The sequence below is a fragment of the Pezoporus flaviventris genome, unplaced genomic scaffold (assembly GCF_033815535.1).
Source record: "Pezoporus flaviventris isolate CSIRO_AGI_PZ_B2104156 unplaced genomic scaffold, CSIRO_AGI_Pfla_v1 ptg000080l, whole genome shotgun sequence".
In the NCBI taxonomy this organism is placed as follows: domain Eukaryota; kingdom Metazoa; phylum Chordata; class Aves; order Psittaciformes; family Psittacidae; genus Pezoporus; species Pezoporus flaviventris.
In genome coordinates this window covers 91,502-163,368 of record NW_026892628.1, presented here as the reverse complement: position 1 = coordinate 163,368, position 71,867 = coordinate 91,502, and positions in this window count along the sequence as shown.

The following is a 71,867-nucleotide window of genomic DNA, read 5'->3' as shown; positions in this document are numbered from 1 at the left end:
ACACAAGCAGCTTTGCAACGGGGTCACCATCATTGCAGTCTCTCCTCGGCTTCATACCTAAAAGTCCATTTGAATCCGAATTCTCAGGTGGTGTCGCTCAGATGCCCAGCAGCACAGTTAGTCCAGCACGAACGTTTGGCCTCTGCTCCCACAGCAGAAGAGCCAGGATTGAAAGCTGGTGCTGGACCTGTTCAGCACACAATCCCCTTTACATTGGCGCCTCCATCGTTGCTTTCACTGCTCACATTCATACAGGAAAAGCATTTGAATGGAATCAGTCCAGAGGCTGCTCCCTGCTGGCAGCAACACAGCACAGAATGAACAGTGGCATCTGCTCACACGGCAGAAGGACCAGCAGGGAAAGCGAGTGCTCTGCTTCTTCAGCACACAAGCAGCTTTGCAACGGGGTCACCATCATTGCAGTCTCTCCTCGGTTTCATACCTAAAAGTCCATTTGAATCCAAATTCTCAGGTGGTGTCTCTCAGCTGCCCAGCAGCACAGTTAGTACTGCACGAACGTTTGGCCTCTGCTCCCACAGCAGAAGAGCAAGGATTGAAAGCTGGTGCTGGACCTGTTCAGCACACAATCCCCTTTACATTGGTGCATCCATCGTTGCTTTCACTGCTAACACTCGTACAGGAAAAGCATTTGAATAGAATCAGTCCAGAGGCTGCTCTCTGCTGCGCAGCAACACAGTCAGCACAGAATGAACAGTGGCATCTGCTCACACGGCAGAAGGAGCAGCAGGGAAAGCTAGTGCTCTGCTTCTTCAGCACACAAGCAGCTTTGCAACGGGGTCACCATCATTGCAGTCTCTCCTCGGTTTCATACCTAAAAGTCCATTTGAATCCAAATTCTCAGGTGGTGTCTCTCAGCTGCCCAGCAGCACAGTTAGTACAGCACGAACGTTTGGCCTCCCTCTCCCACAGCAGAAGAGCCAGGATTGAAAGCTGGTGCTGGACCTGTTCAGCACACAATCCCTTTTACATTGGTGCATTCATCGTTGCTTTCACTGCTCACTTTCATACAGGAAAAGCATTTGAATGGAATCAGTCCAGAGGCTGCTCTCTGCTGCGCAGCAACACAGTCAGCACAGAATGAACAGGGGCATCTGCTCACACGGCAGAAGGAGCAGCAGGGAAAGCTAGTGCTCTGCTTCTTCAGCACACAAGCAGCTTTGCAACGGGGTCACCATCATTGCAGTCTCTCCTCGGCTTCATACGTAAAAGTCCATTTGAATCCGAATTCTCAGGTGGTGTCGCTCAGCTGCCTAGCAGCACAGTGAGTACAGCACGAACGTTTGGCCTCTGCTCCCACAGCAGAAGAGCCAGGATTGAAAGCTGGTGCTGGACCTGTTCAGCACACAATCCCCTTTACATTGGTGCCTCCATCGTTGCTTTCACTGCTAACACTCATACAGGAAAAGCATTTGAATAGAATCCGTCCAGAGCCTGCTCCCTGCTGGCAGCAACACAGCACAGAATGAACAGTGGCATCTGCTCACACGGCAGAAGGAGCAGCAGGGAAAGCTAGTGCTCTGCTTCTTCAGCACACAAGCAGCTTTGCAACGGGGTCACCATCATTGCAGTCTCTCCTTGGTTTCATACCTAAAAGTCCATTTGAATCCAAATTCTCAAGCGGTCTCAGCTGCCCAGCAGCACAGTGAGTACTGCACGAACGTTTGGCATCTGCTCCCACAGCAGAAGAGCAAGGATTGAAAGCTGGTGCTGGACCTGTTCAGCACACAATCCCCTTTACATCGGTGCATCCATCGTTGCTTTCACTGCTAACACTCGTACAGGAAAAGCATTTGAATAGAATCAGTCCAGAGGCTGCTCTCTGCTGCGCAGGAACACAGCACAGAATGAACAGTGGCATCTGCTCACACGGCAGAAGGAGCAGCAGGGAAAGCTAGTGCTCTGCTTCTTCAGCACACAAGCAGCTTTGCAACGGGGTCACCATCATTGCAGTCTCTCCTCGGTTTCATACCTAAAAGTCCATTTGAATCCAAATTCTCAGGTGGTGTCTCTCAGCTGCCCAGCAGCACAGTTAGTACAGCACGAACGTTTGGCCTCTGCTCCCACAGCAGAAGGGCCAGGATTGAAAGCTGGTGCTGGACCTGTTCAGCACCCAATCCCCTTTACATTGGTGCCTCCATCGTTGCTTTCACTGCTAACACTCATACAGGAAAAGCATTTGAATAGAATCCGTCCAGAGCCTGCTCCCTGCTGGCAGCAACACAGCACAGAATGAACAGTGGCATCTGCTCACACGGCAGAAGGAGCAGCAGGCAAAGCTAGTGCTCTGCTTCTTCAGCACACAAGCAGCTTTGTAACGGGGTCACCATCATTGCAGTCTCTCCTCGGTTTCATACCTAAAAGTCCATTTGAATCCAAATTCCCAGGTGGTGTCTCTATGCCCAGCAGCACAGTTAGTACAGCACGAACGTTTGGCCTCTGCTCCCACAGCAGAAGAGCCAGGATTGAAAGCTGGGGCTGGACCTGTTCAGCACACAATCCCCTTTACATTGGTGCCTCCATCGTTGCTTTCACTGCTCACATTCATACAGGAAAAGCATTTGAATGGAATCAGTCCAGAGGCTGCTCTCTGCTGCGCAGCAACACAGTCAGCACAGACTGAACAGTGGCATCTGCTCACACGGCAGAAGGAGCAGCAGGGAAAGCTAGTGCTCTGCTTCTTCAGCACACAAGCAGCTTTGCAACGGGGTCACCATCATTGCAGTCTCTCCTCGGGTTCATACCTTAAAGTCCATTTGAATCCAAATTCTCAGGTGGTGTCTCTCAGCTGCCCAGCAGAACAGTTAATACAGCACGAACGTTTGGCCTCTGCTCCGACAGCAGAAGAGCCAGGATTAAAAGCTGGTGCTGGACCTGTTCAGCACACAATCCCTTTTACATTGGTGCATTCATCGTTGCTTTCACTGCTCACTTTCATACAGGAAAAGCATTTGAATGGAATCAGTCCAGAGGCTGCTCTCTGCTGCACAGCAACACAGTCAGCACAGAATGAACAGTGGCATCTGCTCACACGGCAGAAGGAGCAGCAGGGAAAGCTAGTGCTCTGCTTCTTCAGCGCACAAGCAGCTTTGCAACGGGGTCACCATCATTGCAGTCTCTCCTCGGTTTCATACCTAAAAGTCCATTTGAATCCAAATTCTCAGGTGGTGTCTCTCAGCTGCCCAGCAGCACAGTGAGTACAGCATGAACGTTTGGCCTCTGCTCCCACAGCAGAAGAGACAGGATTGAAAGCTGGTGCTGGACCTGTTCAGCACACAATCCCCTTTACATTGGTGCCTCCATCGTTGCTTTCACTGCTCACATTCATACAGGAAAAGCATTTGAATGGAATCAGTCCAGAGGCTGCTCTCTGCTGCGCAGCAACACAGTCAGCACAGAATGAACAGTGGCATCTGCTCACACGGCAGAAGGAGCAGCAGGGAAAGCTAGTGCTCTGCTTCTTCAGCACACAAGCAGCTTTGCAACGGGGTCACCATCATTGCAGTCTCTCCTCGGTTTCATACCTAAAAGTCCATTTGAATCCAAATTCTCAGGTGGTGTCTCTCAGCTGCCCAGCAGCACAGTGAGTACAGCACGAAGGTTTGCCTCTGCTCCCACAGCAGAAGAGCCAGGATTGAAAGCTGGTGCTGGACCTGTTCAGCACACAATCCCCTTTACATTGGTGCCTCCATCGTTGCTTTCACTGCTAACACTCATACAGGAAAAGCATTTGAATAGAATCCGTCCAGAGCCTGCTCCCTGCTGGCAGCAACACAGCACAGAATGAACAGTGGCATCTGCTCACACGGCAGAAGGAGCAGCAGGGAAAGCTAGTGCTCTGCTTCTTCAGCACACAAGCAGCTTTGCAACGGGGTCACCATCATTGCAGTCTCTCCTCGGCTTCATACCTAAAAGTCCATTTGAATCCAAATTCTCAGGTGGTGTCTCTCAGCTGCCCAGCAGCACAGTGAGTACAGCACGAACGTTTGGCCTCTGCTCCCGCAGCAGAAGAGCCAGGATTGAAAGCTGGTGCTGGACCTGTTCAGCACACAATCCCCTTTACATTGGTGCCTCCATCGTTGCTTTCACTGCTAACACTCATACAGGAAAAGCATTTGAATAGAATCCGTCCAGAGCCTGCTCCCTGCTGGCAGCAACACAGCACAGAATGAACAGTGGCATCTGCTCACACGGCAGAAGGACCAGCAGGGAAAGCTAGTGCTCTGCTTCTTCAGCACACAAGCAGCTTTGCAACGGGGTCACCATCATTGCAGTCTCTCCTCGGTTTCATACCTAAAAGTCCATTTGAATCCAAATTCTCAGGTGGTGTCTCTCAGCTGCCCAGCAGCACAGTTAGTACAGCACGAACGTTTGGCCTCTGCTCCCACAGCAGAAGAGCCAGGATTGAAAGCTGGTGCTGGACCTGTTCAGAACACAATCCCTTTTACATTGGTGCATTCATCGTTGCTTTCACTGCTCACTTTCATACAGGAAAAGCATTTGAATGGAATCAGTCCAGAGGCTGCTCTCTGCTGCGCAGCAACACAGTCAGCTGAGAATGAGCAGTAGCACCTGCTCACACGGCAGAAGGAGCAGCAGGGAAAGCTAGTGCTCTGCTTCTTCAGCACACAAGCAGCTTTGCAACGGGGTCACCATCATTGCAGTCTCTCCTCGGTTTCATACCTAAAAGTCCATTTGAATCCAAATTCTCGAGCGGTCTCAGCTGCCCAGCAGCACAGTGAGTACAGCACGAACGTTTGGCATCTGCTCCCACAGCAGAAGAGCAAGGATTGAAAGCTGGTGCTGGACCTGTTCAGCACACAATCCCCCTTTACATTGGTGCATCCATCGTTGCTTTCACTGCTAACACTCGTACAGGAAAAGCATTTGAATAGAATCAGTCCAGAGCCTGCTCCCTGCTGGCAGCAACACAGCACAGAATGAACAGGGGCATCTGCTCACACGGCAGAAGGACCAGCAGGGAAAGATAGTGCTGTGTCTCTTCAGCACACAAGCAGCTTTGCAACGGGGTCACCATCATTGCAGTCTCTCCTCGGTTTCATACCTAAAAGTCCATTTGAATCCAAATTCTCAGGTGGTGTCTCTCAGCTGCCCAGCAGCACAGTTAGTACAGCACGAACGTTTGGCCTCTGCTCCCACAGCAGAAGAGCCAGGATTGAAAGCTGGTGCTGGACCTGTTCAGCACACAATCCCCTTTACATTGGTGCCTCCATCGTTGCTTTCACTGCTCACTTTCATACAGGAAAAGTATTTGAATGGAATCAGTCCAGAGCCTGCTCTCTGCTGCGCAGGAACACAGTCAGCACAGAATGAACAGTGGCATCTGCTCACACGGCAGAAGGAGCAGCAGGGAAAGCTAGTGCTCTGCTTCTTCAGCACACACGCAGCTTTGCAACGGGGTCACCATCATTGCAGTCTCTCCTCGGCTTCATACCTAAAAGTCCATTTGAATCCGAATTCTCAGGTGGTGTCTCTCAGCTGCCCAGCAGCACAGTGAGTACAGCACGAACGTTTGGCCTCTGCTCCCACAGCAGAATAGCCAGGATTGAAAGCTGGTGCTGGACCTGTTCAGCACACAATCCCCTTTACATTGGTGCCTCCATCGTTGCTTTCACTGCTAACACTCATACAGGAAAAGCATTTGAATAGAATCCGTCCAGAGCCTGCTCCCTGCTGGCAGCAACACAGCACAGAATGTACAGTGAAATCTGCTCACACGGCAGAAGGAGCAGCAGGGAAAGCTAGTGCTCTGCTTCTTCAGCACACAAGCAGCTTTGCAACGGGGTCACCATCATTGCAGTCTCTCCTCGGTTTCATACCTAAAAGTCCATTTGAATCCAAATTCTCAGGTGGTGTCTCTCAGCTGCCCAGCAGCACAGTGAGTACAGCACGAACGTTTGGCCTCTGCTCCCACAGCAGAAGAGCCAGGATTGAAAGCTGGTGCTGGACCTGTTCAGCACACAATCCCTTTTACATTGGTGCCTCCATCGTTGCTTTAACTGCTAACACTCATACAGGAAAAGCATTTGAATAGAATCCGTCCAGAGCCTGCTCCCTGCTGGCAGCAACACAGTACAGAATGAACAGTGGCATCTGCTCACACGGCAGAAGGAGCAGCAGGGAAAGCTACTGCTCTGCTTCTTCAGCACACAAGCAGCTTTGCAACGGGGTCGCCATCATTGCAGTCTCTCCTCGGCTTCATACCTAAAAGTCCATTTGAATCCAAATTCTCAGGTGGTGTCTCTCAGCTGCCCAGCAGCACAGTGAGTACTGCACGAACGTTTGGCCTCTGCTCCCACAGCAGAAGAGCCAGGATTGAAAGCTGGTGCTGGACCTGTTCAGCACACAATCCCCTTTACATTGGTGCCTCCATCGTTGCTTTCACTGCTCACATTCATACAGGAAAAGCATTTGAATGGAATCAGTCCAGAGGCTGCTCTCTGCTGCGCAGCAACACAGTCAGCACAGAATGAACAGTGGCATCTGCTCACACGGCAGAAGGAGCAGCAGGGAAAGCTAGTGCTCTGCTTCTTCAGCACACAAGCAGCTTTGCAACGGGGTCACCATCATTGCAGTCTCTCCTCGGCTTCATACCTAAAAGTCCATTTGAATCCGAATTCTCAGGTGGTGTCTCTCAGCTGCCCAGCAGCACAGTGAGTACAGCACGAACGTTTGGCCTCTGCTCCCACAGCAGAAGAGCCAGGATTGAAAGCTGGTGCTGGACCTGTTCAGCACACAATCCCCTTTACATTGGTGCCTCCATCGTTGCTTTCACTGCTAACACTCATACAGGAAAAGCATTTGAATAGAATCAGTCCAGAGCCTGCCCCCTGCTGGCAGCAACACAGCACAGAATGAACAGTGGCATCTGCTCACACGGCAGAAGGAGCAGCAGGGAAAGCTAGTGCTCTGCTTCTTCAGCACACAAGCAGCTTTGCAACGGGGTCACCATCATTGCAGTCTCTCCTCGGTTTCATACCTAAAAGTCCATTTGAATCCAAATTCTCAAGCGGTCTCAGCTGCCCAGCAGCACAGTGAGTACTGCACGAACGTTTGGCCTCTGCTCCCACAGCAGAAGAGCCAGGATTGAAAGCTGGTGCTGGACCTGTTCAGCACACAATCCCCTTTACATTGGTGCCTCCATCGTTGCTTTCACTGCTCACTTTCATACAGGAAAAGCATTTGAATAGAATCCGTCCAGAGCCTGCTCCCTGCTGGCAGCAACACAGCACAGAATGAACAGTGGCATCTGCTCACACGGCAGAAGGAGCAGCAGGGAAAGCTAGTGCTCTGCTTCTTCAGCACACAAGCAGCTTTGCAACGGGGTCACCATCATTGCAGTCTCTCCTCGGTTTCATACCTAAAAGTCCATTTGAATCCGAATTCTCAGGTGGTGTCGCTCAGCTGCCTAGCAGCACAGTGAGTACAGCACGAACGTTTGGCCTCTGCTCCCACAGCAGAAGAGCCAGGATTGAAAGCTGGTGCTGGACCTGTTCAGCACACAATCCCCTTTACATTGGTGCCTCCATCGTTGCTTTCACTGCTCACTTTCATACAGGAAAAGCATTTGAATGGAATCAGTCCAGAGCCTGCTCTCTGCTGCGCAGGAACACAGTCAGCACAGAATGAACAGTGGCATCTGCTCACACGGCAGAAGGAGCAGCAGGGAAAGCTAGTGCTCTGCTTCTTCAGCACACAAGCAGCTTTGCAACGGGGTCACCATCATTGCAGTCTCTCCTCGGCTTCCTACCTAAAAGTCCTTTTGAATCCGAATTCTCAGGTGGTGTCTCTCAGCTGCCCAGCAGCACAGTTAGGACAGCACGAACGTTTGGCCTCTGCTCCCACAGCAGAAGAGCCAGGATTGAAAGCTGGTGCTGGACCTGTTCAGCACACAATCACCTTTACATTGGTGCCTCCATCGTTGCTTTCACTGCTCACATTCATACAGGAAAAGCATTTGAATGGAATCAGTCCAGAGGCTGCTCTCTGCTGCGCAGCAACACAGTCAGCACAGAATGAACAGTGGCATCTGCTCACACGGCAGAAGGAGCAGCAGGGAAAGCTAGTGCTCTGCTTCTTCAGCACACAAGCAGCTTTGCAACGGGGTCACCATCATTGCAGTCTCTCCTCGGCTTCATACCTAAAAGTCCATTTGAATCCGAATTCTCAGGTGGTGTCGCTCAGCTGCCTAGCAGCACAGTGAGTACAGCACGAACGTTTGGCCTCTGCTCCCACAGCAGAAGAGCCAGGATTGAAAGCTGGTGCTGGACCTGTTCAGCACACAATCCCCTTTACATTGGTGCCTCCATCGTTGCTTTCACTGCTAACACTCATACAGGAAAAGCATTTGAATAGAATCCGTCCAGAGCCTGCTCCCTGCTGGCAGCAACACAGCACAGAATGAAGAGTGGCATCTGCTCACACGGCAGAAGGAGCAGCAGGGAAAGCTAGTGCTGTGTCTCTTCAGCACACAAGCAGCTTTGCAACGGGGTCACCATCATTGCAGTCTCTCCTCGGTTTCCTACCTAAAAGTCCATTTGAATCCAAATTCTCAGGTGGTGTCTCTTGGCTGCCCAGCAGCACAGTTAGTACAGCACGAATGTTTGGCCTCTGCTCCCACAGCAGAAGAGCCAGGATTGAAAGCTGGTGCTGGACCTGTTCAGCACACAATCCCCTTTACATTGGTGCATCCATCGTTGCTTTCACTGCTCACTTTCATACAGGAAAAGCATTTGAATAGAATCAGTCCAGAGCCTGCTCTCTGCTGCGCAGCAACACAGTCAGCACAGAATGAACAGTGGCATCTGCTCACACGGCAGAAGGAGCAGCAGGGAAAGCTAGTGCTCTGCTTCTTCAGCACACAAGCAGCTTTGCAACGGGGTCACCATCATTGCAGTCTCTCCTCGGTTTCATACCTAAAAGTCCATTTGAATCCAAATTCTCAGGTGGTCTCAGCTGCCCAGCAGCACAGTGAGTACAGCACGAACGTTTGGCATCTGCTCCCACAGCAGAATAGCCAGGATTGAAAGCTGGTGCTGGACCTGTTCAGCACACAATCCCCTTTACATTGGTGCCTCCATCGTTGCTTTCACTGCTAACACTCATACAGGAAAAGCATTTGAATAGAATCAGTCCAGAGCCTGCTCTCTGCTGCGCAGCAACACAGTCAGCACACAATGAACAGTGGCATCTGCTCACACGGCAGAAGGAGCAGCAGGGAAAGCTAGTGCTGTGTCTCTTCAGCACACAAGCAGCTTTGCAACGGGGTCACCATCATTGCAGTCTCTCCTCGGTTTCATACCTAAAAGTCCATTTGAATCCAAATTCTCAGGTGGTCTCTCTCAGCTGCCCAGCAGCACAGTGAGTACAGCACGAACGTTTGGCATCTGCTCCCACAGCAGAAGAGCAAGGATTGAAAGCTGGTGCTGGACCTGTTCAGCACACAATCACCTTTACATTGGTGCCTCCATCGTTGCTTTCACTGCTAACACTCATACAGGAAAAGCATTTGAATAGAATCAGTCCAGAGCCTGCTCTCTGCTGCGCAGCAACACAGTCAGGTCAGAATGAACAGTGGCATCTGCTCACACGGCAGAAGGACCAGCAGGGAAAGCTAGTGCTGTGTCTCTTCAGCACACAAGCAGCTTTGCAACGGGGTCACCATCATTGCAGTCTCTCCTCGGCTTCATACCTAAAAGTCCATTTGAATCCAAATTCTCAGGTGGTGTCTCTCAGCTGCCCAGCAGCACAGTTAGTACAGCACGAACGTTTGGCCTCTGCTCCCACAGCAGAAGAGCCAGGATTGAAAGCTGGTGCTGGACCTGTTCAGCACACAATCCCCTTTACATTGGTGCCTCCATCGTTGCTTTCACTGCTCACACTCATACAGGAAAAGCATTTGAATAGAATCAGGCCAGAGCCTGCTCCCTGCTGGCAGCAATAGAGCGCAGAATGAACAGTGGCATCTGCTCACATGGCAGAAGGACCAGCAGGGAAAGCTAGTGCTCTGCTTCTTCAGCACACAAGCAGCTTTGCAACGGGGTCACCATCATTGCAGTCTCTCCTCGGTTTCCTACCTAAAAGTCCATTTGAATCCAAATTCTCAGGTGGTGTCTCTCAGCTGCCCAGCAGCACAGTGAGTACAGCACGAACGTTTGGCCTCTGCTCCCACAGCAGAAGAGCCAGGATTGAAAGCTGGTGCTGGACCTGTTCAGCACACAATCCCCTTTACATTGGTGCCTCCATCGTTGCTTTCACTGCTCACACTCATGCAGGAAAAGCATTTGAATAGAATCAGTCCAGAGCCTGCTCCCTGCTGGCAGCAACACAGCACAGAATGAACAGTGGCATCTGCTCACATGGCAGAAGGACCAGCAGGGAAAGCTAGTGCTGTGTCTCTTCAACACACAAGCTGCTTTGCAACGGGGTCACCATCATTGCAGTCTCTCCTCGGGTTCATACCTAAAAGTCCATTTGAATCCAAATTCTCAGGTGGTGTCTCTCAGCTGCCCAGCAGCACAGTTAGTACAGCACGAACGTTTGGCCTCTGCTCCCACAGCAGAAGAGCCAGGATTGAAAGCTGGTGCTGGACCTGTTCAGCACACAATCCCCTTTACATTGGTGCCTCCATCGTTGCTTTCACTGCTAACACTCATACAGGAAAAGCATTTGAATAGAATCAGTCCAGAGCCTGCTCTCTGCTGCGCAGGAACACAGTCAGCACAGAATGAACAGTGGCATCTGCTCACACGGCAGAAGGACCAGCAGGGTGAAGCTAGTGCTCTGCTTCTTCAGCACACAAGCAGCTTTGCAACGGGGTCACCATCATTGCAGTCTCTCCTCAGTTTCCTACCTAAAAGTCCAATTGAATCCAAATTCTCAGGTGGTGTCTCTCAGCTGCCCAGCAGCACAGTTAGTACAGCACGAACGTTTGGCCTCTGCTCCCACAGCAGAAGAGCCAGGATTGAAAGCTGGTGCTGGACCTGTTCAGCACACAATCCCCTTTACATTGGTGCCTCCATCGTTGCTTTCACTGTTAACACTCATACAGGAAAAGCATTTGAATGGAATCAGTCCAGAGGCTGCTCTCTGCTGCACAGGAACACAGTCAGCACAGAATGAACAGTGGCATCTGCTCACACGGCAGAAGGAGCAGCAGGGAAAGCTAGTGCTCTGCTTCTTCAGCACACAAGCAGCTTTGCAACGGGGTCACCATCATTGCAGTCTCTCCTCGGCTTCATACCTAAAAGTCCATTTGAATCCGAATTCTCAGGTGGTGTCGCTCAGCTGCCCAGCAGCACAGTGAGTACAGCACGAACGTTTGGCCTCTGCTCCCACAGCAGAAGAGCCAGGATTGAAAGCTGGTGCTGGACCTGTTCAGCACACAATCCCCTTTACATTGGTGCCTCCATCGTTGCTTTCACTGCTCACTTTCATACAGGAAAAGCATTTGAATGGAATCAGTCCAGAGGCTGCTCTCTGCTGCGCAGCAACACAGTCAGCACAGAATGAACAGTGGCATCTGCTCACACGGCAGAAGGAGCAGCAGGGAAAGCTAGTGCTATGTCTCTTCAGCACACAAGCAGCTTTGCAACGGGGTCACCATCATTGCAGTCTCTCCTCGGTTTCCTACCTAAAAGTCCAATTGAATCCAAATTCTCAGGTGGTGTCTCTCAGCTGCCCAGCAGCACAGTTAGTACAGCACGAACGTTTGGCCTCTGCTCCCACAGCAGAAGAGCCAGGATTGAAAGCTGGTGCTGGACCTGTTCAGCGCACAATCCCCTTTACATTGGTGCCTCCATCGTTGCTTTCACTGCTAACACTCATACAGGAAAAGCATTTGAATGGAATCAGTCCAGAGGCTGCTCTCTGCTGCACAGGAACACAGTCAGCACAGAATGAACAGTGGCATCTGCTCACACGGCAGAAGGACCAGCAGGGAAAGCTAGTGCTATGTCTCTTCAGCACACAAGCAGCTTTGCAACGGGGTCACCATCATTGCAGTCTCTCCTCGGTTTCCTACCTAAAAGTCCATTTGAATCCAAATTCTCAGGTGGTCTCAGCTGCCCAGCAGCACAGTGAGTACAGCACGAACGTTTGGCATCTGCTCCCACAGCAGAAGAGCAAGGATTGAAAGCTGGTGCTGGACCTGTTCAGCACACAATCCCCTTTACATTGGTGCCTCCATCGTTGCTTTCACTGCTCACTTTCATACAGGAAAAGCATTTGAATGGAATCAGTCCAGAGCCTGCTCTCTGCTGCGCAGCAACACAGTCAGCACAGAATGAACAGTGGCATCTGCTCACACGGCAGAAGGACCAGCAGGGAAAGCTAGTGCTGTGTCTCTTCAGCACACAAGAAGCTTTGCAACGGGGTCACCATCATTGCAGTCTCTCCTCGGTTTCCTACCTAAAATTCCATTTGAATCCAAATTCTCAGGTGGTGTCTCTCAGCTGCCCAGCAGCACAGTGAGTACAGCAGGAACGTTTGGCATCTGCTCCCACATCAGAAGAGCAAGGATTGAAAGCTGGTGCTGGACCTGTTCAGCACACAATCACCTTTACATTGGTGCCTCCATCGTTGCTTTCACTGCTAACACTCACACAGGAAAAGCATTTGAATAGAATCAGTGCAGAGGCTGCTCTCTGCTGCGCAGCAACACAGTCAGCTCAGAATGAACAGTGGCATCTGCTCACACGGCAGAAGGACCAGCAGGGAAAGCTAGTGCTCTGCTTCTTCAGCACACAAGCAGCTTTGCAACGGGGTCACCATCATTGCAGTCTCTCCTCGGTTTCATACCTAAAAGTCCATTTGAATCCAAATTCTCAGGTGGTGTCTCTCAGCTGCCCAGCAGCACAGTGAGTACAGCACGAACGTTTGGCCTCTGCTCCCACAGCAGAAGAGCCAGGATTGAAAGCTGGTGCTGGACCTGTTCAGCACACAATCCCCTTTACATTGGTGCCTCCATCGTTGCTTTCACTGCTAACACTCATACAGGAAAAGCATTTGAATAGAATCCGTCCAGAGCCTGTTCCCTGCTGGCAGCAACACAGCACAGAATGAACAGTGGCATCTGCTCACACGGCAGAAGGAGCAGCAGGGAAAGCTAGTGCTCTGCTTCTTCAGCACACAAGCAGCTTTGCAACGGGGTCAGCATCATTGCAGTCTCTCCTCGGTTTCATACCTAAAAGTCCATTTGAATCCAAATTCTCAAGCGGTCTCAGCTGCCCAGCAGCACAGTGAGTACAGCACGAACGTTTGGCATCTGCTCCCACAGCAGAAGAGCCAGGATTGAAAGCTGGTGCTGGACCTGTTCAGCACACAATCCCCTTTACATTGGTGCATCCATCGTTGCTTTCACTGCTCACTTTCATACAGGAAAAGCATTTGAATAGAATCAGTCCAGAGGCTGCTCCCTTCTGGCAGCAACACAGCACAGAATGAACAGGGGCATCTGCTCACACGGCAGAAGGACCAGCAGGGAAAGCTAGTGCTGTGTCTCTTCAGCACACAAGCAGCTTTGCAACGGGGTCACCATCATTGCAGTCTCTCCTCGGTTTCATACCTAAAAGTCCATTTGAATCCAAATTCTCAGGTGGTGTCTCTCAGCTGCCCAGCAGCACAGTTAGTACAGCACGAACGTTTGGCCTCTGCTCCCACAGCAGAAGAGCCAGGATTGAAAGCTGGTGCTGGACCTGTTCAGCACACAATCCCTTTTACATTGGTGCATTCATCGTTGCTTTCACTGCTCACTTTCATACAGGAAAAGCATTTGAATGGAATCAGTCCAGAGCCTGCTCTCTGCTGCGCAGCAACACAGTCAGCACAGAATGAACAGTGGCATCTGCGCACACGGCAGAAGGAGCAGCAGGGAAAGCTAGTGCTCTGCTTCTTCAGCACACAAGCAGCTTTGCAACGGGGTCACCATCATTGCAGTCTCTCCTCGGCTTCATACCTAAAAGTCCATTTGAATCCGAATTCTCAGGTGGTGTCGCTCAGCTGCCCAGCAGCACAGTGAGTACAGCACGAACGTTTGGCCTCTGCTCCCACAGCAGAAGAGCCAGGATTGAAAGCTGGTGCTGGACCTGTTCAGCACACAATCCCCTTTACATTGGTGCCTCCATCGTTGCTTTCACTGCTCACTTTCATACAGGAAAAGCATTTGAATGGAATCAGTCCAGAGGCTGCTCTCTGCTGGCAGCAACACAGTCAGCACAGAATGAACAGTGGCATCTGCTCACACGGCAGAAGGAGCAGCAGGGAAAGCTAGTGCTCTGCTTCTTGAGCACAGAAAAAGCTTTGCAAAGGGGTCACCATCATTGCAGTCTCTCCTCGGGTTCATACCTAAAAGTCCATTTGAATCCAAATTCTCAGGTGGTGTCTCTCAGCTGCCCAGCAGCACAGTTAGTACAGCACGAACGTTTGGCCTCTGCTCCCACAGCAGAAGAGCCAGGATTGAAAGCTGGTGCTGGACCTGTTCAGCACACAATCCCTTTTACATTGGTGCATTCATCGTTGCTTTCACTGCTCACATTCATACAGGAAAAGCATTTGAATGGAATCAGTCCAGAGGCTGCTCTCTGCTGCGCAGCAACACAGTCAGCACAGAATGAACAGTGGCATCTGCTCACACGGCAGAAGGAGCAGCAGGGAAAGCTAGTGCTCTGCTTCTTCAGCACACAAGCAGCTTTGCAACGGGGTCACCATCATTGCAGTCTCTCCTCGGCTTCATACCTAAAAGTCCATTTGAATCCGAATTCTCAGGTGGTGTCTCTGAGCTGCCCAGCAGCACAGTTAGTACAGCACGTACGTTTGGCCTCTGCTCCCACAGCAGAAGAGCCAGGATTGAAAGCTGGTGCTGGACCTGTTCAGCACACAATCCCTTTTACATTGGTGCATTCATCGTTGCTTTCACTGCTCACATTCATACAGGAAAAGCATTTGAATGGAATCAGTCCAGAGCCTGCTCTCTGCTGCGCAGCAACACAGTCAGCACAGAATGAACAGTGGCATCTGCTCACACGGCAGAAGGAGCAGCAGGGAAAGCTAGTGCTCTGCTTCTTCAGCACAGAAGCAGCTTTGCAACGGGGTCACCATCATTGCAGTCTCTCCTCGGCTTCATACCTAAAAGTCCATTTGAATCCGAATTCTCAGGTGGTGTCGCTCAGCTGCCCAGCAGCACAGTTAGTACAGCACGAACGTTTGGCCTCTGCTCCCACAGCAGAAGAGCCAGGATTGAAAGCTGGTGCTGGACCTGTTCAGCACACAATCCCCTTTACATTGGTGCCTCCATCGTTGCTTTCACTGCTCACTTTCATACAGGAAAAGCATTTGAATGGAATCAGTCCAGAGCCTGCTCTCTGCTGCGCAGCAACACAGTCAGCACAGAATGAACAGTGGCATCTGCTCACACGGCAGAAGGAGCAGCAGGGAAAGCTAGTGCTCTGCTTCTTCAGCACACAAGCAGCTTTGCAACGGGGTCACCATCATTGCAGTCTCTCCTCGGTTTCCTACCTAAAAGTCCATTTGAATCCAAATTCTCAGGTGGTGTCTCTCAGCTGCCCAGCAGCAGAGTTAGTACAGCACGAACGTTTGGCCTCTGCTCCCACAGCAGAAGAGCCAGGATTGAAAGCTGGTGCTGGACCTGTTCAGCACACAATCCCTTTTACATTGGTGCATTCATCGTTGCTTTCACTGCTCACTTTCATACAGGAAAAGCATTTGAATGGAATCAGTCCAGAGCCTGCTCTCTGCTGCGCAGCAACACAGTCAGCACAGAATGAACAGTGGCATCTGCGCACACGGCAGAAGGAGCAGCAGGGAAAGCTAGTGCTCTGCTTCTTCAGCACACAAGCAGCTTTGCAACGGGGTCACCATCATTGCAGTCTCTCCTCGGCTTCATACCTAAAAGTCCATTTGAATCCGAATTCTCAGGTGGTGTCGCTCAGCTGCCCAGCAGCACAGTGAGTACAGCACGAACGTTTGGCCTCTGCTCCCACAGCAGAAGAGCCAGGATTGAAAGCTGGTGCTGGACCTGTTCAGCACACAATCCCCTTTACATTGGTGCCTCCATCGTTGCTTTCACTGCTCACTTTCATACAGGAAAAGCATTTGAATGGAATCAGTCCAGAGGCTGCTCTCTGCTGGCAGCAACACAGTCAGCACAGAATGAACAGTGGCATCTGCTCACACGGCAGAAGGAGCAGCAGGGAAAGCTAGTGCTCTGCTTCTTCAGCACACAAGCAGCTTTGCAACGGGGTCACCATCATTGCAGTCTCTCCTCGGCTTCATACCTAAAAGTCCATTTGAATCCGAATTCTCAGGTGGTGTCGCTCAGCTGCCCAGCAGCACAGTGAGTACAGCACGAACGTTTGGCCTCTGCTCCCACAGCAGAAGAGCCAGGATTGAAAGCTGGTGCTGGACCTGTTCAGCACACAATCCCCTTTACATTGGTGCCTCCATCGTTGCTTTCACTGCTCACTTTCATACAGGAAAAGCATTTGAATGGAATCAGTCCAGAGCCTGCTCTCTGCTGCGCAGCAACACAGTCAGCAGAGAATGAACAGTGGCATCTGCTCACACGGCAGAAGGAGCAGCAGGGAAAGCTAGTGCTCTGCTTCTTCAGCACACAAAAAGCTTTGCAACGGGGTCACCATCATTGCAGTCTCTCCTCGGTTTCATACCTAAAAGTCCATTTGAATCCAAATTCTCAGGTGGTCTCTCTCAGCTGCCCAGCAGCACAGTTAGTACAGCACGAACGTTTGGTCTCTGCTTCCACAGCAGAAGAGCCAGGATTGAAAGCTGGTGCTGGACCTGTTCAGCACACAATCACCTTTACATTGGTGCCTCCATCGTTGCTTTCACTGCTAACACTCATACAGGAAAAGCATTTGAATGGAATCAGTCCAGAGCCTGCTCTCTGCTGTGCAGGAACACAGTCAGCACAGAATGAACAGTGGCATCTGCTCACACGGCAGAAGGAGCAGCAGGGAAAGCTAGTGCTCTGCTTCTTCAGCACACAAGCAGCTTTGCAACGGGGTCACCATCATTGCAGTCTCTCCTCGGTTTCATACCTAAAAGTCCATTTGAATCCAAATTCTCAGGTGGTGTCTCTCAGCTGCCCAGCAGCACAGTGAGTACAGCACGAACGTTTGGCCTCTGCTCCCACAGCAGAAGAGCCAGGATTGAAAGCTGGTGCTGGACCTGTTCAGCACACAATCCCTTTTACATTGGTGCATGCATCGTTGCTTTCACTGCTCACTTTCATACAGGAAAAGCATTTGAATGGAATCAGTCCAGAGGCTGCTCTCTGCTGCGCAGCAACACAGTCAGCACAGAATGAACAGTGGCATCTGCTCACACGGCAGAAGGAGCAGCAGGGAAAGCTAGTGCTCTGCTTCTTCAGCACACAAGCAGCTTTGCAACGGGGTCACCATCATTGCAGTCTCTCCTCGGTTTCATACCTAAAAGTCCATTTGAATCCAAATTCTCAGGTGGTGTCTCTCAGCTGCCCAGCAGCACAGTTAGTACAGCACGAACGTTTGGCCTCTGCTCCCACAGCAGAAGAGCCAGGATTGAAAGCTGGTGCTGGACCTGTTCAGCACACAATCCCCTTTACATTGGTGCTTCCATCGTTGCTTTCACTGCTCACTTTCATACAGGAAAAGCATTTGAATGGAATCAGTCCAGAGCCTGCTCTCTGCTGCGCAGGAACACAGTCAGCACAGAATGAACAGTGGCATCTGCTCACACGGCAGAAGGAGCAGCAGGGAAAGCTAGTGCTCTGCTTCTTCAGCACACAAGCAGCTTTGCAACGGGGTCACCATCATTGCAGTCTCTCCTCGGGTTCATACCTAAAAGTCCATTTGAATCCAAATTCTCAGGTGGTGTCTCTCAGCTGCCCAGCAGCACAGTTAGTACAGCACGAACGTTTGGCCTCTGCTCCCACAGCAGAAGAGCCAGGATTGAAAGCTGGTGCTGGACCTGTTCAGCACACAATCCCCTTTACATTGGTGCCTCCATCGTTGCTTTCACTGCTCACTTTCATACAGGAAAAGCATTTGAAAGGAATCAGTCCAGAGCCTGCTCTCTGCTGTGCAGGAACACAGTCAGCACAGAATGAACAGTGACATCTGCTCACACGGCAGAAGGAGCAGCAGGGAAAGCTAGTGCTGTGTCTCTTCAGCACACAAGCAGCTTTGCAACGGGGTTACCATCATTGCAGTCTCTCCTCGGTTTCATACCTAAAAGTCCATTTGAATCCAAATTCTCAGGTGGTGTCTCTCAGCTGCCCAGCAGCACAGTTAGTACAGCACGAACGTTTGGCCTCTGCTCCCACAGCAGAAGAGCCAGGATTGAAAGCTGGTGCTGGACCTGTTCAGCACACAATCCCCTTTACATTGGTGCATCCATCGTTGCTTTCACTGCTAACACTCGTACAGGAAAAGCATTTGAATAGAATCAGTCCAGAGCCTGCTCCCTGCTGGCAGCAACACAGCACAGAATGAACAGGGGCATCTGCTCACACGGCAGAAGGAGCAGCAGGGAAAGCTAGTGCTGTGTCTCTTCAGCACACAAGAAGCTTTGCAACGGGGTCGCCATCATTGCAGTCTCTCCTCGGTTTCATACCTAAAAGTCCATTTGAATCCAAATTCTCAGGTGGTGTCTCTCAGCTGCCCAGCAGCACAGTGAGTACAGCACGAACGTTTGGCCTCTGCTCCCACAGCAGAAGAGCCAGGATTGAAAGCTGGTGCTGGACCTGTTCAGCACACAATCCCCTTTACATTGGTGCCTCCATCGTTGCTTTCACTGCTAACACTCATACAGGAAAAGCATTTGAATAGAATCCGTCCAGAGCCTGCTCCCTGCTGGCAGCAACACAGCACAGAATGAACAGTGGCATCTGCTCACACGGCAGAAGGAGCAGCAGGGAAAGCTAGTGCTCTGCTTCTTCAGCACACAAGCAGCTTTGCAACGGGGTCACCATCATTGCAGTCTCTCCTCGGTTTCATACCTAAAAGTCCATTTGAATCCAAATTCTCAGGTGGTGTCTCTCAGCTGCCCAGCAGCACAGTTAGTACAGCACGAACGTTTGGCCTCTGCTCCCACAGCAGAAGAGACAGGATTGAAAGCTGGTGCTGGACCTGTTCAGCACACAATCCCTTTTACATTGGTGCATTCATCGTTGCTTTCACTGCTCACTTTCATACAGGAAAAGCATTTGAAAGGAATCAGACCAGAGCCTGCTCTCTGCTGTGCAGGAACACAGTCAGCACAGAATGAACAGTGGCATCTGCTCACACGGCAGAAGGAGCAGCAGGGAAAGCTAGTGCTGTGTCTCTTCAGCACACAAGCAGCTTTGCAACGGGGTTACCATCATTGCAGTCTCTCCTCGGTTTCATACCTAAAAGTCCATTTGAATCCAAATTCTCAGGTGGTGTCTCTCAGCTGCCCAGCAGCACAGTTAGTACAGCACGAACGTTTGGCCTCTGCTCCCACAGCAGAAGAGCCAGGATTGAAAGCTGGTGCTGGACCTGTTCAGCACACAATCCCCTTTACATTGGTGCCTCCATCGTTGCTTTCACTGCTCACTTTCATACAGGAAAAGCATTTGAATGGAATCAGTCCAGAGCCTGCTCTCTGCTGCGCAGGAACACAGTCAGCACAGAATGAACAGTGGCATCTGCTCACACGGCAGAAGGAGCAGCAGGGAAAGCTAGTGGTCTACTTCTTCAGCACACAAGCAGCTTTGCAACGGGGTCACCATCATTGCAGTCTCTCCTCGGCTTCACACCTAAAAGTCCATTTGAATCCGAATTCTCAGGTGGTGTCGCTCAGCTGCCCAGCAGCACAGTGAGTACAGCACGAACGTTTGGCCTCTGCTCCCACAGCAGAAGAGCCAGGATTGAAAGCTGGTGCTGGACCTGTTCAGCACACAATCACCTTTACATTGGTGCCTCCATCGTTGCTTTCAGTGCTCACATTCATACAGGAAAAGCATTTGAATGGAATCAGTCCAGAGGCTGCTCTCTGCTGCGCCGCAACACAGCACAGAATGAACAGTGGCATCTGCTCACACGGCAGAAGGACCAGCAGGGAAAGCTAGTGCTCTGCTTCTTCAGCACGCAAGCAGCTTTGCAACGGGGTCACCATCATTGCAGTCTCTCCTCGGCTTCATACCTAAAAGTCCATTTGAATCCAAATTCTCAAGCGGTCTCAGCTGCCCAGCAGCACAGTGAGTACAGCACGAACGTTTGGCCTCTGCTCCCACAGCAGAAGAGCCAGGATTGAAAGCTGGTGCTGGACCTGTTCAGCACACAATCCCCTTTACATTGGTGCATCCATCGTTGCTTTCACTGCTAACACTCGTACAGGAAAAGCATTTGAATAGAATCAGTCCAGAGCCTGCTCCCTGCTGGCAGCAACACAGCACAGAATGAACAGGGGCATCTGCTCACACGGCAGAAGGAGCAGCAGGGAAAGCTAGTGCTGTGTCTCTTCAGCACACAAGAAGCTTTGCAACGGGGTCACCATCATTGCAGTCTCTCCTCGGTTTCATACCTAAAAGTCCATTTGAATCCAAATTCTCAGGTGGTGTCTCTCAGCTGCCCAGCAGCACAGTTAGTACAGCACGAACGTTTGGCCTCTGCTCCCACAGCAGAAGAGCCAGGATTGAAAGCTGGTGCTGGACCTGTTCAGCACACAATCCCCTTTACATTGGTGCCTCCATCGTTGCTTTCACTGCTAACACTCATACAGGAAAAGCATTTGAATGGAATCAGCCCTGAGCCTGCTCCCAGCTGGCAGCAACACAGCACAGAATGAACAGTGGCATCTGCTCACACGGCAGAAGGAGCAGCAGGGAAAGCTAGTGCTCTGCTTCTTCAGCACACAAGCAGCTTTGCAAAGGGGTCAGCATCATTGCAGTCTCTCCTCGGGTTCATACCTAAAAGTCCATTTGAATCCAAATTCTCAGGTGGTGTCTCTCAGCTGCCCAGCAGCACAGTTAGTACAGCACGAACGTTTGGCCTCTGCTCCCACAGCAGAAGAGCCAGGATTGAAAGCTGGTGCTGGACCTGTTCAGCACACAATCACCTTTACATTGGTGCCTCCATCGTTGCTTTCAGTGCTCATATTCATACAGGAAAAGCATTTGAATGGAATCAGTCCAGAGGCTGCTCTCTGCTGCGCAGCAACACAGCACAGAATGAACAGTGGCATCTGCTCACAAGGCAGAAGGACCAGCAGGGAAAGCTAGTGCTCTGCTTCTTCAGCACACACGCAGCTTTGCAACGGGGTCACCATCATTGCAGTCTCTCCTCGGCTTCATACCTAAAAGTCCATTTGAATCCGAATTCTCAGGTGGTGTCTCTCAGCTGCCCAGCAGCACAGTTAGTACAGCACGAACGTTTGGCCTCTGCTCCCACAGCAGAAGAGCCAGGATTGAAAGCTGGTGCTGGACCTGTTCAGCACACAATCCCCTTTACATTGGTGCCTCCATCGTTGCTTTCACTGCTCACATTCATACAGGAAAAGCATTTGAATGGAATCAGTCCAGAGGCTGCTCTCTGCTGCGCAGCAACACAGTCAGCACAGAATGAACAGTGGCATCTGCTCACACGGCAGAAGGAGCAGCAGGGAAAGCTAGTGCTCTGCTTCTTCAGCACACAAGCAGCTTTGCAACGGGGTCACCATCATTGCAGTCTCTCCTCGGCTTCATACCTAAAAGTCCATTTGAATCCGAATTCTCAGGTGGTGTCGCTCAGCTGCCTAGCAGCACAGTGAGTACAGCACGAACGTTTGGCCTCTGCTCCCACAGCAGAAGAGCCAGGATTGAAAGCTGGTGCTGGACCTGTTCAGCACACAATCCCCTTTACATTGGTGCCTCCATCGTTGCTTTCACTGCTAACACTCATACAGGAAAAGCATTTGAATAGAATCCGTCCAGAGCCTGCTCCCTGCTGGCAGCAACACAGCACAGAATGAAGAGTGGCATCTGCTCACACGGCAGAAGGAGCAGCAGGGAAAGCTAGTGCTGTGTCTCTTCAGCACACAAGCAGCTTTGCAACGGGGTCACCATCATTGCAGTCTCTCCTCGGTTTCCTACCTAAAAGTCCATTTGAATCCAAATTCTCAGGTGGTGTCTCTTGGCTGCCCAGCAGCACAGTTAGTACAGCACGAATGTTTGGCCTCTGCTCCCACAGCAGAAGAGCCAGGATTGAAAGCTGGTGCTGGACCTGTTCAGCACACAATCCCCTTTACATTGGTGCATCCATCGTTGCTTTCACTGCTCACTTTCATACAGGAAAAGCATTTGAATAGAATCAGTCCAGAGCCTGCTCTCTGCTGCGCAGCAACACAGTCAGCTCAGAATGAACAGTGGCATCTGCTCACACGGCAGAAGGAGCAGCAGGGAAAGCTAGTGCTCTGCTTCTTCAGCACACAAGCAGCTTTGCAACGGGGTCACCATCATTGCAGTCTCTCCTCGGTTTCATACCTAAAAGTCCATTTGAATCCAAATTCTCAGGTGGTCTCAGCTGCCCAGCAGCACAGTGAGTACAGCACGAACGTTTGGCATCTGCTCCCACAGCAGAAGAGCAAGGATTGAAAGCTGGTGCTGGACCTGTTCAGCACACAATCCCCTTTACATTGGTGCCTCCATCGTTGCTTTCACTGCTAACACTCATACAGGAAAAGCATTTGAATAGAATCAGTCCAGAGCCTGCTCTCTGCTGCGCAGCAACACAGTCAGCACACAATGAACAGTGGCATCTGCTCACACGGCAGAAGGAGCAGCAGGGAAAGCTAGTGCTGTGTCTCTTCAGCACACAAGCAGCTTTGCAACGGGGTCACCATCATTGCAGTCTCTCCTCGGTTTCATACCTAAAAGTCCATTTGAATCCAAATTCTCAGGTGGTCTCTCTCAGCTGCCCAGCAGCACAGTGAGTACAGCACGAACGTTTGGCATCTGCTCCCACAGCAGAAGAGCAAGGATTGAAAGCTGGTGCTGGACCTGTTCAGCACACAATCACCTTTACATTGGTGCCTCCATCGTTGCTTTCACTGCTAACACTCATACAGGAAAAGCATTTGAATAGAATCAGTCCAGAGCCTGCTCTCTGCTGCGCAGCAACACAGTCAGGTCAGAATGAACAGTGGCATCTGCTCACACGGCAGAAGGACCAGCAGGGAAAGCTAGTGCTGTGTCTCTTCAGCACACAAGCAGCTTTGCAACGGGGTCACCATCATTGCAGTCTCTCCTCGGCTTCATACCTAAAAGTCCATTTGAATCCAAATTCTCAGGTGGTGTCTCTCAGCTGCCCAGCAGCACAGTGAGTACAGCACGAACGTTTGGCCTCTGCTCCCACAGCAGAAGAGCCAGGATTGAAAGCTGGTGCTGGACCTGTTCAGCACACAATCCCCTTTACATTGGTGCCTCCATCGTTGCTTTCACTGCTCACACTCATACAGGAAAAGCATTTGAATAGAATCAGTCCAGAGCCTGCTCCCTGCTGGCAGCAATACAGCACAGAATGAACAGTGGCATCTGCTCACATGGCAGAAGGACCAGCAGGGAAAGCTAGTGCTCTGCTTCTTCAGCACACAAGCAGCTTTGCAACGGGGTCACCATCATTGCAGTCTCTCCTCGTTTTCCTACCTAAAAGTCCATTTGAATCCAAATTCTCAGGTGGTGTCTCTCAGCTGCCCAGCAGCACAGTGAGTACAGCACGAACGTTTGGCCTCTGCTCCCACAGCAGAAGAGCCAGGATTGAAAGCTGGTGCTGGACCTGTTCAGCACACAATCCCCTTTACATTGGTTCCTCCATCGTTGCTTTCACTGCTCACACTCATGCAGGAAAAGCATTTGAATAGAATCAGTCCAGAGCCTGCTCCCTGCTGGCAGCAACACAGCACAGAATGAACAGTGGCATCTGCTCACATGGCAGAAGGACCAGCAGGGAAAGCTAGTGCTGTGTCTCTTCAACACACAAGCTGCTTTGCAACGGGGTCACCATCATTGCAGTCTCTCCTCGGATTCATACCTAAAAGTCCATTTGAATCCAAATTCTCAGGTGGTGTCTCTCAGCTGCCCAGCAGCACAGTTAGTACAGCACGAACGTTTGGCCTCTGCTCCCACAGCAGAAGAGCCAGGATTGAAAGCTGGTGCTGGACCTGTTCAGCACACAATCCCCTTTACATTGGTGCCTCCATCGTTGCTTTCACTGCTAACACTCATACAGGAAAAGCATTTGAATAGAATCAGTCCAGAGCCTGCTCTCTGCTGCGCAGGAACACAGTCAGCACAGAATGAACAGTGGCATCTGCTCACACGGCAGAAGGACCAGCAGGGTGAAGCTAGTGCTCTGCTTCTTCAGCACACAAGCAGCTTTGCAACGGGGTCACCATCATTGCAGTCTCTCCTCAGTTTCATACCTAAAAGTCCAATTGAATCCAAATTCTCAGGTGGTGTCTCTCAGCTGCCCAGCAGCACAGTTAGTACAGCACGAACGTTTGGCCTCTGCTCCCACAGCAGAAGAGCCAGGATTGAAAGCTGGTGCTGGACCTGTTCAGCACACAATCCCCTTTACATTGGTGCCTCCATCGTTGCTTTCACTGTTAACACTCATACAGGAAAAGCATTTGAATGGAATCAGTCCAGAGGCTGCTCTCTGCTGCACAGGAACACAGTCAGCACAGAATGAACAGTGGCATCTGCTCACACGGCAGAAGGACCAGCAGGGAAAGCTAGTGCTGTGTCTCTTCAGCACACAAGCAGCTTTGCAACGGGGTCACCATCATTGCAGTCTCTCATCGGTTTCCTACCTAAAAGTCCATTTGAATCCAAATTCTCAGGTGGTGTCTCTCAGCTGCCCAGCAGCACAGTTAGTACAGCACGAACGTTTGGCCTCTGCTCCCACAGCAGAAGAGCCAGGATTGAAAGCTGGTGCTGGACCTGTTCAGCACACAATCCCCTTTACATTGGTGCATCCATCGTTGCTTTCACTGCTCACTTTCATACAGGAAAAGCATTTGAATGGAATCAGTCCAGAGCCTGCTCTCTGCTGCGCAGCAACACTGTCAGCACAGAATGAACAGTGGCATCTGCTCACACGGCAGAAGGAGCAGCAGGGAAAGCTAGTGCTCTGCTTCTTCAGCACACAAGCAGCTTTGCAACCGGGTCACCATCATTGCAGTCTCTCCTCGGTTTCATACCTAAAAGTCCATTTGAATCCAAATTCTCAGGTGGTGTCTCTCAGCTGCCCAGCAGCACAGTTAGTACAGCACGAACGTGTGGCCTCTGCTCCCACAGCAGAAGAGCCAGGATTGAAAGCTGGTGCTGGACCTGTTCAGCACACAATCCCCTTTACATTGGTGCCTCCATCGTTGCTTTCACTGCTAACACTCATACAGGAAAAGCATTTGAATAGAATCCGTCCAGAGCCTGCTCCCTGCTGGCAGCAACACAGCACAGAATGAACAGAGGCATCTGCTCACACGGCAGAAGGAGCAGCAGGGAAAGCTAGTGCTCTGCTTCTTCAGCACACAAGCAGCTTTGCAACGGGGTCACCATCATTGCAGTCTCTCCTCGGTTTCATACCTAAAAGTCCATTTGAATCCAAATTCTCAGGTGGTGTCTCTCAGCTGCCCAGCAGCACAGTGAGTACAGCACGAACGTTTGGCCTCTGCTCCCACAGCAGAAGAGCCAGGATTGAAAGCTGGTGCTGGACCTGTTCAGCACACAATCCCCTTTACATTGGTGCCTCCATCGTTGCTCTCACTGCTAACACTCATACAGGAAAAGCATTTGAATAGAATCCGTCCAGAGCCTGTTCCCTGCTGGCAGCAACACAGCACAGAATGAACAGTGGCATCTGCTCACACGGCAGAAGGAGCAGCAGGGAAAGCTAGTGCTCTGCTTCTTCAGCACACAAGCAGCTTTGCAACGGGGTCACCATCATTGCAGTCTCTCCTCGGTTTCATACCTAAAAGTCCATTTGAATCCAAATTCTCAGGTGGTGTCTCTCAGCTGCCCAGCAGCACAGTGAGTACAGCACGAACGTTTGGCCTCTGCTCCCACAGCAGAAGAGCCAGGATTGAAAGCTGGTGCTGGACCTGTTCAGCACACAATCCCTTTTACATTGGTGCATCCATCGTTGCTTTCACTGCTCACTTTCATACAGGAAAAGCATTTGAATGGAATCAGTCCAGAGGCTGCTCTCTGCTGCGCAGGAACACAGTCAGCACAGAATGAACAGTGGCATCTGCTCACACGGCAGAAGGAGCAGCAGGGAAAGCTAGTGGTCTGCTTCTTCAGCACACAAGCAGCTTTGCAACGGGGTCACCATCATTGCAGTCTCTCCTCGGGTTCATACCTTAAAGTCCATTTGAATCCGAATTCTCAGGTGGTGTCGCTCAGCTGCCCAGCAGCACAGTGAGTACAGCACGAACGTTTGGCCTCTGCTCCCACAGCAGAAGAGCCAGGATTGAAAGCTGGTGCTGGACCTGTTCAGCACACAATCCCCTTTACATTGGTGCCTCCATCGTTGCTTTCACTGCTAACACTCATACAGGAAAAGCATTTGAATAGAATCCGTCCAGAGCCTGCTCCCTGCTGGCAGCAACACAGCACAGAATGAACAGTGGCATCTGCTCACACGGCAGAAGGAGCAGCAGGGAAAGCTAGTGCTCTGCTTCTTCAGCACACAAGCAGCTTTGCAACGGGGTCACCATCATTGCAGTCTCTCCTCGGTTTCATACCTAAAAGTCCATTTGAATCCAAATTCTCAGGTGGTGTCTCTCAGCTGCCCAGCAGCACAGTGAGTACAGCACGAACGTTTGGCCTCTGCTCCCACAGCAGAAGAGCCAGGATTGAAAGCTGGTGCTGGACCTGTTCAGCACACAATCCCCTTTACATTGGTGCCTCCGTCGTTGCTTTCACTGCTCACTTTCATACAGGAAAAGCATTTGAATGGAATCAGTCCAGAGCCTGCTCTCTGCTGCGCAGCAATACAGTCAGCACAGAATGAACAGTGGCATCTGCTCACACGGCAGAAGGAGCAGCAGGGAAAGCTAGTGCTCTGCTTCTTCAGCACACAAGCAGCTTTGCAACGGGGTCACCATCATTGCAGTCTCTCCTCGGTTTCATACCTAAAAGTCCATTTGAATCCAAATTCTCAAGCGGTCTCAGCTGCCCAGCAGCACAGTGAGTACAGCACGAACGTTTGGCATCTGCTCCCACAGCAGAAGAGCCAGGATTGAAAGCTGGTGCTGGACCTGTTCAGCACACAATCCCCTTTACATTGGTGCATCCATCGTTGCTTTCACTGCTCACTTTCATACAGGAAAAGCATTTGAATAGAATCAGTCCAGAGGCTGCTCCCTTCTGGCAGCAACACAGCACAGAATGAACAGGGGCATCTGCTCACACGGCAGAAGGACCAGCAGGGAAAGCTAGTGCTCTGCTTCTTCAGCACACAAGCAGCTTTGCAACGGGGTCACCATCATTGCAGTCTCTCCTCGGTTTCATACCTAAAAGTCCATTTGAATCCAAATTCTCAGGTGGTGTCTCTCAGCTGCCCAGCAGCACAGTGAGTACAGCACGAACGTTTGGCCCCTGCTCCCACAGCTGTAGAGCCAGGATTGAAAGCTGGTGCTGGACCTGTTCAGCACACAATCACCTTTACATTGGTGCCTCCATCGTTGCTTTCACTGCTCACATTCATACAGGAAAAGCATTTGAATGGAATCAGTCCAGAGGCTGCTCTCTGCTGCGCAGCAACACAGTCAGCACAGAATGAACAGTGGCATCTGCTCACACGGCAGAAGGAGCAGCAGGGAAAGCTAGTGCTCTGCTTCTTCAGCACACAAGCAGCTTTGCAACGGAGTCACCATCATTGCAGTCTCTCCTCGGTTTCATACCTAAAAGTCCATTTGAATCCAAATTCTCAAGCGGTCTCAGCTGCCCAGCAGCACAGTGAGTACAGCACGAACGTTTGGCATCTGCTCCCACAGCAGAAGAGCAAGGATTGAAAGCTGGTGCTGGACCTGTTCAGCACACAATCCCCTTTTCATTGGTGCATCCATCGTTGGTTTCACTGCTAACACTCGTACAGGAAAAGCATTTGAATAGAATCAGTCCAGAGCCTGCTCCCTGCTGGCAGCAACACAGCACAGAATGAACAGGGGCATCTGCTCACACGGCAGAAGGACCAGCAGGGAAAGCTAGTGCTGTGTCTCTTCAGCACACAAGAAGCTTTGCAACGGGGTCACCATCATTGCAGTCTCTCCTCGGTTTCATACCTAAAAGTCCATTTGAATCCAAATTCTCAGGTGGTGTCTCTCAGCTGCCCAGCAGCAGAGTTAGTACAGCACGAACGTTTGGCCTCTGCTCCCACAGCAGAAGAGCCAGGATTGAAAGCTGGTGCTGGACCTGTTCAGCACACAATCCCTTTTATATTGGTGCATTCATCGTTGCTTTCACTGCTCACTTTCATACAGGAAAAGCATTTGAATGGAATCAGTCCAGAGCCTGCTCTCTGCTGCGCAGCAACACAGTCAGCACAGAATGAACAGTGGCATCTGCGCACACGGCAGAAGGAGCAGCAGGGAAAGCTAGTGCTCTGCTTCTTCAGCACACAAGCAGCTTTGCAACGGGGTCACCATCATTGCAGTCTCTCCTCGGCTTCATACCTAAAAGTCCATTTGAATCCGAATTCTCAGGTGGTGTCGCTCAGCTGCCCAGCAGCACAGTGAGTACAGCACGAACGTTTGGCCTCTGCTCCCACAGCAGAAGAGCCAGGATTGAAAGCTGGTGCTGGACCTGTTCAGCACACAATCCCTTTTACATTGGTGCATTCATCGTTGCTTTCACTGCTCACTTTCATACAGGAAAAGCATTTGAATGGAATCAGTCCAGAGCCTGCTCTCTGCTGCGCAGCAACACAGTCAGCACAGAATGAACAGTGGCATCTGCTCACACGGCAGAAGGAGCAGCAGGGAAAGCTAGTGCTCTGCTTCTTCAGCACACAAGCAGCGTTGCAACGGGGTCACCATCATTGCAGTCTCTCCTCGGTTTCATACCTAAAAGTCCATTTGAATCCAAATTCTCAGGTGGTGTCTCTCAGCTGCCCAGCAGCACAGTGAGTACAGCACGAACGTTTGGCCTCTGCTCCCACAGCAGAAGAGCCAGGATTGAAAGCTGGTGCTGGACCTGTTCAGCACACAATCCCCTTTACATTGGTGCCTCCATCGTTGCTTTCACTGCTCACTTTCATACAGGAAAAGCATTTGAATGGAATCAGTCCAGAGGCTGCTCTCTGCTGCGCAGCAACACAGTCAGCAGAGAATGAACAGTGGCATCTGCTCACACGGCAGAAGGAGCAGCAGGGAAAGCTAGTGCTCTGCTTCTTCAGCACACAAAAAGCTTTGCAACGGGGTCACCATCATTGCAGTCTCTCCTCGGTTTCATACCTAAAAGTCCATTTGAATCCAAATTCTCAGGTGGTGTCTCTCAGCTGCCCAGCAGCACAGTTAGTACAGCACGAACGTTTGGCCTCTGCTCCCACAGCAGAAGAGCCAGGATTGAAAGCTGGTGCTGGACCTGTTCAGCACACAATCACCTTTACATTGGTGCCTCCATCGTTGCTTTCACTGCTAACACTCATACAGGAAAAGCATTTGAATGGAATCAGTCCAGAGCCTGCTCTCTGCTGTGCAGGAACACAGTCAGCACAGAATGAACAGTGGCATCTGCTCACACGGCAGAAGGAGCAGCAGGGAAAGCTAGTGCTCTGCTTCTTCAGCACACAAGCAGCTTTGCAACGGGGTCACCATCATTGCAGTCTCTCCTCGGTTTCATACCTAAAAGTCCATTTGAATCCGAATTCTCAGGTGGTGTCGCTCAGCTGCCTAGCAGCACAGTGAGTACAGCACGAACGTTTCGCCTCTGCTCCCACAGCAGAAGAGCCAGGATTGAAAGCTGGTGCTGGACCTGTTCAGCACACAATCCCCTTTACATTGGTGCCTCCATCGTTGCTTTCACTGCTCACTTTCATACAGGAAAAGCATTTGAATAGAATCCGTCCAGAGCCTGCTCCCTGCTGGCAGCAACACAGCACAGAATGAACAGTGGCATCTGCTCACACGGCAGAAGGAGCAGCAGGGAAAGCTAGTGCTCTGCTTCTTCAGCACACAAGCAGCTTTGCAACGGGGTCACCATCATTGCAGTCTCTCCTCGGTTTCATACCTAAAAGTCCATTTGAATCCAAATTCTCAGGTGGTGTCTCTCAGCTGCCCAGCAGCACAGTGAGTACAGCACGAACGTTTGGCCTCTGCTCCCACAGCAGAAGAGCCAGGATTGAAAGCTGGTGCTGGACCTGTTCAGCACACAATCCCTTTTACATTGGTGCATTCATCGTTGCTTTCACTGCTCACTTTCATACAGGAAAAGCATTTGAATGGAATCAGTCCAGAGCCTGCTCTCTGCTGCGCAGCAACACAGTCAGCACAGAATGAACAGTGGCATCTGCTCACACGGCAGAAGGAGCAGCAGGGAAAGCTAGTGCTCTGCTTCTTCAGCACACAAGCAGCTTTGCAACGGGGTCACCATCATTGCAGTCTCTCCTCGGTTTCATACCTAAAAGTCCATTTGAATCCGAATTCTCAGGTGGTGTCGCTCAGCTGCCTAGCAGCACAGTGAGTACAGCACGAACGTTTCGCCTCTGCTCCCACAGCAGAAGAGCCAGGATTGAAAGCTGGTGCTGGACCTGTTCAGCACACAATCCGCTTTACATTGGTGCCTCCATCGTTGCTTTCACTGCTCACTTTCATACAGGAAAAGCATTTGAATGGAGTCAGTCCAGGGCCTGCTCTCTGCTGCACAGCAACACAGTCAGCACAGAATGAACAGTGGCATCTGCTTACACAGCAGAAGGACCAGCAGGGAAAGCTAGTGCTCTGCTTCTTCAGCACACAAGCAGCTTTGCAACGGGGTCACCATCATTGCAGTCTCTCCTCGGTTTCATACCTAAAAGTCCATTTGAATCCAAATTCTCAGGTGGTGTCTCTCAGCTGCCCAGCAGCACAGTGAGTACAGCACGAACGTTTGGCCTCTGCTCCCACAGCAGAAGAGCCAGGATTGAAAGCTGGTGCTGGACCTGTTCAGCACACAATCCCCTTTACATTGGTGCCTCCATCGTTGCTTTCACTGCTCACTTTCATACAGGAAAAGCATTTGAATGGAATCAGTCCAGAGGCTGCTCTCTGCTGCGCAGCAACACAGTCAGCACAGAATGAACAGTGGCATCTGCTCACACGGCAGAAGGAGCAGCAGGGAAAGCTAGTGCTCTGCTTCTTCAGCACACAAGCAGCTTTGCAACGGGGTCACCATCATTGCAGTCTCTCCTCGGCTTCATACCTAAAAGTCCTTTTGAATCCAAATTCTCAGGTGGTGTCTCTCAGCTGCCCAGCAGCACAGTTAGTACAGCACGAACGTTTGGCCTCTGCTCCCACAGCAGAAGAGCCAGGATTGAAAGCTGGTGCTGGACCTGTTCAGCACACAATCACCTTTACATTGGTGCCTCCATCGTTGCTTTCACTGCTCACATTCATACAGGAAAAGCATTTGAATGGAACCAGTCCAGAGGCTGCTCTCTGCTGCGCAGCAACACAGTCAGCACAGAATGAACAGTGGCATCTGCTCACACGGCAGAAGGAGCAGCAGGGAAAGCTAGTGCTCTGCTTCTTCAGCACACAAAAAGCTTTGCAACGGGGTCACCATCATTGCAGTCTCTCCTCGGTTTCATACCTAAAAGTCCATTTGAATCCAAATTCTCAGGTGGTGTCTCTCAGCTGCCCAGCAGCACAGTTAGTACAGCACGAACGTTTGGCCTCTGCTCCCACAGCAGAAGAGCCAGGATTGAAAGCTGATGCTGGACCTGTTCAGCACACAATCACCTTTACATTGGTGCCTCCATCGTTGCTTTCACTGCTCACATTCATACAGGAAAAGCATTTGAATGGAATCAGTCCAGAGGCTGCTCTCTGCTGCGCAGCAACACAGTCAGCACAGAATGAACAGTGGCATCTGCTCACACGGCAGAAGGAGCAGCAGGGAAAGCTAGTGCTCCGCTTCTTCAGCACACAAGCAGCTTTGCAACGGGGTCACCATCATTGCAGTCTCTCCTCGGTTTCATACCTAAAAGTCCATTTGAATCCGAATTCTCAGGTGGTGTCGCTCAGCTGCCTAGCAGCACAGTGAGTACAGCACGAACGTTTCGCCTCTGCTCCCACAGCAGAAGAGCCAGGATTGAAAGCTGGTGCTGGACCTGTTCAGCACACAATCCCCTTTACATTGGTGCCTCCATCGTTGCTTTCACTGCTCACTTTCATACAGGAAAAGCATTTGAATAGAATCCGTCCAGAGCCTGCTCCCTGCTGGCAGCAACACAGCACAGAATGAACAGTGGCATCTGCTCACACGGCAGAAGGAGCAGCAGGGAAAGCTAGTGCTCTGCTTCTTCAGCACACAAGCAGCTTTGCAACGGGGTCACCATCATTGCAGTCTCTCCTCGGTTTCATACCTAAAAGTCCATTTGAATCCAAATTCTCAGGTGGTGTCTCTCAGCTGCCCAGCAGCACAGTGAGTACAGCACGAACGTTTGGCCTCTGCTCCCACAGCAGAAGAGCCAGGATTGAAAGCTGGTGCTGGACCTGTTCAGCACACAATCCCCTTTACATTGGTGCCTCCATCGTTGCTTTCACTGCTCACTTTCATACAGGAAAAGCATTTGAATGGAATCAGTCCAGAGCCTGCTCTCTGCTGCGCAGGAACACAGTCAGCACAGAATGAACAGTGGCATCTGCTCACACGGCAGAAGGAGCAGCAGGGAAAGCTAGTGCTCTGCTTCTTCAGCACACAAGCAGCTTTGCAACGGGGTCACCATCATTGCAGTCTCTCCTCGGTTTCATACCTAAAAGTCCATTTGAATCCAAATTCTCAAGCGGTCTCAGCTGCCCAGCAGCACAGTGAGTACTGCACGAACGTTTGGCCTCTGCTCCCACAGCAGAAGAGCCAGGATTGAAAGCTGGTGCTGGACCTGTTCAGCACACAATCCCTTTTACATTGGTGCATTCATCGTTGCTTTCACTGCTCACTTTCATACAAGAAAAGCATTTGAATGGAATCAGTCCAGAGGCTGCTCTCTGCTGCGCAGCAACACAGTCAGCACAGAATGAACTGTAGCATCTGCTCAAGGGCAGAAGGACCAGCAGGGAAAGCTAGTGCTCTGCCTCTTCAGCACACAAGCTGCTTTGCAACGGGGTCACCATCATTGCAGTCTCTCCTCGGTTTCATACCTAAAAGTCCATTTGAACCCAAATTCTCAAGCGGTCTCAGCTGCCCAGCAGCACAGTGAGTACTGCACGAACGTTTGGCATCTGCTCCCACAGCAGAAGAGCAAGGATTGAAAGCTGGTGCTGGACCTTTTCAGCACACAATCCCCTTTACATTGGTGCATCCATCGTTGCTTTCACTGCTAACACTCGTACAGGAAAAGCATTTGAATAGAATGAGTCCAGAGCCTGCTCTCTGCTGCGCAGCAACACAGTCAGCACAGAATGAACAGTGGCATCTGCTCACAAGGCAGAAGGAGCAGCAGGGAAAGCTAGTGCTCTGCTTCTTCAGCACACAAGCAGCTTCGCAACGGGGTCACCATCATTGCAGTCTCTCCTCGGTTTCATACCTAAAAGTCCATTTGAATCCAAATTCTCAGGAGGTGTCTCTCAGCCGCCCAGCAGCACAGTTAGTACAGCACGAACGTTTGGCATCTGCTCCCACAGCAGAAGAGCCAGGATTGAAAGCTGGTGCTGGACCTGTTCAGCACACAATCCCTTTTACATTGGTGCATTCATCGTTGCTTTCACTGCTCACTTTCATACAGGAAAAGCATTTGAATGGAATCAGTCCAGAGGCTGCTCCCTGCTGCGCAGCAACACAGTCAGCACAGAATGAACAGTGGCATCTGCTCACACGGCAGAAGGAGCAGCAGGGAAAGCTAGTGCTCTGCTTCTTCAGCACACAAGCAGCTTTGCAACGGGGTCACCATCATTGCAGTCTCTCCTCGGTTTCATACCTAAAAGTCCATTTGAATCCGAATTCTCAGGTGGTGTCGCTCAGCTGCCCAGCAGCACAGTTAGTACAGCACGAACGTTTGGCCTCTGCTCCCACAGCAGAAGAGACAGGATTGAAAGCTGGTGCTGGACCTGTTCAGCACACAATCCCTTTTACATTGGTGCATCCATCGTTGCTTTCACTGCTCACATTCATACAGGAAAAGCATTTGAATGGAATCAGTCCAGAGGCTGCTCTCTGCTGCGCAGCAACACAGTCAGCTGAGAATGAACAATAGCACCTGCTCACACGGCAGAAGGAGCAGCAGGGAAAGCTAGTGCTCTGCTTCTTCAGCACACAATCAGCTTTGCAACGGGGTCACCATCATTGCAGTCTCTCCTCGGTTTCATACCTAAAAGTCCATTTGAATCCAAATTCTCAGGTGGTGTCTCTCAGCTGCCCAGCAGCACAGTGAGTACAGCACGAAAGTTTGGCCTCTGCTCCCACAGCAGAAGAGCCAGGATTGAAAGCTGGTGCTGGACCTGTTCAGCACACAATCACCTTTACATTGGTGCCTCCATCGTTGCTTTCACTGCTCACATTCATACAGGAAAAGCATTTGAATGGAATCAGTCCAGAGGCTGCTCTCTGCTGCGCAGCAACACAGTCAGCACAGAATGAAGAGTGGCATCTGCTCACACGGCAGAAGGAGCAGCAGGGAAAGCTAGTGCTCTGCTTCTTCAGCACAAAAGCAGCTTTGCAACGGGGTCACCATCATTGCAGTCTCTCCTCGTTTTCATACCTAAAAGTCCATTTGAATCCAAATTCTCAGGTGGTGTCGCTCAGCTGCCCAGCAGCACAGTGAGTACAGCACGAACATTTGGTCTCTGCTCCCACAGCAGAAGAGCCAGGATTGAAAGCTGGTGCTGGACCTGTTCAGCACACAATCCCCTTTACATTGGTGCCTCCATCGTTGCTTTCACTGCTAACACTCATACAGGAAAAGCATTTGAATAGAATCCGTCCAGAGCCTGCTCCCTGCTGGCAGCAACACAGCACAGAATGAACAGTGGCATCTGCTCACACGGCAGAAGGAGCAGCAGGGAAAGCTAGTGCTCTGCTTCTTCAGCACACAAGCAGCTTTGCAACGGGGTCACCATCATTGCAGTCTCTCCTCGGTTTCATACCTAAAAGTCCATTTGAATCCAAATTCTCAGGTGGTGTCTCTCAGCTGCCCAGCAGCACAGTTAGTACAGCACGAACGTTTGGCCTCTGCTCCCACAGCAGAAGAGCCAGGATTGAAAGCTGGTGCTGGACCTGTTCAGCACACAATCCCCTTTACATTGGTGCCTCCATCGTTGCTTTCACTGCTCACTTTCATACAGGAAAAGCATTTGAATGGAATCAGTCCAGAGCCTGCTCTCTGCTGCGCAGGAACACAGTCAGCACAGAATGAACAGTGGCATCTGCTCACACGGCAGAAGGAGCAGCAGGGAAAGCTAGTGCTCTGCTTCTTCAGCACACAAGCAGCTTTGCAAAGGGGTCACCATCATTGCAGTCTCTCCTCGGTTTCATACCTAAAAGTAAATTTGAATCCAAATTCTCAAGCGGTCTCAGCTGCCCAGCAGCACAGTGAGTACTGCACGAACGTTTGGCATCTGCTCCCACAGCAGAAGAGCAAGGATTGAAAGCTGGTGCTGGACCTGTTCAGCACACAATCCCCTTTACATTGGTGCATCCATCGTTGCTTTCACTGCTAACACTCGTACAGGAAAAGCATTTGAATAGAATCAGTCCAGAGCCTGCTCTCTGCTGCGCAGCAACACAGTCAGCACAGACTGAACAGTGGCATCTGCTCACACGGCAGAAGGAGCAGCAGGGAAAGCTAGTGCTCTGCTTCTTCAGCACACAAGCAGCTTTGCAACGGGGTCACCATCATTGCAGTCTCTCCTCGGTTTCATACCTAAAAGTGCATTTGAATCCAAATTCTCAAGCGGTCTCAGCTGCCCAGCAGCACAGTGAGTACAGCACGAACGTTTGGCCTCTGCTCCCACAGCAGAAGAGCAAGGATTGAAAGCTGGTGCTGGACCTGTTCAGCACACAATCCCCTTTACATTGGTGCATCCATCGTTGCTTTCACTGCTAACACTCGTACAGGAAAAGCATTTGAATAGAATCAGTCCAGAGCCTGCTCCCTGCTGGCAGCAACACAGCACAGAATGAACAGTGGCATCTGCTCACACGGCAGAAGGACCAGCAGGGAAAGCTAGTGCTGTGTCTCTTCAGCACACAAGAAGCTTTGCAACGGGGTCACCATCATTGCAGTCTCTCCTCGGTTTCATACCTAAAAGTCCGTTTGAATCCAAATTCTCAGGTGGTGTCTCTCAGCTGCCCAGCAGCACAGTGAGTACAGCACGAACGTTTGGCCTCTGCTCCCACAGCAGAAGAGCCAGGATTGAAAGCTGGTGCTGGACCTGTTCAGCACACAATCCCTTTTACATTGGTGCATTCATCGTTGCTTTCACTGCTCACTTTCATACAGGAAAAGCATTTGAATGGAATCAGTCCAGAGGCTGCTCTCTGCTGCGCAGCAACACAGTCAGCACAGAATGAACAGTGGCATCTGCTCACACGGCAGAAGGAGCAGCAGGGAAAGCTAGTGCTCTGCTTCTTCAGCACACAAGCAGCTTTGCAACGGGGTCACCATCATTGCAGTCTCTCCTCGGGTTCATACCTAAACGTCCATTTGAATCCAAATTCTCAGGTGGTGTCTCTCAGCTGCCCAGCAGCACAGTTAGTACAGCACGAAAGTTTGGCCTCTGCTCCCACAGCAGAAGAGCCAGGATTGAAAGCTGGTGCTGGACCTGTTCAGCACACAATCCCCTTTACATTGGTGCCTCCATCGTTGCTTTCACTGCTAACACTCATACAGGAAAAGCATTTGAATAGAATCCGTCCAGAGCCTGCTCCCTGCTAACAGCAACACAGCACAGAATGAACAGTGGCATCTGCTCACACGGCAGAAGAGCAGCAGGGAAAGCTAGTGCTCTGCTTCTTCAGCACACAAGCAGCTTTGCAACGGGGTCACCATCATTGCAGTCTCTCCTCGGGTTCATACCTAAAAGTCCATTTGAATCCAAATTCTCAGGTGGTGTCTCTCAGCTGCCCAGCAGCACAGTGAGTACAGCACGAAAGTTTGGCCTCTGCTCCCACAGCAGAAGAGCCAGGATTGAAAGCTGGTGCTGGACCTGTTCAGCACACAATCACCTTTACATTGGTGCCTCCATCGTTGCTTTCACTGCTCACATTCATACAGGAAAAGCATTTGAATGGAATCAGTCCAGAGGCTGCTCTCTGCTGCGCAGCAACACAGTCAGCACAGAATGAAGAGTGGCATCTGCTCACACGGCAGAAGGAGCAGCAGGGAAAGCTAGTGCTCTGCTTCTTCAGCACAAAAGCAGCTTTGCAACGGGGTCACCATCATTGCAGTCTCTCCTCGTTTTCATACCTAAAAGTCCATTTGAATCCAAATTCTCAGGTGGTGTCGCTCAGCTGCCCAGCAGCACAGTGAGTACAGCACGAACATTTGGTCTCTGCTCCCACAGCAGAAGAGCCAGGATTGAAAGCTGGTGCTGGACCTGTTCAGCACACAATCCCCTTTACATTGGTGCCTCCATCGTTGCTTTCACTGCTAACACTCATACAGGAAAAGCATTTGAATAGAATCCGTCCAGAGCCTGCTCCCTGCTGGCAGCAACACAGCACAGAATGAACAGTGGCATCTGCTCACACGGCAGAAGGAGCAGCAGGGAAAGCTAGTGCTCTGCTTCTTCAGCACACAAGCAGCTTTGCAACGGGGTCACCATCATTGCAGTCTCTCCTCGGTTTCATACCTAAAAGTCCATTTGAATCCAAATTCTCAGGTGGTGTCTCTCAGCTGCCCAGCAGCACAGTTAGTACAGCACGAACGTTTGGCCTCTGCTCCCACAGCAGAAGAGCCAGGATTGAAAGCTGGTGCTGGACCTGTTCAGCACACAATCACCTTTACATTGGTGCCTCCATCGTTGCTTTCACTGCTCACTTTCATACAGGAAAAGCATTTGAATGGAATCAGTCCAGAGCCTGCTCTCTGCTGCGCAGGAACACAGTCAGCACAGAATGAACAGTGGCATCTGCTCACACGGCAGAAGGAGCAGCAGGGAAAGCTAGTGCTCTGCTTCTTCAGCACACAAGCAGCTTTGCAAAGGGGTCACCATCATTGCAGTCTCTCCTCGGTTTCATACCTAAAAGTAAATTTGAATCCAAATTCTCAAGCGGTCTCAGCTGCCCAGCAGCACAGTGAGTACTGCACGAACGTTTGGCATCTGCTCCCACAGCAGAAGAGCAAGGATTGAAAGCTGGTGCTGGACCTGTTCAGCACACAATCCCCTTTACATTGGTGCATCCATCGTTGCTTTCACTGCTAACACTCGTACAGGAAAAGCATTTGAATAGAATCAGTCCAGAGCCTGCTCTCTGCTGCGCAGCAACACAGTCAGCACAGAATGAACAGTGGCATCTGCTCACACGGCAGAAGGAGCAGCAGGGAAAGCTAGTGCTCTGCTTCTTCAGCACACAAGCAGCTTTGCAACGGGGTCACCATCATTGCAGTCTCTCCTCGGTTTCATACCTAAAAGTCCATTTGAATCCAAATTCTCAAGCGGTCTCAGGTGCCCAGCAGCACAGTGAGTACTGCACGAACGTTTGGCCTCTGCTCCCACAGCAGAAGAGCCAGGATTGAAAGCTGGTGCTGGACCTGTTCAGCACACAATCCCCTTTACATTGGTGCCTCCATCGTTGCTTTCACTGCTCACATTCATACAGGAAAAGCATTTGAATGGAATCAGTCCAGAGCCTGCTCTCTGCTGCGCAGCAACACAGTCATCACAGAATGAACAGTGGCATCTGCTCACACGGCAGAAGGAGCAGCAGGGAAAGCTAGTGCTCTGCTTCTTCAGCACACAAGCAGCTTTGCAACGGGGTCACCATCATTGCAGTCTCTCCTCGGTTTCATACCTAAAAGTCCATTTGAATCCAAATTCTCAGGTGGTGTCTCTCAGCTGCCCAGCAGCACAGTGAGTACAGCACGAACGTTTGTCCTCTGCTCCCACAGCAGAAGAGCCAGGATTGAAAGCTGGTGCTGGACCTGTTCAGCACACAATCCCCTTTACATTGGTGCCTCCATCGTTGCTTTCACTGCTCACTTTCATACAGGAAAAGCATTTGAATGGAATCAGTCCAGAGGCTGCTCTCTGCTGCGCAGGAACACAGTCAGCACAGAATGAACAGTGGCATCTGCTCACACGGCAGAAGGAGCAGCAGGGAAAGCTAGTGCTCTGCTTCTTCAGCACACAAGCAGCTTTGCAACGGGGTCACCATCATTGCAGTCTCTCCTCGGCTTCATACCTAAAAGTCCATTTGAATCCGAATTCTCAGGTGGTGTCGCTCAGCTGCCCAGCAGCACAGTGAGTACAGCACGAACGTTTGGTCTCTGCTCCCACAGCAGAAGAGCCAGGATTGAAAGCAGGTGCTGGACCTGTTCAGCACACAATCCCCTTTACATTGGTGCCTCCATCGTTGCTTTCACTGCTAACACTCATACAGGAAAAGCATTTGAATAGAATCCGTCCAGAGCCTGCTCCCTGCTGGCAGCAACACAGCACAGAATGAACAGTGGCATCTGCTCACACGGCAGAAGGAGCAGCAGGGAAAGCTAGTGCTCTGCTTCTTCAGCACACAAGCAGCTTTGCAACGGGGTCACCATCATTGCAGTCTCTCCTCGGTTTCATACCTAAAAGTCCATTTGAATCCAAATTCTCAGGTGGTGTCTCTCAGCTGCCCAGAGGCACAGTGAGTACAGCACGAACGTTTGGCCTCTGCTCCCACAGCAGAAGAGCCAGGATTGAAAGCTGGTGCTGGACCTGTCCAGCACACAATCCCTTTTACATTGGTGCATTCATCGTTGCTTTCACTGCTCACTTTCATACAGGAAAAGCATTTGAATGGAATCAGTCCAGAGGCTGCTCTCTGCTGCGCAGCAACACAGTCAGCACAGAATGAAGAGTGGCATCTGCTCACACGGCAGAAGGAGCAGCAGGGAAAGCTAGTGCTCTGCTTCTTCAGCAGACAAGCAGCTTTGCAACGGGGTCACCATCATTGCAGTCTCTCCTCGGCTTCATACCTAAAAGTCCATTTGAATCCGAATTCTCAGGTGGTGTCGCTCAGCTGCCCAGCAGCACAGTGAGTACAGCACGAACGTTTGGTCTCTGCTCCCACAGCAGAAGAGCCAGGATTGAAAGCTGGTGCTGGACCTGTTCAGCACACAATCCCCTTTACATTGGTGCCTCCATCGTTGCTTTCACTGCTAACACTCATACAGGAAAAGCATTTGAATAGAATCCGTCCAGAGCCTGCTCCCTGCTGGCAGCAACACAGCACAGAATGAACAGTGGCATCTGCTCACACGGCAGAAGGAGCAGCAGGGAAAGCTAGTGCTCTGCTTCTTCAGCACACAAGCAGCTTTGCAACGGGGTCACCATCATTGCAGTCTCTCCTCGGTTTCATACCTAAAAGTCCATTTGAATCCAAATTCTCAGGTGGTGTCTCTCAGCTGCCCAGAGGCACAGTGAGTACAGCACGAACGTTTGGCCTCTGCTCCCACAGCAGAAGAGCCAGGATTGAAAGCTGGTGCTGGACCTGTCCAGCACACAATCCCCTTTACATTGGTGCCTCCATCGTTGCTTTCACTGCTCACTTTCATACAGGAAAAGCATTTGAATGGAATCAGTCCAGAGCCTGTTCTCTGCTGCGCAGGAACACAGTCAGCACAGAATGAACAGTGGCATCTGCTCACACGGCAGAAGGAGCAGCAGGGAAAGCTAGTGCTCTGCTTCTTCAGCACACAAGCAGCTTTGCAACGGGGTCACCATCATTGCAGTCTCTCCTCGGGTTCATACCTAAAAGTCCATTTGAATCCGAATTCTCAGGTGGTGTCGCTCAGCTGCCCAGCGGCACAGTGAGTACAGCACGAACGTTTGGTCTCTGCTCCCACAACAGAAGAGCCAGGATTGAAAGCTGGTGCTGGACCTGTTCAGCACACAATCCCCTTTACATTGGTGCCTCCATCGTTGCTTTCACTGCTAACACTCATACAGGAAAAGCATTTGAATAGAATCCGTCCAGAGCCTGCTCCCTGCTGGCAGCAACACAGCACAGAATGAACAGTGGCATCTGCTCACACGGCAGAAGGAGCAGCAGGGAAAGCTAGTGCTCTGCTTCTTCAGCACACAAGCAGCTTTGCAACGGGGTCACCATCATTGCAGTCTCTCCTCGGTTTCATACCTAAAAGTCCATTTGAATCCAAATTCTCAGGTGGCGTCTCTCAGCTGCCCAGCAGCACAGTGAGTACAGCACGAACGTTTGGCCTCTGCTCCCACAGCAGAAGAGACAGGATTGAAAGCTGGTGCTGGACCTGTTCAGCACACAATCCCTTTTACTTTGGTGCATTCATCGTTGCTTTCACTGCTCACTTTCATACAGGAAAAGCATTTGAATGGAATCAGTCCAGAGGCTGCTCTCTGCTGCGCAGCAACACAGTCAGCACAGAATGAACAGTAGCATCTGCTCACACGGCAGAAGGAGCAGCAGGGAAAGCTAGTGCTCTGCTTCTTCAGCACACAAGCAGCTTTGCAACGGGGTCACCATCATTGCAGTCTCTCCTCGGTTTCATACCTAAAAGTCCATTTGAATCCAAATTCTCAGGTGGTGTCTCTCAGCTGCCCAGCAGCACAGTGAGTACAGCACGAACGTTTTGCCTCTGCTCCCACAGCAGAAGAGCCAGGATTGAAAGCTGGTGCTGGACCTGTTCAGCACACAATCCCCTTTACATTGGTGCCTCCATCGTTGCTTTCACTGCTCACATTCATACAGGAAAAGCATTTGAATGGAATCAGTCCAGAGCCTGCTCTCTGCTGCGCAGCAACACAGTCAGCACAGAATGAAGAGTGGCATCTGCTCACACGGCAGAAGGAGCAGCAGGGAAAGCTAGTGCTCTGCTTCTTCAGCACACAAGCAGCTTTGCAACGGGGTCACCATCATTGCAGTCTCTCCTCGGTTTCATACCTAAAAGTCCATTTGAATCCGAATTCTCAGGTGGTGTCGCTCAGCTGCCCAGCAGCACAGTGAGTACAGCACGAACGTTTGGCCTCTGCTCCCACAGCAGAAGAGCCAGGATTGAAAGCTGGTGCTGGACCTGTTCAGCACACAATCCCCTTTACATTGGTGCCTCCATCGTTGCTTTCACTGCTAACACTCATACAGGAAAAGCATTTGAATAGAATCCGTCCAGAGCCTGCTCCCTGCTGGCAGCAACACAGCACAGAATGAACAGTGGCATCTGCTCACACGGCAGAAGGAGCAGCAGGGAAAGCTAGTGCTCTGCTTCTTCAGCACACAAGCAGCTTTGCAACGGGGTCACCATCATTGCAGTCTCTCCTCGGTTTCATACCTAAAAGTCCATTTGAATCCAAATTCTCAGGTGGTGCCTCTCAGCTGCCCAGCAGCACAGTGAGTACAGCACGAACGTTTGGCCTCTGCTCCCACAGCAGGAGAGCCAGGATTGAAAGCTGGTGCTGGACGTGTTCAGAACACAATCCCTTTTACATTGGTGCATTCATCGTTGCTTTCACTGCTCACTTTCATACAGGAAAAGCATTTGAATGGAATCAGTCCAGAGGCTGCTCTCTGCTGCGCAGCAACACAGTCAGCACAGAATGAACAGTGGCATCTGCTCACACGGCAGAAGGAGCAGCAGGGAAAGCTAGTGCTCTGCTTCTTCAGCACACAAGCAGCTTTGCAACGGGGTCACCATCATTGCAGTCTCTCCTCGGGTTCATACCTAAAAGTCCATTTGAATCCAAATTCTCAGGTGGTGTCTCTCAGCTGCCCAGCAGCACAGTTAGTACAGCACGAACGTTTGGCCTCTGCTCCCACAGCAGAAGAGCCAGGATTGAAAGCTGGTGATGGACCTGTTCAGCACACAATCCCTTTTATATTGGTGCATTCATCGTTGCTTTCACTGCTCACTTTCATACAGGAAAAGCATTTGAATGGAATCAGTCCAGAGGCTGCTCTCTGCTGCGCAGCAACACAGTCAGCACAGAATGAACAGTGGCATCTGCTCACACGGCAGAAGGAGCAGCAGGGAAAGCTAGTGCTCTGCTTCTTCAGCACACAAGCAGCTTTGCAACGGGGTCACCATCATTGCAGTCTCTCCTCGGTTTCATACCTAAAAGTCCATTTGAATCCAAATTCTCAGGTGGTGTCTCTCAGCTGCCCAGCAGCACAGTGAGTACAGCACGAACGTTTGGCCTCTGCTCCCACAGCAGAAGAGCCAGGATTGAAAGCTGGTGCTGGACCTGTTCAGCACACAATCACCTTTACATTGGAGCCTCCATCGTTGCTTTCACTGCTCACATTCATACAGGAAAAGCATTTGAATGGAATCAGTCCAGAGGCTGCTCTCTGCTGCGCAGCAACACAGTCAGCACAGAATGAACAGTGGCATCTGCTCACACGGCAGAAGGAGCAGCAGGGAAAGCTAGTGCTCTGCTTCTTCAGCACACAAGCAGCTTTGCAACGGGGTCACCATCATTGCAGTCTCTCCTCGGCTTCATACCTAAAAGTCCATTTGAATCCGAATTCTCAGGTGGTGTCGCTCAGCTGCCCAGCAGCACAGTGAGTACAGCACGAACGTTTGGCCTCTGCTCCCACAGCAGAAGAGCCAGGATTGAAAGCTGGTGCTGGACCTGTTCAGCACACAATCCCCTTTACATTGGTGCCTCCATCGTTGCTTTCACTGCTCACATTCATACAGGAAAAGCATTTGAATGGAATCAGTCCAGAGGCTGCTCTCTGCTGCGCAGCAACACAGTCAGCACAGAATGAACAGTGGCATCTGCTCACACGGCAGAAGGAGCAGCAGGGAAAGCTAGTGCTCTGCTTCTTCAGCACACAAGCAGCTTTGCAACGGGGTCACCATCATTGCAGTCTCTCCTCGGCTTCATACCTAAAAGTCCATTTGAATCCGAATTCTCAGGTGGTGTCGCTCAGCTGCCCAGCAGCACAGTGAGTACAGCACGAACGTTTGGCCTCTGCTCCCACAGCAGAAGAGCCAGGATTGAAAGCGGGTGCTGGACCTGTTCAGCACACAATCCCCTTTACATTGGTGCCTCCATCGTTGCTTTCACTGCTCACTTTCATACAGGAAAAGCATTTGAATGGAATCAGTCCAGAGGCTGCTCTCTGCTGCGCAGGAACACAGTCAGCACAGAATGAACAGTGGCATCTGCTCACACGGCAGAAGGAGCAGCAGGGAAAGCTAGTGCTCTACTTCTTCAGCACACAAGCAGCTTTGCAACGGGGTCACCATCATTGCAGTCTCTCCTCGGGTTCATACCTTAAAGTCCATTTGAATCCAAATTCTCAGGTGGTGTCTCTCAGCTGCCCAGCAGCACAGTTAGTACAGCACGAACGTTTGGCCTCTGCTCCGACAGCAGAAGAGCCAGGATTGAAAGCTGGTGCTGGACCTGTTCAGCACACAATCCCTTTTATATTGGTGCATTCATCGTTGCTTTCACTGCTCACTTTCATACAGGAAAAGCATTTGAATGGAATCAGTCCAGAGGCTGCTCTCTGCTGCGCAGGAACACAGTCAGCACAGAATGAACAGTGGCATCTGCTCACACGGCAGAAGGAGCAGCAGGGAAAGCTAGTGCTCTGCTTCTTCAGCGCACAAGCAGCTTTGCAACGGGGTCACCATCATTGCAGTCTCTCCTCGGTTTCATACCTAAAAGTCCATTTGAATCCAAATTCTCAGGTGGTGTCTCTCAGCTGCCCAGCAGCAGTTAGTACAGCACGAACGTTTGGCCTCTGCTCCCACAGCAGAAGAGCCAGGATTGAAAGCTGGTGCTGGACCTGTTCAGCACACAATCCCCTTTACATTGGTGCCTCCATCGTTGCTTTCACTGCTCACACTCATACAGGAAAAGCATTTGAATAGAATCCGTCCAGAGCCTGCTCCCTGCTGGCAGCAACACAGCACAGAATGAACAGTGGCACCTGCTCACACGGCAGAAGGAGCAGCAGGGAAAGCTAGTGCTCTGCTTCTTCAGCACACAAGCAGCTTTGCAACGGGGTCACCATCATTGCAGTCTCTCCTCGGCTTCATACCTAAAAGTCCATTTGAATCCGAATTCTCAGGTGCTGTCGCTCAGCCGCCCAGCAGCACAGTGAGTACAGCACGAACGTTTGGCCTCTGCTCCCACAGCAGAAGAGCCAGGATTGAAAGCTGGTGCTGGACCTGTTCAGCACACAATCCCCTTTACATTGGTGCATTCATCGTTGCTTTCACTGCTCACTTTCATACAGGAAAAACATTTGAATGGTATCAGCCCTGAGCCTGCTCTCTGCTGCGCAGCAACGCAGTCAGCACAGAATGAACAGTGGCATCTGCTCACACGGCAGAAGGAGCAGCAGGGAAAGCTAGTGCTCTGCTTCTTCAGCGCACAAGCAGCTTTGCAACGGGGTCACCATCATTGCAGTCTCTCCTCGGTTTCATACCTAAAAGTCCATTTGAATCCAAATTCTCAGGTGGTGTCTCTCAGCTGCCCAGCAGCACAGTTAGTACAGCACGAACGTTTGGCCTCTGCTCCCACAGCAGAAGAGCCAGGATTGAAAGCTGGTGCTGGACCTGTTCAGCACACAATCCCCTTTACATTGGTGCCTCCATCGTTGCTTTCACTGCTAACACTCATACAGGAAAAGCATTTGAATAGAATCAGTCCAGAGGCTGCTCTCTGCTGCGCAGCAACACAGTCAGCACAGAATGAACAGTGGCATCTGCTCACACGGCAGAAGGAGCAGCAGGGAAAGCTAGTGCTCTGCTTCTTCAGCACACAAGCAGCTTTGCAACGGGGTCACCATCATTGCAGTCTCTCCTCGGCTTCATACCTAAAAGTCCATTTGAATCCGAATTCTCAGGTGCTGTCGCTCAGCTGCCCAGCAGCACAGTGAGTACAGCACGAACGTTTGGCCACTGCTCCCACAGCAGAAGAGCCAGGATTGAAAGCGGGTGCTGGACCTGTTCAGCACACAATCACCTTTACATTGGTGCCTCCATCGTTGCTTTCACTGCTCACATTCATACAGGAAAAGCATTTGAATGGAATCAGTCCAGAGGCTGCTCTCTGCTGCGCAGCAACACAGTCAGCACAGACTGAACAGTGGCATCTGCTCACACGGCAGAAGGAGCAGCAGGGAAAGCTAGTGCTCTGCTTCTTCAGCACACAAGCAGCTTTGCAACGGGGTCACCATCATTGCAGTCTCTCCTCGGTTTCCTACCTAAAAGTCCATTTGAATCCAAATTCTCAGGTGGTGTCTCTCAGCTGCCCAGCAGCACAGTTAGTACAGCACGAACGTTTGGCCTCTGCTCCCACAGCAGAAGAGCCAGGATTGAAAGCTGGTGCTGGACCTGTTCAGCACACAATCCCCTTTACATTGGTGCCTCCATCGTTGCTTTCACTGCTAACACTCATACAGGAAAAGCATTTGAATAGAATCCGTCCAGAGCCTGCTCCCTGCTGGCAGCAACACAGCACAGAATGAACAGTGGCATCTGCTCACACGGCAGAAGGAGCAGCAGGGAAAGCTAGTGCTCTACTTCTTCAGCACACAAGCAGCTTTGCAACGGGGTCACCATCATTGCAGTCTCTCCTCGGGTTCATACCTTAAAGTCCATTTGAATCCAAATTCTCAGGTGGTGTCTCTCAGCTGCCCAGCAGCACAGTTAGTACAGCACGAACGTTTGGCCTCTGCTCCGACAGCAGAAGAGCCAGGATTGAAAGCTGGTGCTGGACCTGTTCAGCACACAATCCCTTTTATATTGGTGCATTCATCGTTGCTTTCACTGCTCACTTTCATACAGGAAAAGCATTTGAATGGAATCAGTCCAGAGGCTGCTCTCTGCTGCGCAGGAACACAGTCAGCACAGAATGAACAGTGGCATCTGCTCACACGGCAGAAGGAGCAGCAGGGAAAGCTAGTGCTCTGCTTCTTCAGCGCACAAGCAGCTTTGCAACGGGGTCACCATCATTGCAGTCTCTCCTCGGTTTCCTACCTAAAAGTCCATTTGAATCCAAATTCTCAGGTGGTGTCTCTCAGCTGCCCAGCAGCACAGTTAGTACAGCACGAACGTTTGGCCTCTGCTCCCACAGCAGAAGAGCCAGGATTGAAAGCTGGTGCTGGACCTGTTCAGCACACAATCCCCTTTACATTGGTGCCTCCATCGTTGCTTTCACTGCTAACACTCATACAGGAAAAGCATTTGAATAGAATCCGTCCAGAGCCTGCTCCCTGCTGGCAGCAACACAGCACAGAATGAACAGTGGCATCTGCTCACACGGCAGAAGGAGCAGCAGGGAAAGCTAGTGCTCTGCTTCTTCAGCACACAAGCAGCTTTGCAACGGGGTCACCATCATTGCAGTCTCTCCTCGGTTTCATACCTAAAAGTCCATTTGAATCCAAATGCTCAGGTGGTGTCTCTCAGCTGCCCAGCAGCACAGTTAGTACAGCACGAACGTTTGGCCTCTGCTCCCACAGCAGAAGAGCCAGGATTGAAAGCTGGTGCTGGACCTGTTCAGCACACAATCCCCTTTACATTGGCGCCTCCATCGTTGCTTTCACTGCTCACTTTCATACAGGAAAAGCATTTGAATGGAATCAGTCCAGAGGCTGCTCTCTGCTGCGCAGCAGCACAGTCAGCACAGAATGAACAGTGGCATCTGCTCACACGGCAGAAGGAGCAGCAGGGAAAGCTAGTGCTCTGCTTCTTCAGCACACAAGCAGCTTTGCAACGGGGTCACCATCATTGCAGTCTCTCCTCGTTTTCATACCTAAAAGTCCATTTGAATCCAAATTCTCAGGGGGTGTCTCTCAGCTGCCCAGCCGCCAGTGAGTACAGCACGAACGTTTGGCATCTGCTCCCACAGCAGAAGAGCCAGGATTGAAAGCTGGTGCTGGACCTGTTCAGCACACAATCCCCTTTACATTGGTGCCTCCATCGTTGCTTTCACTGCTCACTTTCATACAGGAAAAGCATTTGAATGGAATCAGTCCAGAGGCTGCTCTCTGCTGCGCAGCAACACAGTCAGCACAGAATGAACAGTGGCATCTGCTCACACGGCAGAAGGAGCAGCAGGGAAAGCTAGTGCTCTGCTTCTTCAGCACACAAGCAGCTTTGCAACGGGGTCACCATCATTGCAGTCTCTCCTCGGTTTCATACCTAAAAGTCCATTTGAATCCAAATTCTCAGGTGGTGTCTCTCAGCTGCCCAGCAGCACAGTGAGTACAGCACGAACGTTTGGCCTCTGCTCCCACAGCAGAAGAGCCAGGATTGAAAGCTGGTGCTGGACCTGTTCAGCACACAATCCCTTTTATATTGGTGCATTCATCGTTGCTTTCACTGCTCACTTTCATACAGGAAAAGCATTTGAATGGAATCAGTCCAGAGGCTGCTCTCTGCTGCGCAGCAACACAGTCAGCACAGACTGAACAGTGGCATCTGCTCACACGGCAGAAGGAGCAGCAGGGAAAGCTAGTGCTCTGCTTCTTCAGCACACAAGCAGCTTTGCAACGGGGTCACCATCATTGCAGTCTCTCCTCGGTTTCATACCTAAAAGTCCATTTGAATCCAAATTCTCAGGTGGTGTCTCTCAGCTGCCCAGCAGCACAGTGAGTTCAGCACGAACGTTTGGCCTCTGCTCCCACAGCAGAAGAGACAGGATTGAAAGCTGGTGCTGGACCTGTTCAGCACACAATCCCTTTTACATTGGTGCATTCATCGTTGCTTTCACTGCTCACTTTCATACAGGAAAAGCATTTGAATGGAATCAGTCCAGAGGCTGCTCTCTGCTGCGCAGCAACACAGTCAGCACAGAATGAACAGTAGCATCTGCTCACACGGCAGAAGGAGCAGCAGGGAAAGCTAGTGCTCTGCTTCTTCAGCACACAAGCAGCTTTGCAACGGGGTCACCATCATTGCAGTCTCTCCTCGGTTTCATACCTAAAAGTCCATTTGAATCCAAATTCTCAAGCGGTCTCAGCTGCCCAGCAGCACAGTGAGTACTGCACGAACGTTTGGCATCTGCTCCCACAGCAGAAGAGCAAGGATTGAAAGCTGGTGCTGGACCTGTTCAGCACATAATCCCCTTTACATTGGTGCATCCATCGTTGCTTTCACTGCTCACTTTCATACAGGAAAAGCATTTGAATGGAATCAGTCCAGAGGCTGCTCTCTGCTGCGCAGCAACACACTCCGCACAGACTGAACAGTGGCATCTGCTCACACGGCAGAAGGAGCAGCAGGGAAAGCTAGTGCTCTGCTTCTTCAGCACATAAGCAGCTTTGCAACGGGGTCACCATCATTGCAGTCTCTCCTCGGCTTCATACCTAAAAGTCCATTTGAATCCGAATTCGCAGGTGGTGTCGCTCAGCTGCCCAGCAGCACAGTGAGTACAGCACGAACGTTTGGCCTCTGCTCCCACAACAGAAGAGCCAGGATTGAAAGCTGGTGCTGGACCTGTTCAGCACACAATCCCCTTTACATTGGTGCCTCCATCGTTGCTTTCACTGCTAACACTCATACAGGAAAAGCATTTGAATAGAATCAGTCCAGAGCCTGCTCCCTGCTGGCAGCAACACAGCACAGAATGAACAGTGGCATCTGCTCACACGGCAGAAGGAGCAGCAGGGAAAGCTAGTGCTCTGCTTCTTCAGCACACAAGCAGCTTTGCAACGGGGTCACCATCATTGCAGTCTCTCCTCGGTTTCATACCTAAAAGTCCATTTGAATCCAAATTCTCAGGTGGTGTCTCTCAGCTGCCCAGCAGCACAGTGAGTACAGCACGAACGTTTGGCCTCTGCTCCCACAGCAGAAGAGCAAGGATTGAAAGCTGGTGCTGGACCTGTTCAGCACACAATCCCTTTTACATTGGTGCATTCATCGTTGCTTTCACTGCTCACTTTCATACAGGAAAAGCATTTGAATGGAATCAGTCCAGAGGCTGCTCTCTGCTGCGCAGCAACACAGTCAGCACAGAATGAACAGTAGCATCTGCTCACACGGCAGAAGGAGCAGCAGGGAAAGCTAGTGCTCTGCTTCTTCAGCACACAAGCAGCTTTGCAACGGGGTCACCATCATTGCAGTCTCTCCTCGGTTTCATACCTAAAAGTCCATTTGAATCCAAATTCTCAGGTGGTGTCTCTCAGCTGCCCAGCAGCACAGTGAGTACAGCACGAACGTTTGGCCTCTGCTCCCACAGCAGAAGAGCCAGGATTGAAAGCTGGTGCTGGACCTGTTCAGCACACAATCCCCTTTACATTGGTGCCTCCATCGTTGCTTTCACTGCTCACTTTCATACAGGAAAAGCATTTGAATGGAATCAGTCCAGAGCCTGCTCTCTGCTGCGCAGGAACACAGTCAGCACAGAATGAACAGTGGCATCTGCTCACACGGCAGAAGGAGCAGCAGGGAAAGCTAGTGCTCTGCTTCTTCAGCACACAAGCAGCTTTGCAACGGGGTCACCATCATTGCAGTCTCTCCTCGGTTTCATACCTAAAAGTCCATTTGAATCCAAATTCTCAAGCGGTCTCAGCTGCCCAGCAGCACAGTGAGTACTGCACGAACGTTTGGCATCTGCTCCCACAGCAGAAGAGCAAGGATTGAAAGCTGGTGCTGGACCTGTTCAGCACACAATCCCCTTTACATTGGTGCATCCATCGTTGCTTTCACTGCTCACTTTCATACAGGAAAAGCATTTGAATAGAATCCGTCCAGAGCCTGCTCCCTGCTGGCAGCAACACAGCACAGAATGAACAGTGGCATCTGCTCACACGGCAGAAGGAGCAGCAGGGAAAGCTAGTGCTCTGCTTCTTCAGCACACAAGCAGCTTTGCAACGGGGTCACCATCATTGCAGTCTCTCCTCGGTTTCATACCTAAAAGTCCATTTGAATCCAAATTCTCAGGTGGTGTCTCTCAGCTGCCCAGCAGCACAGTGAGTACAGCACGAACGTTTGGCCTCTGCTCCCACAGCAGAAGAGCCAGGATTGAAAGCTGGTGCTGGACCTGTTCAGCACACAATCCCCTTTACATTGGTGCCTCCATCGTTGCTTTCACTGCTAACACTCATACAGGAAAAGCATTTGAATGGAATCAGTCCAGAGCCTGCTCTCTGCTGCGCAGGAACACAGTCAGCACAGAATGAACAGTGGCATCTGCTCACACGGCAGAAGGAGCAGCAGGGAAAGCTAGTGCTCTGCTTCTTCAGCACACAAGCAGCTTTGCAACGGGGTCACCATCATTGCAGTCTCTCCTCGGTTTCATACCTAAAAGTCCATTTGAATCCAAATTCTCAAGCGGTCTCAGCTGCCCAGCAGCACAGTGAGTACTGCACGAACGTTTGGCCTCTGCTCCCACAACAGAAGAGCCAGGATTGAAAGCTGGTGCTGGACCTGTTCAGCACACAATCCCTTTTATATTGGTGCATTCATCGTTGCTTTCACTGCTCACTTTCATACAGGAAAAGCATTTGAATGGAATCAGTCCAGAGGCTGCTCTCTGCTGCGCAGCAACACAGTCAGCACAGAATGAACAGTGGCATCTGCTCACACGGCAGAAGGAGCAGCAGGGAAAGCTAGTGCTCCGCTTCTTCAGCACACAAGCAGCTTTGCAACGGGGTCACCATCATTGCAGTCTCTCCTCGGTTTCATACCTAAAAGTCCATTTGAATCCAAATTCTCAGGTGGTGTCTCTCAGCTGCCCAGCAGCACAGTGAGTACAGCACGAACGTTTGTCCTCTGCTCCCACAGCAGAAGAGCCAGGATTGAAAGCTGGTGCTGGACCTGTTCAGCACACAATCCCCTTTACATTGGTGCCTCCATCGTTGCTTACACTGCTCACTTTCATACAGGAAAAGCATTTGAATGGAATCAGTCCAGAGGCTGCTCTCTGCTGCGCAGCAACACAGTCAGCACAGAATGAACAGTGGCATCTGCTCACACGGCAGAAGGAGCAGCAGGGAAAGCTAGTGCTCTGCTTCTTCAGCACACAAGCAGCTTTGCAACGGGGTCACCATCATTGCAGTCTCTCCTCGGTTTCATACCTAAAAGTCCATTTGAATCCAAATTCTCAGGTGGTGTCTCTCAGCTGCCCAGCAGCACAGTGAGTACAGCACGAACGTTTGGCCTCTGCTCCCACAGCAGAAGAGCCAGGATTGAAAGCTGGTGCTGGACCTGTTCAGCACACAATCCCCTTTACATTGGTGCCTCCATCGTTGCTTTCACTGCTAACACTCATACAGGAAAAGCATTTGAATGGAATCAGTCCAGAGCCTGCTCTCTGCTGCACAGGAACACAGTCAGCACAGAATGAACAGTGGCATCTGCTCACACGGCAGAAGGAGCAGCAGGGAAAGCTAGTGCTCTGCTTCTTCAGCACACAAGCAGCTTTGCAACGGGGTCACCATCATTGCAGTCTCTCCTCGGTTTCATACCTAAAAGTAAATTTGAATCCAAATTCTCAAGCGGTCTCAGCTGCCCAGCAGCACAGTGAGTACTGCACGAACGTTTGGCATCTGCTCCCACAGCAGAAGAGCAAGGATTGAAAGCTGGTGCTGGACCTGTTCAGCACACAATCCCCTTTACATTGGTGCATCCATCGTTGCTTTCACTGCTAACACTCGTACAGGAAAAGCATTTGAATAGAATCAGTCCAGAGCCTGCTCTCTGCTGCGCAGCAACACAGTCAGCACAGAATGAACAGTGGCATCTGCTCACACGGCAGAAGGAGCAGCAGGGAAAGCTAGTGCTCTGCTTCTTCAGCACACAAGCAGCTTTGCAACGGGGTCACCATCATTGCAGTCTCTCCTCGGTTTCATACCTAAAAGTCCATTTGAATCCAAATTCTCAGGTGGTGTCTCTCAGCTGCCCAGCAGCACAGTGAGTACAGCACGAACGTTTGGCCTCTGCTCCCACAGCAGAAGAGACAGGATTGAAAGCTGGTGCTGGACCTGTTCAGCACACAATCCCCTTTACATTGGTGCATCCATCGTTGCTTTCACTGCTCACTTTCATACAGGAAAAGCATTTGAATGGAATCAGTCCAGAGGCTGCTCTCTGCTGCGCAGCAACACAGTCAGCACAGACTGAACAGTGGCATCTGCTCACACGGCAGAAGGAGCAGCAGGGAAAGGTAGTGCTCTGCTTCTTCAGCACACAAGCAGCTTTGCAACGGGGTCACCATCATTGCAGTCTCTCCTCGGTTTCATACCTAAAAGTAAATTTGAATCCAAATTCTCAAGCGGTCTCAGCTGCCCAGCAGCACAGTGAGTACTGCACGAACGTTTGGCATCTGCTCCCACAGCAGAAGAGCAAGGATTGAAAGCTGGTGCTGGACCTGTTCAGCACACAATCCCCTTTACATTGGTGCATCCATCGTTGCTTTCACTGCTCACTTTCATACAGGAAAAGCATTTGAATGGAATCAGTCCAGAGGCTGCTCTCTGCTGCGCAGCAACACAGTCAGCACAGACTGAACAGTGGCATCTGCTCACACGGCAGAAGGAGCAGCAGGGAAAGGTAGTGCTCTGCTTCTTCAGCACACAAGCAGCTTTGCAACGGGGTCACCATCATTGCAGTCTCTCCTCGGCTTCATACCTAAAAGTCCATTTGAATCCAAATTCTCAGGTGGTGTCTCTCAGCTGCCCAGCAGCACAGTGAGTACAGCACGAACGTTTGGCCTCTGCTCCCACAGCAGAAGAGCCAGGATTGAAAGCTGGTGCTGGACCTGTTCAGCACACAATCCCCTTTACATTGGTGCCTCCATCGTTGCTTTCACTGCTCACTTTCATACAGGAAAAGCATTTGAATGGAATCAGTCCAGAGCCTGCTCTCTGCTGCGCAGGAACACAGTCAGCACAGAATGAACAGTGGCATCTGCTCACACGGCAGAAGGAGCAGCAGGGAAAGCTAGTGCTCTGCTTCTTCAGCACACAAGCAGCTTTGCAACGGGGTCACCATCATTGCAGTCTCTCCTCGGTTTCATACCTAAAAGTCCATTTGAATCCAAATTCTCAAGCGGTCTCAGCTGCCCAGCAGCACAGTGAGTACAGCACGAACGTTTGGCATCTGCTCCCACAGCAGAAGAGCAAGGATTGAAAGCTGGTGCTGGACCTGTTCAGCACACAATCCCCTTTACATTGGCACCTCCATCGTTGCTTTCACTGCTCACTTTCATACAGGAAAAGCATTTGAATGGAATCAGTCCAGAGGCTGCTCTCTGCTGCGCAGCAACACAGTCAGCACAGAATGAACAGTGGCATCTGCTCACACGGCAGAAGGAGCAGCAGGGAAAGCTAGTGCTCTGCTTCTTCAGCACACAAGCAGCTTTGCAACGGGGTCACCATCATTGCAGTCTCTCCTCGGCTTCATACCTAAAAGTCCATTTGAATCCGAATTCTCAGGTGGTGTCGCTCAGCTGCCCAGCAGCACAGTGAGTACAGCACGAACGTTTGGCCTCTGCTCCCACAACAGAAGAGCCAGGATTGAAAGCTGGTGCTGGACCTGTTCAGCACACAATCCCTTTTATATTGGTGCATTCATCGTTGCTTTCACTGCTCACTTTCATACAGGAAAAGCATTTGAATGGAATCAGTCCAGAGCCTGCTCTCTGCTGCGCAGCAACACAGTCAGCACAGAATGAACAGTGGCATCTGCTCACACGGGCGAAGGAGCAGCAGAGAAAGCTAGTGCTCTGCTTCTTCAGCACACAAGCAGCTTTGCAACGGGGTCACCATCATTGCAGTCTCTCCTCGGTTTCCTACCTAAAAGTCCATTTGAATCCAAATTCTCAGGTGGTGTCTCTCAGCTGCCCAGCAGCACAGTGAGTACAGCACGAACGTTTGGCCTCTGCTCCCACAGCAGAAGAGCCAGGATTGAAAGCTGGTGCTGGACCTGTTCAGCACACAATCCCCTTTACATTGGTGCCTCCATCGTTGCTTTCACTGCTCACTTTCATACAGGAAAAGCATTTGAATGGAATCAGTCCAGAGGCTGCTCTCTGCTGCGCAGCAACACAGTCAGCACAGAATGAACAGTGGCATCTGCTCACACGGCAGAAGGAGCAGCAGGGAAAGCTAGTGCTCTGCTTCTTCAGCACACAAGCAGCTTTGCAACGGGGTCACCATCATTGCAGTCTCTCCTCGGTTTCATACCTAAAAGTAAATTTGAATCCAAATTCTCAAGCGGTCTCAGCTGCCCAGCAGCACAGTGAGTACTGCACGAACGTTTGGCATCTGCTCCCACAGCAGAAGAGCAAGGATTGAAAGCTGGTGCTGGACCTGTTCAGCACACAATCCCCTTTACATTGGTGCCTCCATCGTTGCTTTCACTGCTCACTTTCATACAGGAAAAGCATTTGAATGGAATCAGTCCAGAGCCTGCTCTCTGCTGCGCAGGAACACAGTCAGCACAGAATGAACAGTGGCATCTGCTCACACGGCAGAAGGAGCAGCAGGGAAAGCTAGTGCTCTGCTTCTTCAGCACACAAGCAGCTTTGCAACGGGGTCACCATCATTGCAGTCTCTCCTCGGTTTCATACCTAAAAGTCCATTTGAATCCAAATTCTCAGGTGGTGTCTCTCAGCTGCCCAGCAGCACAGTGAGTACAGCACGAACGTTTGGCCTCTGCTCCCACAGCAGAAGAGCCAGGATTGAAAGCTGGTGCTGGACCTGTTCAGCACACAATCCCCTTTACATTGGAGCCTCCATCGTTGCTTTCACTGCTCACTTTCATACAGGAAAAGCATTTGAATGGAATCAGTCCAGAGGCTGCTCTCTGCTGCGCAGGAACACAGTCAGCACAGAATGAACAGTGGCATCTGCTCACACGGCAGAAGGAGCAGCAGGGAAAGCTAGTGCTCTGCTTCTTCAGCACACAAGCAGCTTTGCAACGGGGTCACCATCATTGCAGTCTCTCCTCGGTTTCATACCTAAAAGTCCATTTGAATCCAAATTCTCAAGCGGTCTCAGCTGCCCAGCAGCACAGTGAGTACTGCACGAACGTTTGGCCTCTGCTCCCACAGCAGAAGAGCCATGATTGAAAGCGGGTGCTGGACCTGTTCAGCACACAATCCCCTTTACATTGGTGCCTCCATCGTTGCTTTCACTGCTCACTTTCATACAGGAAAAGCATTTGAATGGAATCAGTCCAGAGCCTGCTCTCTGCTGCGCAGCAACACAGTCAGCACAGAATGAACAGTGGCATCTGCTCACACGGCAGAAGGAGCAGCAGGGAAAGCTAGTGCTCTGCTTCTTCAGCACACAAGCAGCTTTGCAACGGGGTCACCATCATTGCAGTCTCTCCTCGGTTTCATACCTAAAAGTCCATTTGAATCCAAATTCTCAGGTGGTGTCTCTCAGCTGCCCAGCAGCACAGTTAGTACAGCACGAACGTTTGGCCTCTGCTCCCACAGCAGAAGAGCCAGGATTGAAAGCTGGTGCTGGACCTGTTCAGCACACAATCCCCTTTACATTGGTGCCTCCATCGTTGCTTTCACTGCTCACTTTCATACAGGAAAAGCATTTGAATGGAATCAGTCCAGAGGCTGCTCTCTGCTGCGCAGCAACACAGTCAGCACAGACTGAACAGTAGCATCTGCTCACACGGCAGAAGGAGCAGCAGAGAAAGCTAGTGCTCTGCTTCTTCAGCACACAAGCAGCTTTGCAACGGGGTCACCATCATTGCAGTCTCTCCTCGGTTTCATACCTAAAAATAAATTTGAATCCAAATTCTCAAGCGGTCTCAGCTGCCCAGCAGCACAGTGAGTACTGCACGAACGTTTGGCATCTGCTCCCACAGCAGAAGAGCAAGGATTGAAAGCTGGTGCTGGACCTGTTCAGCACACAATCCCCTTTACATTGGTGCATCCATCGTTGCTTTCACTGCTCACTTTCATACAGGAAAAGCATTTGAATGGAATCAGTCCAGAGGCTGCTCTCTGCTGCGCAGCAACACAGTCAGCACAGAATGAACAGTGGCATCTGCTCACACGGCAGAAGGAGCAGCAGGGAAAGCTAGTGCTCTGCTTCTTCAGCACACAAGCAGCTTTGCAAAGGGGTCACCAACATTGCAGTCTCTCCTCGGCTTCATACCTAAAAGTCCATTTGAATCCGAATTCTCAGGTGGTGTCGCTCAGCTGCCCAGCAGCACAGTGAGTACAGCACGAACGTTTGGCCTCTGCTCCCACAACAGAAGAGCCAGGATTGAAAGCTGGTGCTGGACCTGTTCAGCACACAATCCCCTTTACATTGGTGCCTCCATCGTTGCTTTCACTGCTAACACTCATACAGGAAAAGCATTTGAATAGAATCCGTCCAGAGCCTGCTCCCTGCTGGCAGCAACACAGCACAGAATGAACAGTGGCATCTGCTCACACGGCAGAAGGAGCAGCAGGGAAAGCTAGTGCTCTGCTTCTTCAGCACACAAGCAGCTTTGCAACGGGGTCACCATCATTGCAGTCTCTCCTCGGGTTCATACCTAAAAGTCCATTTGAATCCAAATTCTCAGGTGGTGTCTCTCAGCTGCCCAGCAGCACAGTTAGTACAGCACGAACGTTTGGCCTCTGCTCCCACAGCAGAAGAGCCAGGATTGAAAGCTGGTGCTGGACCTGTTCAGCACACAATCCCCTTTACATTGGTGCCTCCATCGTTGCTTTCACTGCTCACTTTCATACAGGAAAAGCATTTGAATGGAATCAGTCCAGAGCCTGCTCTCTGCTGCGCAGGAACACAGTCAGCACAGAATGAACAGTGGCATCTGCTCACACGGCAGAAGGAGCAGCAGGGAAAGCTAGTGCTCTGCTTCTTCAGCACACAAGCAGCTTTGCAACGGGGTCACCATCATTGCAGTCTCTCCTCGGTTTCATACCTAAAAGTCCATTTGAATCCAAATTCTCAAGCGGTCTCAGCTGCCCAGCAGCACAGTGAGTACTGCACGAACGTTTGGCATCTGCTCCCACAGCAGAAGAGCAAGGATTGAAAGCTGGTGCTGGACCTGTTCAGCACACAATCCCCTTTACATTGGTGCATCCATCGTTGCTTTCACTGCTCACTTTCATACAGGAAAAGCATTTGAATAGAATCCGTCCAGAGCCTGCTCCCTGCTGGCAGCAACACAGCACAGAATGAACAGTGGCATCTGCTCACACGGCAGAAGGAGCAGCAGGGAAAGCTAGTGCTCTGCTTCTTCAGCACACAAGCAGCTTTGCAACGGGGTCACCATCATTGCAGTCTCTCCTCGGTTTCATACCTAAAAGTAAATTTGAATCCAAATTCTCAAGCGGTCTCAGCTGCCCAGCAGCACAGTGAGTACTGCACGAACGTTTGGCATCTGCTCCCACAGCAGAAGAGCAAGGATTGAAAGCTGGTGCTGGACCTGTTCAGCACACAATCCCCTTTACATTGGTGCATCCATCGTTGCTTTCACTGCTCACTTTCATACAGGAAAAGCATTTGAATGGAATCAGTCCAGAGGCTGCTCTCTGCTGCGCAGCAACACAGTCAGCACAGACTGAACAGTGGCATCTGCTCACACGGCAGAAGGAGCAGCAGGGAAAGCTAGTGCTCTGCTTCTTCAGCACACAAGCAGCTTTGCAACGGGGTCACCATCATTGCAGTCTCTCCTCGGCTTCATACCTAAAAGTCCATTTGAATCCAAATTCTCAGGTGGTGTCTCTCAGCTGCCCAGCAGCACAGTGAGTACAGCACGAACGTTTGGCCTCTGCTCCCACAGCAGAAGAGCCAGGATTGAAAGCTGGTGCTGGACCTGTTCAGCACACAATCCCCTTTACATTGGTGCCTCCATCGTTGCTTTCACTGCTCACTTTCATACAGGAAAAGCATTTGAATGGAATCAGTCCAGAGCCTGCTCTCTGCTGCGCAGGAACACAGTCAGCACAGAATGAACAGTGGCATCTGCTCACACGGCAGAAGGAGCAGCAGGGAAAGCTAGTGCTCTGCTTCTTCAGCACACAAGCAGCTTTGCAACGGGGTCACCATCATTGCAGTCTCTCCTCGGTTTCATACCTAAAAGTCCATTTGAATCCGAATTCTCAAGCGGTCTCAGCTGCCCAGCAGCACAGTGAGTACAGCACGAACGTTTGGCATCTGCTCCCACAGCAGAAGAGCAAGGATTGAAAGCTGGTGCTGGACCTGTTCAGCACACAATCCCCTTTACATTGGCACCTCCATCGTTGCTTTCACTGCTCACTTTCATACAGGAAAAGCATTTGAATGGAATCAGTCCAGAGGCTGCTCTCTGCTGCGCAGCAACACAGTCAGCACAGAATGAAGAGTGGCATCTGCTCACACGGCAGAAGGAGCAGCAGGGAAAGCTAGTGCTCTGCTTCTTCAGCACACAAGCAGCTTTGCAACGGGGTCACCATCATTGCAGTCTCTCCTCGGCTTCATACCTAAAAGTCCATTTGAATCCGAATTCTAAGGTGGTGTCGCTCAGCTGCCCAGCAGCACAGTGAGTACAGCACGAACGTTTGGCCTCTGCTCCCACAGCAGAAGAGCCAGGATTGAAAGCTGGTGCTGGACCTGTTCAGCACACAATCCCTTTTATATTGGTGCATTCATCGTTGCTTTCACTGCTCACTTTCATACAGGAAAAGCATTTGAATGGAATCAGTCCAGAGGCTGCTCTCTGCTGCGCAGCAACACAGTCAGCACAGAATGAACAGTGGCATCTGCTCACACGGGCGAAGGAGCAGCAGAGAAAGCTAGTGCTCTGCTTCTTCAGCACACAAGCAGCTTTGCAACGGGGTCACCATCATTGCAGTCTCTCCTCGGTTTCCTACCTAAAAGTCCATTTGAATCCAAATTCTCAGGTGGTGTCTCTCAGCTGCCCAGCAGCACAGTGAGTACAGCACGAACGTTTGGCCTCTGCTCCCACAGCAGAAGAGCCAGGATTGAAAGCTGGTGCTGGACCTGTTCAGCACACAATCCCCTTTACATTGGTGCCTCCATCGTTGCTTTCACTGCTCACTTTCATACAGGAAAAGCATTTGAATGGAATCAGTCCAGAGGCTGCTCTCTGCTGCGCAGCAACACAGTCAGCACAGAATGAACAGTGGCATCTGCTCACACGGCAGAAGGAGCAGCAGGGAAAGCTAGTGCTCTGCTTCTTCAGCACACAAGCAGCTTTGCAACGGGGTCACCATCATTGCAGTCTCTCCTCGGTTTCATACCTAAAAGTAAATTTGAATCCAAATTCTCAAGCGGTCTCAGCTGCCCAGCAGCACAGTGAGTACTGCACGAACGTTTGGCATCTGCTCCCACAGCAGAAGAGCAAGGATTGAAAGCTGGTGCTGGACCTGTTCAGCACACAATCCCCTTTACATTGGTGCCTCCATCGTTGCTTTCACTGCTCACTTTCATACAGGAAAAGCATTTGAATGGAATCAGTCCAGAGCCTGCTCTCTGCTGCGCAGGAACACAGTCAGCACAGAATGAACAGTGGCATCTGCTCACACGGCAGAAGGAGCAGCAGGGAAAGCTAGTGCTCTGCTTCTTCAGCACACAAGCAGCTTTGCAACGGGGGGGTCACCATCATTGCAGTCTCTCCTCGGTTTCATACCTAAAAGTCCATTTGAATCCAAATTCTCAAGCGGTCTCAGCTGCCCAGCAGCACAGTGAGTACTGCACGAACGTTTGGCATCTGCTCCCACAGCAGAAGAGCAAGGATTGAAAGCTGGTGCTGGACCTGTTCAGCACATAATCCCCTTTACATTGGTGCATCCATCGTTGCTTTCACTGCTCACTTTCATACAGGAAAAGCATTTGAATGGAATCAGTCCAGAGGCTGCTCTCTGCTGCGCAGCAACACAGTCAGCACAGACTGAACAGTGGCATCTGCTCACACGGCAGAAGGAGCAGCAGGGAAAGCTAGTGCTCTGCTTCTTCAGCACACAAGCAGCTTTGCAACGGGGTCACCATCATTGCAGTCTCTCCTCGGCTTCATACCTAAAAGTCCATTTGAATCCGAATTCTCAGGTGGTGTCGCTCAGCTGCCCAGCAGCACAGTGAGTACAGCACGAACGTTTGGCCTCTGCTCCCACAACAGAAGAGCAAGGATTGAAAGCTGGTGCTGGACCTGTTCAGCACACAATCCCCTTTACATTGGTGCATCCATCGTTGCTTTCACTGCTCACTTTCATACAGGAAAAGCATTTGAATGGAATCAGTCCAGAGGCTGCTCTCTGCTGCGCAGCAACACAGTCAGCACAGACTGAACAGTGGCATCTGCTCACACGGCAGAAGGAGCAGCAGGGAAAGCTAGTGCTCTGCTTCTTCAGCACACAAGCAGCTTTGCAAAGGGGTCACCAACATTGCAGTCTCTCCTCGGCTTCATACCTAAAAGTCCATTTGAATCCGAATTCTCAGGTGGTGTCGCTCAGCTGCCCAGCAGCACAGTGAGTACAGCACGAACGTTTGGCCTCTGCTCCCACAACAGAAGAGCCAGGATTGAAAGCTGGTGCTGGACCTGTTCAGCACACAATCCCCTTTACATTGGTGCCTCCATCGTTGCTTTCACTGCTAACACTCATACAGGAAAAGCATTTGAATAGAATCCGTCCAGAGCCTTCTCCCTGCTGGCAGCAACACAGCACAGAATGAACAGTGGCATCTGCTCACACGGCAGAAGGAGCAGCAGGGAAAGCTAGTGCTCTGCTTCTTCAGCACACAAGCAGCTTTGCAACGGGGTCACCATCATTGCAGTCTCTCCTCGGTTTCATACCTAAAAGTCCATTTGAATCCAAATTCTCAGGTGGTGTCTCTCAGCTGCCCAGCCGCCAGTGAGTACAGCACGAACGTTTGGCCTCTGCTCCCACAGCAGAAGAGCCAGGATTGAAAGCTGGTGCTGGACCTGTTCAGCACACAATCCCCTTTACATTGGTGCCTCCATCGTTGCTTTCACTGCTCACTTTCATACAGGAAAAGCATTTGAATGGAATCAGTCCAGAGGCTGCTCTCTGCTGCGCAGGAACACAGTCAGCACAGAATGAACAGTGGCATCTGCTCACACGGCAGAAGGAGCAGCAGGGAAAGCTAGTGCTCTGCTTCTTCAGCACACAAGCAGCTTTGCAACGGGGTCACCATCATTGCAGTCTCTCCTCGGGTTCATACCTAAAAGTCCATTTGAATCCAAATTCTCAGGTGGTGTCTCTCAGCTGCCCAGCAGCACAGTGAGTACAGCACGAACGTTTGGCCTCTGCTCCCACAGCAGAAGAGCCAGGATTGAAAGCTGGTGCTGGACCTGTTCAGCACACAATCCCCTTTACATTGGTGCCTCCATCGTTGCTTTCACTGCTCACATTCATACAGGAAAAGCATTTGAATGGAATCAGTCCAGAGGCTGCTCTCTGCTGCGCAGCAACACAGTCAGCACAGACTGAACAGTGGCATCTGCTCACACGGCAGAAGGAGCAGCAGGGAAAGCTAGTGCTCTGCTTCTTCAGCACACAAGCAGCTTTGCAACGGGGTCACCATCATTGCAGTCTCTCCTCGGTTTCATACCTAAAAGTCCATTTGAATCCGAATTCTCAGGTGCTGTCGCTCAGCTGCCCAGCAGCACAGTGAGTACAGCACGAACGTTTGGCCTCTGCTCCCACAGCAGAAGAGCCAGGATTGAAAGCGGGTGCTGGACCTGTTCATCACACAATCCCCTTTACATTGGTGCCTCCATCGTTGCTTTCACTGCTCACTTTCATACAGGAAAAGCATTTGAATGGAATCAGTCCAGAGCCTGCTCTCTGCTGCGCAGGAACACAGTCAGCACAGAATGAACAGTGGCATCTGCTCACACGGCAGAAGGAGCAGCAGGGAAAGCTAGTGGTCTACTTCTTCAGCACACAAGCAGCTTTGCAACGGGGTCACCATCATTGCAGTCTCTCCTCGGGTTCATACCTTAAAGTCCATTTGAATCCAAATTCTCAGGTGGTGTCTCTCAGCTGCACTGCAGCACAGTTAGTACAGCACGAACGTTTGGCCTCTGCTCCCACAGCAGAAGAGCCAGGATTGAAAGCTGGTGCTGGACCTGTTCAGCACACAATCCCCTTTACATTGGTGCCTCCATCGTTGCTTTCACTGCTCACATTCATACAGGAAAAGCATTTGAATGGAATCAGTCCAGAGGCTGCTCTCTGCTGCGCAGCAACACAGCACAGAATGAACAGTGGCATCTGCTCACACGGCAGAAGGAGCAGCAGGGAAAGCTAGTGCTCTGCTTCTTCAGCACACAAGCAGCTTTGCAACGGGGTCACCATCATTGCAGTCTCTCCTCGGTTTCATACCTAAAAGTCCATTTGAATCCAAATTCTCAGGTGGTGTCTCTCAGCTGCCCAGCAGCACAGTTAGTACAGCACGAACGTTTGGCCTCTGCTCCCACAGCAGAAGAGCCAGGATTGAAAGCGGGTGCTGGACCTGTTCAGCACACAATCACCTTTACATTGGCGCCTCCATCGTTGCTTTCACTGCTCACTTTCATACAGGAAAAGCATTTGAATGGAATCAGTCCAGAGGCTGCTCTCTGCTGCGCAGCAGCACAGTCAGCACAGAATGAACAGTGGAATCTGCTCACACGGCAGAAGGAGCAGCAGGGAAAGCTAGTGCTCTGCTTCTTCAGCACACAAGCAGCTTTGCAACGGGGTCACCATCATTGCAGTCTCTCCTCGGGTAATACCTAAAAGTCCATTTGAATCCAAATTCTCAGGTGGTGTCTCTCAGCTGCCCAGCAGCACAGTTAGTACAGCACGAACGTTTGGCCTCTGCTCCCACAGCAGAAGAGCCAGGATTGAAAGCTGGTGCTGGACCTGTTCAGCACACAATCACCTTTACATTGGTGCCTCCATCGTTGCTTTCACTGCTCACATTCATACAGGAAAAGCATTTGAATGGAATCAGTCCAGAGGCTGCTCTCTGCTGCGCAGCAACACAGTCAGCACAGAATGAACAGTGGCATCTGCTCACACGGCAGAAGGACCAGCAGGGAAAGCTAGTGCTGTGTCTCTTCAGCACACAAGCAGCTTTGCAACGGGGTCACCATCATTGCAGTCTCTCCTCGGTTTCATACCTGAAAGTCCATTTGAATCCAAATTCTCAGGTGGTGTCTCTCAGCTGCCCAGCAGCACAGTTAGTACAGCACGAACGTTTGGCCTCTGCTCCCACAGCAGAAGAGCCAGGATTGAAAGCTGGTGCTGGACCTGTTCAGCACACAATCACCTTTACATTGGTGCCTCCATCGTTGCTTTCACTGCTAACACTCATACAGGAAAAGCATTTGAATAGAATCCATCCAGAGCCTGCTCCCTGCTGGCAGCAACACAGCACAGAATGAACAGTGGCATCTGCTCACACGGCAGAAGGACCAGCAGGGAAAGCTCGGGCTGTGTCTCTTCAGCACACAAGCAGCTTTGCAACGGGGTTACCATCATTGCAGTCTCTCCTCGGTTTCATACCTAAAAGTCCATTTGAATCCAAATTCTCAGGTGGTCTCAGCTGCCCAGCAGCACAGTGAGTACAGCAGGAACGTTTGGCATCTGCTCCCACAGCAGAAGAGCCAGGATTGAAAGCTGGTGCTGGACCTGTTCAGCACACAATCCCCTTTACATTGGTGCCTCCATCGTTGCTTTCACTGCTCACTTTCATACAGGAAAAGCATTTGAATAGAATCAGTCCAGATCCTGCTACCTGCTGGCAGCAACACAGCACAGAATGAACAGTGGCATCTGCTCACACGGCAGAAGGACCAGCAGGGAAAGCTCGGGCTGTGTCTCTTCAGCACACAAGCAGCTTTGCAACGGGGTCACCATCATTGCAGTCTCTCCTCGGTTTCATACCTTAAAGTCCATTTGAATCCAAATTCTCAGGTGGTGTCTCTCAGCTGCCCAGCAGCACAGTGAGTACAGCACGAACGTTTGGCCTCTGCTCCCACAGCAGAAGAGCCAGGATTGAAAGCTGGTGCTGGACCTGTTCAGCAAACAATCCCCTTTACATTGGTGCCTCCATCGTTGCTTTCACTGCTCACACTCATACAGGAAAAGCATTTGAATAGAATCCGTCCAGAGCCCGCTCCCTGCTGGCAGCAACACAGCACAGAATGAACAGTGGCATCTGCTCACACGGCAGAAGGAGCAGCAGGGAAAGCTAGTGCTCTGCTTCTTCAGCACACAAGCAGCTTTGCAACGGGGTCACCATCATTGCAGTCTCTCCTCGGTTTCATACCTAAAAGTCCATTTGAATCCAAATTCTCAGGTGGTGACTCTCAGCTGCCCAGCCGCCAGTGAGTACAGCACGAACGTTTGGCCTCTGCTCCCACAGCAGAAGAGCCAGGATTGAAAGCTGGTGCTGGACCTGTTCAGCACACAATCCCCTTTACATTGGTGCCTCCATCGTTGCTTTCACTGCTCACTTTCATACAGGAAAAGCATTTGAATGGAATCAATACAGAGCCTGCTCTCTGCTGCGCAGGAACACAGTCAGCACAGAATGAACAGTGGCATCTGCTCACACGGCAGAAGGAGCAGCAGGGAAAGCTAGTGCTCTGCTTCTTCAGCACACAAGCAGCTTTGCAACGGGGTCACCATCATTGCAGTCTCTCCTCGGTTTCATACCTAAAAGTCCATTTGAATCCAAATTCTCAGGTGGTGTCTCTCAGCTGCCCAGCAGCACAGTGAGTACAGCACGAACGTTTGGCCTCTGCTCCCACAGCAGAAGAGCCAGGATTGAAAGCTGGTGCTGGACCTGTTCAGCACACAATCCCCTTTACATTGGTGCCTCCATCGTTGCTTTCACTGCTAACACTCATACAGGAAAAGCATTTGAATAGAATCCGTCCAGAGCCTGCTCCCTGCTGGCAGCAACACAGCACAGAATGAACAGTGGCATCTGCTCACACGGCAGAAGGAGCAGCAGGGAAAGCTAGTGCTCTGCTTCTTCAGCACACAAGCAGCTTTGCAACGGGGTCACCATCATTGCAGTCTCTCCTCGGTTTCATACCTAAAAGTCCATTTGAATCCAAATTCTCAGGTGGTGTCTCTCAGCTGCCCAGCAGCACAGTTAGTACAGCACGAACGTTTGGCCTCTGCTCCCACAGCAGAAGAGCCAGGATTGAAAGCTGGTGCTGGACCTGTTCAGCACACAATCCCTTTTACATTGGTGCATTCATCGTTGCTTTCACTGCTCACTTTCATACAGGAAAAGCATTTGAATGGTATCAGCCCTGAGCCTGCTCTCTGCTGCGCAGCAACACAGTCAGCACAGAATGAACAGTGGCATCTGCTCACACGGCAGAAGGAGCAGCAGGGAAAGCTAGTGCTCTGCTTCTTCAGCACACAAGCAGCTTTGCAACGGGGTCACCATCATTGCAGTCTCTCCTCGGTTTCATACCTAAAAGTCCATTTGAATCCAAATTCTCAGGTGGTGTCTCTCAGCTGCCCAGCAGCACAGTGAGTACAGCACGAACGTTTGGCCTCTGCTCCCACAGCAGAAGAGCCAGGATTGAAAGCTGGTGCTGGACCTGTTCAGCACACAATCACCTTTACATTAATGCCTCCATCGTTGCTTTCACTGCTCAATTTCATACAGGAAAAGCATTTGAATGGAATCAGTCCAGAGCCTGCTCCCTGCTGCGCAGCAACACAGTCAGCACAGAATGAACAGGGGCATCTGCTCACACGGCAGAAGGAGCAGCAGGGAAAGCTAGTGCTCTGCTTCTTCAGCACACAAGCAGCTTTGCAAAGGGGTCACCATCATTGCAGTCTCTCCTCGGTTTCCTACCTAAAAGTCCATTTGAATCCAAATTCTCAGGTGGTGTCTCTCAGCTGTCCAGCAGCACAGTTAGTACAGCACGAACGTTTGGCATCTGCTCCCACAGCAGAAGAGCCAGGATTGAAAGCTGGTGCTGGACCTGTTCAGCACACAATCACCTTTACATTGGTGCCTCCATCGTTGCTTTCACTGCTCACTTTCATACAGGAAAAGCATTTGAATGGAATCAGTCCAGAGCCTGCTCTCTGCTGCGCAGCAACACAGCACAGAATGAACAGTGGCATCTGCTCACAAGGCAGAAGGAGCAGCAGGGAAAGCTAGTGCTCTGCTTCTTCAGCACACAAGCAGCTTTGCAACGGGGTCACCATCATTGCAGTCTCTCCTCAGTTTCATACCTAAAAGTCCATTTGAATCCAAATTCTCAGGTGGTGTCTCTCAGCTGCCCAGCAGCACAGTGAGTACAGCACGAACGTTTGGCCTCTGCTCCCACAGCAGAAGAGCCAGGATTGAAAGCTGGTGCTGGACCTGTTCAGCACACAATCCCCTTTACATTGGTGCCTCCATCGTTGCTTTCACTGCTAACACTCGTACAGGAAAAGCAGTTGAATAGAATCAGAGTAGAGCCTGCTCCCTGCTGGCAGCAACACAGCACAGAATGAACAGGGGCATCTGCTCACACGGCAGAAGGACCCGCAGGGAAAGCTAGTGCTGTGTCTCTTCAGCACACAAGAAGCTTTGCAACGGGGTCACCATCATTGCAGTCTCTCCTCGGTTTCATACCTAAAAGTCCATTTAAATCCAAATTCTCAGGTGGTGTCTCTCAGCTGCCCAGCAGCACAGTTAGTACAGCACGAACGTTTGGCCTCTGCTCCCACAGCAGAAGAGCCAGGATTGAAAGCTGGTGCTGGAATTGTTCAGCACACAATCACCTTTACATTGGTGCCTCCATCGTTGCTTTCACTGCTCACATTCATACAGGAAAAGCATTTGAATGGAATCAGTCCAGAGGCTGCTCTCTGCTGCGCAGCAACACAGTCAGCACAGACTGAACAGTGGCATCTGCTCACACGGCAGAAGGAGCAGCAGGGAAAGCTAGTGCTCTGCTTCTTCAGCACACAAGCAGCTTTGCAACGGGGTCACCATCATTGCAGTCTCTCCTCGGCTTCATACCTAAAAGTCCATTTGAATCCGAATTCTCAGGTGGTGTCGCTCAGCTGCCCAGCAGCACAGTGAGTACAGCACGAACGTTTGGCCTCTGCTCCCACAGCAGAAGAGCCAGGATTGAAAGCTGGTGCTGGACCTGTTCAGCACACAATCCCCTTTACATTGGTGCCTCCATCGTTGCTTTCACTGCTAACACTCATACAGGAAAAGCATTTGAATAGAATCCGTCCAGAGCCTGCTCCCTGCTGGCAGCAACACAGCACAGAATGAACAGTGGCATCTGCTCACACGGCAGAAGGAGCAGCAGGGAAAGCTAGTGCTCTGCTTCTTCAGCACACAAGCAGCTTTGCAACGGGGTCACCATCATTGCAGTCTCTCCTCGGTTTCATACCTAAAAGTCCATTTGAATCCAAATTCTCAAGCGGTCTCAGCTGCCCAGCAGCACAGTGAGTACAGCACGAACGTTTGGCATCTGCTCCCACAGCAGAAGAGCAAGGATTGAAAGCTGGTGCTGGACCTGTTCAGCACACAATCCCCTTTACATTGGTGCCTCCATCGTTGCTTTCACTGCTCACTTTCATACAGGAAAAGCATTTGAATGGAATCAGTCCAGAGGCTGCTCTCTGCTGCGCGGCAACACAGTCAGCACAGAATGAACAGTGGCATCTGCTCACACGGCAGAAGGAGCAGCAGGGAAAGCTAGTGCTCTGCTTCTTCAGCACACAAGCAGCTTTGCAAAGGGGTCACCATCATTGCAGTCTCTCCTCGGCTTCATACCTAAAAGTCCATTTGAATCCGAATTCTCAGGTGGTGTCTCTCAGCTGCCCAGCAGCACAGTGAGTACAGCACGAACGTTTGGCCTCTGCTCCCACAGCAGAAGAGCCAGGATTGAAAGCTGGTGCTGGACCTGTTCAGCACACAATCCCTTTTACATTGGTGCATCCATCGTTGCTTTCACTGCTCACTTTCATACAGGAAAAGCATTTGAATGGAATCAGTCCAGAGCCTGCTCTCTGCTGCGCAGGAACACAGTCAGCACAGAATGAACAGTGGCATCTGCTCACACGGCAGAAGGAGCAGCAGGGAAAGCTAGTGCTCTGCTTCTTCAGCACACAAGCAGCTTTGCAACGGGGTCACCATCATTGCAGTCTCTCCTCGGCTTCATACCTTAAAGTCCATTTGAATCCGAATTCTCAGGTGGTGTCTCTCAGCTGCCCAGGAGCACAGTGAGTACAGCACAAACGTTTGGCATCTGCTCCCACAGCAGAAGAGCAAGGATTGAAAGCTGGTGCTGGACCTGTTCAGCACACAATCCCCTTTACATTGGTGCATCCATCGTTGCTTTCACTGCTAACACTCGTACAGGAAAAGCATTTGAATAGAATCAGTCCAGAGCCTGCTCCCTGCTGCGCAGCAACACAGCACAGAATGAACAGGGGCATCTGCTCACACGGCAGAAGGACCCGCAGGGAAAGCTAGTGCTGTGTCTCTTCAGCACACAAGCAGCTTTGCAACGGGGTCACCATCATTGCAGTCTCTCCTCGGTTTCCTACCTAAAAGTCCATTTGAATCCAAATTCTCAGGTGGTGTCTCTCAGCTGCCCAGCAGCACAGTGAGTACAGCACGAACGTTTGGCCCCTGCTCCCACAGCTGAAGAGCCAGGATTGAAAGCTGGTGCTGGACCTGTTCAGCACACAATCACCTTTACATTGGTGCCTCCATCGTTGCTTTCACTGCTCACATTCATACAGGAAAAGCATTTGAATGGAATCAGTCCAGAGGCTGCTCTCTGCTGCGCAGCAACACAGTCAGCACAGAATGAACAGTGGCATCTGCTCACACGGCAGAAGGAGCAGCAGGGAAAGCTAGTGCTCTGCTTCTTCAGCACACAAGCAGCTTTGCAACGGAGTCACCATCATTGCAGTCTCTCCTCGGTTTCATACCTAAAAGTCCATTTGAATCCAAATTCTCAAGCGGTCTCAGCTGCCCAGCAGCACAGTGAGTACAGCACGAACGTTTGGCATCTGCTCCCACAGCAGAAGAGCCAGGATTGAAAGCTGGTGCTGGACCTGTTCAGCACACAATCCCCTTTACATTGGTGCCTCCATCGTTGCTTTCACTGCTCACTTTCATACAGGAAAAGCATTTGAATGGAATCAGTCCAGAGCCTGCTCTCTGCTGCGCAGCAACACAGTCAGCACAGAATGAACAGTGGCATCTGCTCACACGGCAGAAGGAGCAGCAGGGAAAGCTAGTGGTCTACTTCTTCAGCACACAAGCAGCTTTGCAACGGGGTCACCATCATTGCAGTCTCTCCTCGGTTTCATACCTAAAAGTTCATTTGAATCCAAATTCTCAGGTGGTGTCTCTCAGCTGCCCAGCAGCACAGTTAGTACAGCACGAACGTTTGGCCTCTGCTCCCACAGCAGAAGAGCCAGGATTGAAAGCTGGTGCTGGACCTGTTCAGCACACAATCCCCTTTACATTGGTGCCTCCATCGTTGCTTTCACTGCTCACATTCATACAGGAAAAGCATTTGAATGGAATCAGTCCAGAGGCTGCTCTCTGCTGCGCAGCAACACAGTCAGCACAGAATGAACAGTGGCATCTGCTCACACGGCAGAAGGAGCAGCAGGGAAAGCTAGTGCTCTGCTTCTTCAGCACACAAGCAGCTTTGCAACGGGGTCACCATCATTGCAGTCTCTCCTCGGCTTCATACCTAAAAGTCCATTTGAATCCGAATTCTCAGGTGGTGTCTCTCAGCTGCCCAGCAGCACAGTGAGTACAGCACGAACGTTTGGCCTCTGCTCCCACAGCAGAAGAGCCAGGATTGAAAGCTGGTGCTGGACCTGTTCAGCACACAATCCCCTTTACATTGGTGCCTCCATCGTTGCTTTCACTGCTAACACTCATACAGGAAAAGCATTTGAATAGAATCCGTCCAGAGCCTGCTCCCTGCTGGCAGCAACACAGCACAGAATGAACAGTGGCATCTGCTCACACGGCAGAAGGAGCAGCAGGGAAAGCTAGTGCTCTGCTTCTTCAGCACACAAGCAGCTTTGCAACGGGGTCACCATCATTGCAGTCTCTCCTCGGTTTCATACCTAAAAGTCCATTTGAATCCAAATTCTCAGGTGGTCTCAGCTGCCCAGCAGCACAGTGAGTACAGCACGAACGTTTGGCATCTGCTCCCACAGCAGAAGAGCCAGGATTGAAAGCTGGTGCTGGACCTGTTCAGCACACAATCCCCTTTACATTGGTGCATCCATCGTTGCTTTCACTGCTCACTTTCATACAGGAAAAGCATTTGAATAGAATCAGTCCAGAGCCTGCTCCCTTCTGGCAGCAACACAGCACAGAATGAACAGGGGCATCTGCTCACACGGCAGAAGGACCAGCAGGGAAAGCTCGGGCTGTGTCTCTTCAGCACACAAGCAGCTTTGCAACGGGGTCACCATCATTGCAGTCTCTCCTCGGTTTCATACCTAAAAGTCCATTTGAATCCGAATTCTCAGGTGGTGTCGCTCAGCTGCCCAGCAGCACAGTGAGTACAGCACGAACGTTTGTCCTCTGCTCC